This window comes from Bidens hawaiensis, unplaced genomic scaffold (assembly GCF_021521415.1).
Source record: "Bidens hawaiensis isolate Kalapana, Puna unplaced genomic scaffold, B.hawaiensis_p1.1 tig00001412_1, whole genome shotgun sequence".
NCBI classification, from domain to species: domain Eukaryota; kingdom Viridiplantae; phylum Streptophyta; class Magnoliopsida; order Asterales; family Asteraceae; genus Bidens; species Bidens hawaiensis.
Genome location: NW_027491079.1, coordinates 2,866,046 through 2,938,134, shown reverse-complemented (window position 1 = coordinate 2,938,134; position 72,089 = coordinate 2,866,046). Strand labels below are relative to the sequence as shown.

Sequence of the window (72,089 nt, the reverse complement as noted above, 5' to 3'; positions counted from 1 at the left end):
TTTTTTTTCCAATTTGCCAAAAAAAATTTAAACATGATATGAAATTACTTGTGCTTTGTTGAGTTTATACAATATTAACATACTAGGCTAGAGCCTATGTTCCACATGAGTGGAAAATATAATTAAAATAAAAAATTATTATATGTAATACGTAAATTCAGTTATTTCACATAATAATTTTTATTTATGACTTTTTCAATAAGTTTTTGATATATTTATACACAATTAATTTTAAGTTGCAAATAAAACCTTGATGTTTGATTTAATATAAAAATAAAGCATTCATACCGATATTATTGTATTAAATATTATGTGTATAAAATGATATTTATAACAAAATGTTGTCAAAGATTTAAAAACTAAATTGACAAAGGCTAAGGTTTGGTTGCAAAAGAAATTAAATACAAATAAATTATATTTTAAAATAAAAATAGAAATGATTAACAATGTTAAATGGTTGGGTTAAAAAGACATGAGAAGACAATGCAATTAGACAAATAATGCAGCACTATATATAAGATAGGTATCCGTTGGTATTAAACAAAAAAATTATGAATGAAAGGGAATTGAAATTCAAAATTAGACATAATAATTATGATAACTATGGTTTTTCTTTACATATTATGCGAAATTTGAATTTGGAAAAATTCATTTAGTATCGAAATTCTTTTATAATGAAAAAAATATATTATTTAAAAATACAAATTAATATTAACATAAATTTTAACCTTAAATAGTAAATGTAACAACAAAATTGAAGGCAAGGTTGGAAGTGTATTTTTATTGTATAATTATCTATAATTCTCTTTAATGTGCAAAAGTTGTAGCTCTTTCTACGTTGCTTTAAATTCAACAACCAAAACACATTTCGTATTACGTAAACATTCCTAAAAAGGAACATGATTTTCTTCTTAGTCAACAACAACATAAAAACTTGTTGCAGCATCCAATTTAACATATAAGAAAATAAGGTGATAATAAAATAATAAAATATACATAAACTCATATGAATCTTGAACTGGTTTTAACATGGATTTTTCGACCATATTATTTGCATGTCCACTATAATGCTTCATTTTAAAAATCATTGCAAATTTAAATCCAACTAGGATAGCAGTTCTAAGAAAAATTACTTTTAATTTGAAAAATATTTGGTTGTAAGTAATAGCTAAAAGCATGGTAATTGCAAAATCAAAGGGAAATACATAATATAATAAAAAATAAACAAAACTGGATAAATTCGTATAAATATAAAGGTAGTTCATTAACATCAAGGAAGGAAAAAATATACATTTTCAAAGGTTGTGTAATTAAACCAACCTATATAGTTTAAAATGGATGGATAATTAAAGCCTTATATAGTTGAAAACAAAATAACTTATCTTTTAAATGACTTTATTATAATTTATAAATTAGAAAACGTAATTAAATAATTGTATTTTGTGATTTATGAAAATATCGTAACTCTAATATATTTGAAAACGGTTTTATATTTTGGAAATGTCAAAACATAATTAAATTTAATTAAAACATAATAATTACTTGATTTTGGTCAATAAGATTAAGAAAAAAGAAGATATAAATCATTTGAATATTATACAATTTATATATTGTAAACTATGAAAATGCCAACAATTAAATATAATTTTGGTTTTATAGTTGAAGGGAAAGCATATTATATATGTTAAGTCAAGAAATCTAATACAACTAACATTTAAGTAAAGTTGATAAACATCTATAGTTTTAAGTATGAAGTCTTGTGTTTGAGATTTGTATAACACAATAATTTATTTTTCACAATTTGACAAAGCCTTACTGTCATGGAAAACGGACCATGGGTCATGATATAATAGGATATAGCGGACATGGCATAAACTTAACATTCTATGTGGAGGACCTAGTTGAATGTCACGTTGATAATGTCTTTTTTTTAATAGAATAGTAGATAGATGTAATACATTGAATGTAATCAGACTTAGAGAAGATTTTTTTTTTTGGAGTTTTGGATTGCAAGAGCCGATTAATAGAATGAGTGTTACTAAACACACCTCCTTTTAATTATTTTTACTAATTTTACTTCCCCTTAACTTTTCATCTAAATTACTATTTTTCTATAACAATTATTACTCACGAATAGTATTTCAAAATATTTTTTTCTATGTAATAATCTTTTGTTCATTTATTATTTTTACTATTAATAAATATTTTTATCTCTTCTTCTTCTTCATCATCATCAATAATGTTATTTTTTCCTTACGTTGATAATAATAATAATAATAATAATAATAATAATAATAATAATAATACTGGAAATTAATAATAACAAAAAAACACAAAGACAAAATTAAAAAGTCTCACATTTCGATAGGATATGAGAATTTTTTTTAAACTATCCACATTCATTCAAATTATATATATCATTTAGTTGTACATGGTATTTATTTATGAAGTCATGATAACGTATTCTCATTTCCATTTTGGTATTTCTAAGAGTTGAATCTTTTCATAAGACTTTTAATGCTCAACCTTAACATAGAGAAAACTTACACATTTGCTCACATACCTAGATACCTCATGCTACATACGAAGCCACTGATGATCCTTCTTTAAGGTCTAGTACATTTTTGTTGTTCTTAGATAAATCGAATATTGATTCTTATGCACTTTATACAAAACCCTTCCTTTTAGTTTCCAAAAAAAATGTAACCATATTTGACCATTTCACAAATTTACTCCAGGAGGTTCTCAAGTAAAATTTATTGTTGACCAACCATTCGTTCCTATTTGATATTCCCATCCTTTAAAGCTTTCAACTAAGCTTGTCTAACTTGTTCCATAAAATCCAATGTTACCATTAATAAGCTTTAATCTTTGCGAGGGTTTGACATCCTTTAGGACTTAATGAGCCATCGGCCACATTACCTTTCCCAGGGTAATACATGATTTCCCAATCATATTCCTTTAACAACTCTAGCCAACGTCGTGGCCTCATATTCATATATTTTTGTTCAAAGAAGTATTTCAGACGTTTGCGATCCATATATATTGTGCGCTTGATTCCATGAATATAATGCCTCCATTTTTTAATGCAAACATGACTCCTGCGAGTTTCAAATCGTGAGTCAGATAATTCACTATGTGAATTTTCATTTGTCGTGACGCATAAGCAATCCCGTTTTCACATTGTATAATCCAATCCTTGATACGAGGCTTTCGAACAAATCACCAAGGTAGCTTGATCGCCATCTGGCAATGCCAAATTAGGCGATGCAGCCTTGGTGGGATCTACCAAGATTCGCTCGAGCTAATGGCATGCCCAAGTAACTGAACTTACAACAGCCAAAAAACACACTTAGAAAACTTGGCATACAATCTCTCTTTCTCTATGTCTCCAACACATCAGCAAGATGATAAGGATGACCAGCCTAACTTCTTTAACAGATCAAGATGCCATATATGAATACAAACACCGACTTGTCCAACTTGGTAGGCATAGACGACTCATTAAATCTATGACAACATCACAAGAAACTCATAATATCCATAACATGTAAAAACAGTATTTTGGTGTATTTGCTTCTCTAACTTTCAACTAACGGTATCCTCACCTAGGTTGATCCTGGAAAACCATCTCACTCCTTGTAATTGATCGAAAAGATCATGAATTCTAGGTAATATGTACTTGCTTTTCAAAATGAGCTTATTCCGTTCTTCAAGTTTAATGCACATCCTCATATTTCCATGTTTCTTCTTAACAACAACACTGGAGTACTTCAAGGGGAAATACTTGCTCTGATAAAGCCTTTGTTTAAGAGGTCTTGGAGCTGGGTCATCTTCACTACCTTAGGACCTATATAGTTATGTCGCCATTCACCGGGGCGTCAGCCCTTCATTTCCAATGATGCTGTGTAGTATGGTGTCTAAGCGACGAATTGTTCTCTTGGTAACAAATCAATAGGAGAAATCCCGATTCGATGGCACTCCAGGAAGATTCTCATGGAACCCCCCTTGGAAAGTCATACACCGAGAACATAATGTATTTCATTCTTACTCGTAATATCAACATATAACATACATAATCTACATATCATACGTAACTTATCCATTCCATATTTTGCATAAGACCGTACAACCCCATTAGACGATGACTAACCACATCATCCATTCATATGACGCGTACAATAGCACAACCTCATCGGGCGATGACTATCGCCATCATCATTCCATATGTCTCGTAAGATCATACATGCCTATCGACGATGACTAAAGTTATCATCAACCCATATATCTCGTAAGACCAATTAACATAACATATATAAACTCATATTGGGTTCACAAGCTCGTCCTATGTTTATCATGAATATCATATATGCTTCTCTCGAAATCATTAACACATTCACTTAACCATTTTATCGCATTCATTTCATACAATAATATCGCTGATTCTTACTTTACATATTTAATATTTATATCATAGGCTAGAAACCAAACTCGCTATCACTTTTGATCATTTCATGAGTACGTACACTGCCACAAAACATAACCATAAAAAAGGGTTAGAAACTCATAACAATCTGCTAATATTACGAGACATTGTCGTAGGCAGTGTTGCCGGTACTGTCGCTAGTGACATTTTTGGCTGGACAAGTGACGCCATCAATGTCGCATAACTTGTGTTAGGTCTTTCTATTGTTGCCGACACATGTGTACCGTTGGATACACGTGTCACCAATCATTGGTTGACCTCATAGTCAGTGTCGCCAAATGAAAGTGAAATGTCATCGAATAAATACCAACCCCAAACAGGTTTGTTTTAACCCAAAAACCTAACTTTTTACGTCCAAATTGATTGTATTTCACCAAAAACTCAAGATCTTAGATTTTTAACCGTAAACACACATAAAGATCGGCCCTTTTGGTGAACTTTTTCTTAATACCAAAAACCCCACTTAAAAAAGATAATAATAAAGTAATAGTAATAGTAATAATAATAATAATAATAGAGATTTGGAGCTGATTCTTACCTGAATCTCGGCACGAATACAATAGTGATGCTCTGCTCTTCAATTATAACTCGAATCCAAGCTCGAGCTCCAACATTAGATGAATGTTTACTTTCTCTCTCTATTTTATCTCTCTAGAAACAATAAAATGATGAAATGAATAAGGGAGGAGGAGGCTAGGGTTTATGAAGGAACCTTCCTCCCTTCCAATTTTGGCTCATATGCCTCTTTCATCCGCACATCATCCTTTATTGATTTATTCAGTATACCGGCACCCCGGATTAGTTAATTTAAATATGAACAAGCGTGTGATGTTACGCACACGCGTGCGCGCACACGTACACTCACACACACACACACACATATATATATATATGGTTGGATCAAATATAAATTAAATTAACATGCTAATTGTGAGAATCAAATAGTGTAATTACACTATTATATATAATTACACTACTTGATTCTCACAGTTAGCACGTTAATTTAATTTGTATGTTAATTTTTCCCATATATATATATATATATATAGATCTTAAGAGAACCATTGGCAAATTGAGAACTTTGAGAACCATTTTGGACCACTAAAAAAAACCTCAAAAAAAATATTAAAAAAAGCAAAAATTTTAAAAAAGTAAAAAAATCAAAATTCTTATATTTCATTCCGGTTTCATTAAAAAAAAGACCGAAATTTTTTTTTTCTTTTTAATTCGTATTATACCTATACACATATGTATACTTTCATTTAATCTCTAGTTACGTAATATACACATACGTACATTATCATTTACCTTAAATTATACATATGTGTATATGAAAAAAACATCATATATGTACATATTATATATATATATGTATAATTTAGCTAAACTGACAATTTTTTTACGTTTTTTAGAAACCGTGATGATAAATAACAACTTTTGTTTTTTACTTTTTTTATTTTTCTGTTTTTTTTTTGTTTTATGATTTTTTTTATTTTTGGGTTTTTTTGTGATCCAAAATGGTTCTCATAGTTCACAATTTCTAAAAAGTTCTCACATGATCCTGATCATATATATATATATATATATATATGTATATGTATATATATAGGGGAGATTTCAAATGAGAACTCCTTTGAGTTTTAAGAACTTGAAAGAACTCAGTGTAACAATATTTTTTTTCGATTTTTTTACACATACGTAATATATATATGTAGTTTACATATACGCAAAAAAATTACAAAATTTTTTACGCACTGAATCGACTTATTACATATGTGTAGTAGACGTTTAAAGTTGTGTAATCAATGTATATAGTTATTCTCTCTGCTACTTTGATTTTTTGTCAAATTTAATCTCAACCACATATTCTAATTCATTTAATTAAATATGTGACATAGAATGGAGTTGTTAAGTTCTTAAAACTCAGCATGGATCTCAAAAGATCCCTCATATATATATATATATATATATATATATATATATATATATATATATATATATATATATATATATATAAACGAAGACCCTAAAATCCTACGTGTCGCGATATGGTCGCTCCCTCCTTTTATGGAATCCACCAGATTGCTTGATTTTTAAATGGAGGCCTCTCATTGATTTAACCCAAATTTATGGGTATGGGTCTTACCAAAACCAGATAGCTCTTAAACGGGTTATAACATCTCATTAAATTAAAAGTTAATATTACCAATTATTTTATATGAAAATCCTATAAAATAGTGATATACTAAACTTTAATATCCAATTTAAAAAGAAAAATATATTATTTATAATTAATAAACAATTTTATAATAAAAAACATAAGCAGATCATGGGTCACCTAATCCAGATAGCTTTTAAACGGGTTATAACATATCATTTATTTATGAATCCCTTTCATCACAAACCCTAAATATATTATTAACTTTCTTACAATAAAGAAAATTAAAATCCAAAAAATAAATATTAAAAAACAAAAAATATAAAACAATCATTCTCTCAAGCCATCAGATTACTTTATTTGTAAATGAAGGCTTCTCACGCATTTGACCCGAATTCACGGGTAAAGGTCTCATCAAACCCAGATAGCTCTTAAACGGGTTATAACAACTCATTATATTAAAAAATAATCTCTTCAAATATTTGATATGAAAATCCTATAAAATAGGGATATGATAAAAATTAATATCATATTTTATTTAAAATATATATTGTTTATAATTAAGAAACAAATTTATAATAAAGAAAATAAACGGGTAATGAGTATCACCAAACCCAGATAGCTTTTAAACGGGATTATAACATATCATTTATTTGTGAAACCATTTCATCATCAAACCTCAAGTATATTAATTATTAACTTTCTTACAATAAATAAAATTAAAATCCAAATATACATATATAAATATTAAAAATGAATACTGTATAAAAAATGAATACTGTAAGATAACCCCCGCATTTTATGGAAGCCATCAGATTGCTTGATTTTTAAATTGAGGCTTCTCATTGATTTAACCCAAATTCATGGGTATGGGTCTTACCAAAACCAGATAGCTCTTAAACGGGTTATAACATCTCATTAAATTAAAACTTAATATTACCAATTATTTGATATGAAAATCCCATAAAAAGGGATATACTAAAATTTACTATCCAATATAAAAAGAAAAAGATATTATTTATAATTAATAAACAATTTTATAGTAAAAAACATAAGCGAGTCATGGGTTACCAAATCCTGATAGCTTTTAAACGGGTTATAACATATCATTTATTTATGAAACCCTTTCATCATCAAACCCTAAGTATATTATTAACTTTCTTACAATAAAGTAAATTAAAATCCAAAAAATAAATATTAAAAACAAAAAATGTAAAACAACCATTCTCTCAAGCCATCAGATTACTTTATTTGTAAATGAAGGTTTCTCACACATTTGACCCGAATTCACGGGAAAAGTTCTCACCAAACCCAGATAGCTCTTAAACTGGTTATAACATCGCATTATATTAAAAATTAATCTCATAAAATATTTGATATGAAAATCCTATAAAATAGGGATATACTAAAAATTAATATCCAATTTTATTTAAAAAAAGATATTATTTATAATTAAGAAACAATTTTATAATAAAGAAAATAAACGGGTAATGGGTATCACCAAACCCATATTTTAAACCGGATTATAACATATCATTTATTTGTGAAACTATTTTATCATCAAACCTCAAGTATATTAATTATTAACTTTCTTACAATAAATAAAATTCAAATTCAAATATACATATATAAGTATTAAAAACGAATAATGTAAAACAACCCCCCGTAATACGGGGGATAAAAATCTAGTATATATATATATATATATATATATATATATATATATATAGGGAGAGGATCAAGAGAAAACTAGAGAACTAATAAAGAAATATTTTTAATTTAATTAAAAAAATATTTTTAAATTTCCGTTTTTGCCATTATTTTTATATTTTGTTACCATTTACTCGAAAAATATAAAAAAAATCAAAAAAAAAATAAATAAACTCGTTGTAGTGCACATATGCAATACATCGACTTTTTTTATTTCATATATGCACTAGTGTGTATTTTGATATCTGCAATAATGTTGAATAGCATATATGCAATTTTTTGTATTGTAATAGTGTTATACTATATACAAAAATACAAAAAAAAACAATATAGTGCATAAGTGCATTAGTGTTGTATTACGTATATGCGATAGTTTGTTTTGAGTACAATTATTAGTGTTTATATTTGCATATATTCAATAGTATGTATTGTATAATGCAATTGTGTTGTACTATATGCAATAAAACACTATTGTATATATGCAATACACATTAGCACACATATGCACTACATCACCAGGTGTTTTTTTTAGGAACAATATCATCTTATTAGAAGGAGGAAAGAAAAAAAATCGTAAAATATTTTTTTATAAAAAGTTAAAAATAGTTTTTATTAGTTCTCTAGTTCTCTCTTTAAGAGGAGTTCTCTCTAGATCCCACCCCTATATATATGTGTGTGTGTGTGTGTGTGTGTGTATGTGTGGGTTAGGTTATAATAGGAAGTGTAGTTTTTTAGGAATGATAAGAAGTAATCTTGTCAATTGATTTTGAACATGGAGGATTGAGATTAGTTTAGGGGGAAAGTGTGAACAAAAGGGAATGGGCATAAAAGAAATAACACATTTATTGACTATCTTTCTCGACATGCAAGGCACATGCCAACTTCCCCCATCATTTTAAAACGATCATAGCTTTTTTTACGACGTTTTTATTGGAAACAAATTCACCATAACATCGAGTGTTTTTTTATCTTTTATATGAGTACCATATTGTTATATAAAAATTAAAAAAAAATAGTGGGTTTTTTTACAAATTGTGTTTTACAAAATTGTGTTATATAATAGTATTTTTCATTGTGTTTTTTTTTTCATTGTATTTTTTCGTTGTGTTTTTACATTATGTTATACAATTGTGTTTTTTATTGTGTTTTTATCATCGTGTCTTTTTTTATAGTGTTTATTTCCATTGTGTTTTCATAGTGTTTTTCATTGTGTTTTTTTTTTGCGGCCGTTTTCCGGTGACTTTTTCAGGTGAATTTTTCGGCATTTTTCCGACGAAATTTCTCGATGATTGTTTTCCGGTGACTTTCCGACGACTTTTCCGGCGAAATTTCCATAGACTTTTCCGGCAAGGTTGTGGCAGTGGGTGACGCTTGTGGTGGCGATGGCTGGTGGAGTGGTGGTGGTTGTAGGAGATGAGTGCAGATGTAAGTGGGTTTTTTGTAAGTGGGTTTTTGAAATTAATGTAAATGGGATTTGAGATTAAAGTAAGTGGGTTTTGATATAAAAATGTTAAACAAAAATACCCTCCTTCCTAGCCTTCTTAGAAAAATCAAACTTCTTATTATATATATATATATATATATATATATATATATATATATATATATATATATATATATATACAGGTTTAATGTCACACCCCAACCTACGGCGGAATATGCCGGGGAGCGACATAATTGTATCATAGCTCAAAAGACACTAAAATAAATACGTGTCAATATCTAAATTATTAAATTCATATTATTCAAGTACGCAAAAGCACAAATATTGTCTCATAGAAATTAGCATTTCAATAAAATAAAAAGAAATAAATAAGTCTTTAATTCATGTATCCTAAGGTCAAATCTACTCTTTAAACCTGCGCCATGCGGGAACATACATAGCTTGTCAACATAAAGTTGAGCAAGTAATCATGATTTTTGAATACATATAATATAAAAATGACAATTCCTTGCGATAATATGAAATACTACAACTAGCATAACAACAATATAACAATAATATAAAAGTTGTCTTTTAACTCGAATCCCATGGATAACGAGCTACTCCGACGTCGTATGATCATACTAATGAGGATGGGGATGAGATACCAACCACCAAAACATAAAATAAACACATAGTCACATTTACACGTATAACTAATTGAGCAATATCATAGAATGCAAATAGTTGAATTGCAGTGAAAAATGATTAACGCATAACGCCTCCAAAATATAAAATGGTAAAAAGGGAGATGTGAATTACTTACCTTTTAGTGACTGGATTAGTGAGGATGAGAGAATAATAAAAAGTGAGGATGACGCGTTCAAGCCTTCGAGATACGTCAACAAAAATGACCTACTTGTTAACAATATTATCAATAAACGACGAAAATCTAATAAGACATAATGATTTGAGATTTGATGGTGGTTTGCGTTTAACATATTACTAATTTAATTGTTAACATGAATTTGGAGTCTTGTAAAGTGTAGGTTATTTTATTTGTTAAATATTTATTAACTAATTTTAGTATATCTATTATTATTATTATTATTATTAGTGTTAATATTATTATTTGGCAGTTAATATAAGTGATATATCATATTCATATTTTCCAAGTAAATGAATTTTAATAATACATAACCGATATTAAGCATTGATAATTTAAAAACAGATTCATATATATAACTAGATCGGTTTAGTACTATAAATAAATAAATAAATAAATAGATATGAATAAATAAATACTTAAAATAATATTTGTTTAATAGTACTGTATGTTTATGTGTATGTGAATAAATAAATAAATGAATAAATAAATATAAATAAAATAATATTTGTTTCATATGTATATATAAATAAAGATGAGAAGCCATGGCCAAAATAACACTTTCGAGGTTCGGTTCTGTTAAAATAATGTTATCTATTATTTTCATTATTACAAAAACAAAAAGAAAACAAGACATTAAATAAAACAAAATAAATAAACAAAACCGGGTCCAGGGGGTTCGAACCCGCGCCTGGACCGGCTCCATTGTTTTACCAGAAACGCACCAGCCACTTCAGTTTGTGTTAAACATGTTCTGCAATACATATAAACAGAAACAACCCAGTACCCAAATTCAATTATAACCCTAGAAATCAAATCCGTTTAATTGATTGATGTTCGTTCAATTTAAGTTAGGGTTATTGTTACTGGATAAAAAACGATTTATAAACATGCTTCAATTACTGTTTATGGTTTCGGGATGAGGGTTAACGGCCAACAGTTGGGTCGCGGCTGCTCTTGACTCCGTTAAAGGTGTTGAAGCTATGTAATATGCAATTGGGTTAGGGTTTATTTTCGCGATGCTATGGGGGATATGTATGCACAATTAATTATGTTTTCATTGCGTTTATATAGCGATTTAGAGCCTAGGTCAGCCCCGGATTCAATTTTGGTCAATAGCCGTCAATTGGTTATCATCTTCCTAATTTAGGGTGTCGGTGTGATGCGTTTTTGTTAATAGACGATTTGGGGAGATCAATTTCTTGATTATAACCGAGAATTAAGATCCAAGCAAAGTGGGGTGGGGGATACGGCGACGGGAGGAGAGGGAAAGGAATATTTGGTTAAAAAAAAATTTAAATAATAATTGCATATTGGTCCCTGGTCTTTAGGTTTGGGTATACAAGGGGTTAAGATAATAGTTAGGGGTTGATTTTGTATTTTCTTGATAGTTTAATAATTATATAAAAGAAATAATTGAACAAAAGAGATATTTTATTGATAAATTCACCCGAATATGAACCGGGTCTTGTAACGTTTATGAAGAGGTAGGTCCCAGCAGAGCCCAGTTGGACCCGCAAGACTCACCTTGAAGAGGGACGTCTGCGCAGAAACCAACTGGATCCGCAGGACCAACCATGCTCAGAGACGTGACGTCCTTACGCGCAGTACGCAAGCTGTTCCCGCAGGAAATGCCTCCCAATGATGAAGGACTCTGCCTGTTCCCGCAGCTGCGGATACAAGCCATCAGGGAAGGCCACCCGCGCAGCAAGGCTACACGCACAAGGCACTTAGCTCTCAATCACTCAGTGTCACCTGAAGGAATGAGCAAAGCCGGGGACAATCCCGCACAAAGGCGGGAGGGGGAATACTCCCGCCCATAAGCCAGTCCGTACGATACGAGAAGATCTTCTGTACTGTACCTGACGAGGTATGGGCAAAAGATCTGACTAAAGATACGACAGCTTATTGACAACAGTATGGCGAGCAGCATGCTCCTGTACTGTATGTCACTATTAGCCGCTGCCTACTCACCAACTCCTGTCATACCACGTGCATAGCCGGCAGTTGGTGGAAAAGGAATAGTACACAGCAGGCCTGGTCACTATCAGCCGCTGCCTACCCACCAACTACCAGCAGGGCACGTGCGTAGGCCAATGTTGGTGGAACAGGAATACTATTCAGCCGGCCACACCTCCTTGGAAACCTACCTTCGGCTATAAATACCCCAAATGGTATGACCATCTCATCTCATCATACCTTATCATATTATCATCATAATATACCTGATATCTGCTCTAGCAATCTCTTAATATACATTAATATTTAAAGAGCAATCTAGTCTGATTCTCACGCCGGAGGGTGGTCACAAGGAGGAACCCCCCCCCCTTCTCAGTGACAAGCTCACGGTGTCTGTTTTGCAGGTTATCAGAAGAACCATCTTTACCGGGTCTAACCCCTCGTGGGAAACATCTATCTAACCCCCAGGTTATCCGTAATCTGCCCGGGGTCCATTACTATCATATTATCATCATAATATACCTGATATCTGCTCTAGCAATCTCTTAATATACATTTATATTTAAAGAGCAATCTAGTCTGATTCTCACGCCGGAGGGTGGTCACAAGGAGGAACCCCCCCTTCTCAGTGACAAGCTCACGGTGTCTGTTTTGCAGGTTATCAGAAGAACCATCTTTACCGGGTCTAACCCCTCGCGGGAAACATCTATCTAACCCCCAGGTTACCCGTAATCTGCCCGGGGTCCGGTTAGTGTTTCTTCATTGGCGCCATCCGTGCATAAAAGCTAGAACTTCATTTTTCTCCAGTTTTTTCAAACTTCTGGAAAGATGGTTAAAGAAACTCCGGTAACCACAACCCCAGCTACTGGGGGAAATACCGGCTACACAGTTTTTACAAACACTACCCCGGTTACCCAAGCCGGGGCAAGTGAAGTAAATTTTACGAACACTACCCCAGTTATCCAAGCTGGGGCAAGTGCAGTAAATAATCGCTCACTGGGATTCACCGATACCCAGTTAGAGAAACGAACAAGACTCCCCCGCCAAACACTCGATGAAGTTAAGGCATGGGCGGAGGCACGTCAAAAGGAATTCCAAGCTGAGTTGGACGAACGCTTGCGTTCCGTCCAACAGGCTGACGAATTCGAAGAATACTTGGACGATGACTCGGAGGAATCCGACACCGACGCGAACCCTCGCCATAGGGCAAAAGGGAAGCGTAAGGAAACGGACTCCCAACCGAGAAGGCATTTTGGAGAAGCCTTCAAACCAAAAACACAGGTGGAAGTCCACGTGACTTCTCCAAAACATTCAGACCAAACGTTGCAAATGCGGGAACGTCTAAATTTGCAAGGGACATTGCGGAAGCAATTGCCCCAAAAAGTGCCAAACAAATGTCCAGCATAGGCACATATGATGGTATATCTGACCCAGATGATCATTTGAACAGATTCATAGCGGGGGCAACCGTCAGTAGTTGGACGGAACCTACGTGGTGTTACATGTTCCAAATGACGCTTGTTGGGGCTGCTAGAGCGTGGTTCGATCGTCTACCGGTCAACCACATCTACGACTGGGCAGACTTCCAACAGAAGTTTAGCCAACACTTCAGCCAGCAAAGAAAGTATACACAGGAGCAATGGACAATCCTCAAATGCATTCGAGAGGAAGATGAATCTTTGCTAGACTTCATCACTCGCTTCAACTCGAAGAAGCTAAGTCTGGGTAACATTAGCGAAGATCTTGTTCGCGCTGCTTTTATTCAGGGCGCGAACGACCCAGAGCTTATCCGCACCTTAACGGGTAAAGATGGCATGCCATCCACATGGGATGCCATCATGACAGCAGCTAAACGCTTTGCGGAAACGGAGAAGCAACTGGGTAGAGATCTCCCACAGAGCACAAACCTCTACACCCAGAAAACAAGAGAAGACAACGTCCTTACCGCCCGATTAAACAAAAAGCGAAAGCTAGGCATTTGGCAGTCAAGGGTAAACTTTGACACCTCATCCGGCTTGCAACATCGGTTAGGCGGAAGGGGTAATGTACAGTCGAACCAGAACTCCAGATGGACGCCGCTCACCAAAAGCGTCACCGAGATATTCGCCACTGAGGAGCTCCCATGGCCAAAGCCTCCAATAATCCGACATCGTCCCAATGCTGATCGGAGCAAATACTGTGACTTTCACAGGACAAAAGGCCACAACACTGAAGAATGCACAGACGTAAAGGACATGGTCGAAGCATTTTTCAGAGATGGGACGCTCGCGCACCTCGTGGCGCAATGAACGCTGAGCAGGCTGATGCGTGTAGAACCCCAGCTGGGGAAAACACGAATAAAAATTCCAGCTTCAATGTGGAGACTACATGCTGCGTAAAGAACGAGATCCCGAACCAGGTGCGTATCGGCTCGATGGCACTCCCATCCCAACAACATGGAAGGGAGCTCAATTACACAGTTTGCATGTAGATCAATTCCAAATTTGTAAAGAAAAGGCTAAGAGCCACTTCTAATGGAAATGATTCTCCTTAGAACATCGACGCTGATGATTTTACATTTATACTTTATGAACTATCAACACTGATGCCGGTTTTCACCGCATACATAAGTGTGAAAGTCGTTGCATGGGGAAGGCGGCAAAACCCGCATAAACCCAAAAAACGGCAAACCTTCACGCAGGTCAGTTGAAGGGGAAAAGTTCAGTCATCTCATTAAATGAAAGTGCCGGTCTATCCGCATGAATCATGATAGAGGAAACTGAACACTAACCTATTAACAACCGCGCGTCGAACGGTTAATTTATTTAACACTAATATACCGGTTTTCACCGCATAATTACGTGGAAAGTCGTTGCATGGGGAAGCCGGCAAAACCCGCATAAACCCAAAAAATGGCAAACCTTCACGCAGGTCAGTTGAAGGGGAAAAGTTCAGTCATCCCATTAAATGAAAGTGCCGGTCTATCCGCATGAATCATGATAGAGGAAACTGAACACTAACCTATTAACAACCGCGCGTCGAACGGTTAATTTATTCAACACTAATATGCCGGTTTTCACCGCATAATTATGTGGAAAGTCGTTGGTTGGGGAAGGCGGCAAAACCCGCATAAACCCAAAAAACGGCAAACCTTCACGCAGGTCAGTTGAAGGGGAAAAGTTCAGTCATTCCACTAAATGAAAGTGCCGGTCTATCCGCAAGAATCATGAGAGGAAACGGAACACTAACCTATTGACAACCGCGCGTCGAACGGTTAACTTATTCAAAACAGAATTTCTAACAAAAGGATGAGGAAAACCTACACGCAGGTCAGATATAGGTAAAGTTTAGCCATCCTACTAAGTGCAAGTGACGGTCCTACCCGCACAATCACGAAAGAGGAAGCAAAACTTCAACCTATTATCTACCACGTTCAAAGGTTAACTTATCCTAAATACTTAGAAATTTAAAAAAGATGAGGAAAACCTCCACGCAGGTCAGACAGGTAAAGTTTAGCCATCCTACTAAGTGCAAGTGACGGTCCTACCCGCACAATCACGAAAGAGGAAGCAAAACTTCAACCTATTATCTACCACGTTCAAAGGTTAACTTATTCTACACTTGGAAAATTGCTAATTTAAACTAAAGTATGCAAGTCATATAACGTTTATAAAGCAAGGAATCCAGAGAAAGTAGCGGTCTTACCCGCACAAAGATTTATATTTCACAATGATTCATTACAAGAATGGCCGGGTAACTACCCGCATACAAGAAAATAAATCTATACAAGCTAAATCTATCCTAGCAGTGGGAAGGGAACTTCAGGATCAAGCTTCAGGGCCACTTCCACTTGGACCAGCACCATCAGTAGATCGTGGCAGTTCAAGGAAAGCTTTAAGGATAGCTAGCCCATCATCAGCAGCAGCAACTTGGTTCACCTTCTCCACCACCGGATGCGGGAAGGCGGCATACTGATTCACTGCTTGGTCGTAAACAGCTTCAGTATCAACATTATACAAAGGGAAGTTGGAAGGCGGGATGCCTTTCTCAACGAACCCCAGACCAAGCAGGAAGCCGGCCTTTTCCCCATCCTCATGAGAAGCGTTGAGGGCTGCGCTCATAGCATCATCATAAGACGTCTCTGAAAAGACCCGATGCACAACCTACAAGAAAATATACAAGTATCAGAACCTTTTCTATTTACAAAGAAAAGCGTAAAGACATAAAAAGCATACCTGAGACAACGCTTCTCGAAGAAGCCATTCCTTGGCAACCAGAGCTTCTTGGAGGGCAGTTTGAGCTTCGTTACGGGCGCGTTCGGCTTCACTCTTGTTAAGGTTGGCAAGCAACACTTCTTTAGCCGCAGCCTCTTCGACGCCCTTTAGCTTCCGCTCAGTATGGTCAAGCACCCCCCTCTGGTCCAAGATCTCCTGGAGCTTTTTGGCGTCTTCCATCGCCAAGGCATCATGAGCCTGCTGGAGAGCCTGTAATTTGGCTTTAAGCTCTTCATTCTCCACGCGTAGAGGCTCAGCAACAGCTTCAGCCTTGGTGGCCCTTTCAGTTGCGTTCCTAGCAGTCTCCTTAGCCAGCCGAAGCTGTTCATTAACAGCTTGGGCAGCCTTGGAGCGAGCCTCGAGACGGGCCTGAACCTCAACTTCAAGGGCCTTGAACGCCTTCTCCTTCTCCGCCGCCGCGGCGGAGAGCCTCCTATTCTCCTGCCGGACAACCCGCGCCTGAGCTACTTCCTGAAGGCGAGCTGCTTTTAACTTGTCGTTTTCACGACAAAACAGCTCGACGCGCGGCTGCATCCGGGCCAGGAGAACCCGAAGCTCATTGCTTAGCCTACCCTCCTGGTAGCTAGCCATGGCTTCCCCCAACGCACCACTAGGAGCAGCGTGACGAGCCCACTCCACGCACTCCACAGGGGTGCGAAGGGTTGTTCCTCGGCGAATGTTCCATCGTGGAACATACACTTCATTGGAATCCGACACTGCAAAAAACAAAGAGCAGTTAGGAAAAGATGATTGAAAAATATAAAATAGGCCAAAAGAACCCTACGCACCTGTAGGGTCAATAGCAGGCCGATAGCCGTCGAACCCATCACCTGAACCCAAGGGAAATCCATCCAAGAGGTCAGGCAGATGGGAAGGTGGCAGAGGTTGGCGATACGCCCCATGCATACCTGAAGGATCGGCCGTCGTTGCCGATGACGGAGGAGGCATGGTAAAGGCCGCCGCGGTCGCCGCTGCGGAATCCGTAGCAAAAGTAACCGCCGGCTCGGTGAAAGATGCGGTAAAAATGGCACTCACAGCCGGCGGTGAAGTCATCACAGCTGGAACAGTCGGCTCAAAGGAGTGAGCAACTGAACCAGCGGAAGCAGGCGCAGGCGCCTGGGTCGTCGCCTCAGGTAGGCTGACCAAGCCTACCGTCATTGGCGGAGGGGTACTCCTCTGCGCTCCACCCTGGAATGCGTCAACATCCACGCCTGCACAAAGAAGATAAGTGTTAATGATAGAGCTTTGAAGTTAAAAGTAAAATTTGTACTTACGGGTTGTCTTGAGCCTGAAAGTACGGACGGGCGGGGATGAACCCGATGGAGCCGGCCTCTTCACGCCGGTCACCGTTGTCATCCTGGCCTCTCCGGAGGTGACAATCGTCGCAGCCTCCGGAGCGGTGACCGGGATTCCCCGCCACCTCTTCGCTCTCGGTCTCCGAATCAGACCGAGGCACCGGATCGGCAGTGGAGGCCACCTTCTCCTTCCCCTTCTCGCCGGCAGCCTTCTTCTTCCGCACCAACGGAGGACCATCTGCGGATTCCTCATCAGAACATACGATTAAAGGAATTCCAGCAGAGGTTTCAACATTGAGGGGTCGAGGGTTGAATAGCGCCTTACCTGGCCGTCTGGCGCTAAGGATCTCGTGGCCTAGCGGGTAGACCTCCACGAACCGATCCGCCGTTTGTTCTAGGATGGGCAACTCGTTCTCGTCTAGAGCGCGAGTACCCATCCGAGCGGGACCGTCAGCCTCCCGCGGGTTCAGGAGCGACTGCAAGTCGTTTCCCTCTGAAATAAACAGGAAAAAAGTTAGAAGAGATTCTAAATCAACAAAAAGAAACAGAGCATACCGTAAGGAACAGAGTTCGAACCGTATTCAAGGACGATTGGGATCTTTTGCGCATCCGCCTCCTTCCACACCCGGCTCATCCCCAGCATCGCCATCCCGGACTCCGCAAACCGGTAAACCGGAGATTGGACTCGGGATATCTTCGAAAACCATTCCGCCTCCTCGTAGTTGGAGGCGTGAAGGCTGGGAAGTGCTTGCCCGTTCTTGAATTTCATGGCAAGGGGGATGGCACGAGCGGAGATGTTGAAGAACTCCCGCTTCCACGAGCGAAGACTGCGCTCGGTTGCGCAGATCTTCAAACCCTTAATCCGGGTTATCAATGTATACCACCCCTGGATGCACCTCCAAGAGTAGAAGGTCATCAGGCGGTTAACATAGGGCTCAATGCCCAGAATCCGGCACACCCACTCGAAGTGCCGAATCTTGGCAATCGCCATCGGGTGCACCTCGGTCAGGTGCACACCGTGCCTCTCCAGGACACGGAAAACAAACTTTGTCAATGGGAACCTAAGATTCCCATAAACAAAGAATGCAGCATATACCCCGATCTTGCCTCTGGGGGCATCGTACACCGTCTGATGGGGTTCAGGAAACTCAGGCTCGAGAGACTCGAGCATGAACTTCCTGACGACGTACTAATACAGATCGACAGGCAGAGCACACTGGCACTCGCCAGCAGTACTCTTGTCATCGGCTGTAGATTCGATATCACGAGACGACATCTTGCAAAAGAAAGAAGAAAACGATTTCAAGAGAATGCTCGACTGAAAGATGAGTATTCGCCGGAAATCGTTCTGAAGATGAAGAGAAGAGTGAAAGTGTGGATTACAAAGAACCCTCTCCCCCTTTATATACTAATCGCAATTAATGCGATGCATTTAATGCGGAAGAGAGAGAAATCGAAGGTGCAATGAAACTATGACACGTGGCAAAAAGCAAGCTGGCAACAGCTGTTGAAAGGACGCGTACCATTAATTTCGCGGCCACGCGCCCGAAAAATCGCGCCCACGCGCCTGAAAAAGCGTCTGGAATGACCAGGTACTGTCACGTCACCATAACTTCCTGCACGTCCTGACACAGTCAGAAGAAACCGTCGCACGACGTTTCAGACGTTTAGACTGTTCTTATCCTTTCACCAACTCTTCGAATTTCAAAATTCAAAAAGATTCAAAGTAAGCGGGAAAATACCCCTTACCTTGGCAACAAGTAACCGTAAGACGGATGCGGGTACAGTGTTAAGGAAAAACCCTTCACATACCTAGCACCCGCAGGGAATTGAAGCCAAGAATAACTTGGCAACCAAGTAACCGTAAGACGGATGCGGGTACAGTGTTAAGGCAAAACCCTTCACATACCTAACACCCGCAGGGAATTGAAGCCAAGAATAACTTGGCAACCAAGTAACCGTAAGACGGATGCGGGTACAGTGTTAAGGCGAAACCCTTCACATACCTAGCACCCGCAGGGAATTGAAGCCAAGAATACCTCGGCAACCAAGTAACAATAAGACGGGTACGGGTACAGTGTTAAGGCAAAACCCTTCACATACCTAGCACCCGCTGGGAATTGACGCCAGGAATACCTTGGAAGTAAAGTAACCGTAAGACGAGCGCGGGTACAGTGTTAAGGCAAAACCCTTCACATACCTAGCGCTCCGCAGGGAATTGAAACCAAGAAGGATCTTCTGGGCAATGCTTGCGGAAACGGAAATAACATCCCCGCATAGCGGGAACGTCGAGAACTACATTGTTTGAAGCTCCAGGATGGAATTGGTGGTTTTAACATAATTGATCACTATGTTCAAAACTACCAAAACCTCATGGAGAATCCACGCAAGTGGGACTCAACGCTCCTGACTTGCGAGGAGGTTACAGACCTACCCGCATCATACCCAAAGATCAAGCAGGAAAGTCGGGAATTTCTGCAAGTGACAAGGACTTCCGCGGGAAGAATCCCCATGGAAAACCTTAAAAAACCCTTTTCAAAACCCTTTGCTTAAAGTCCAAAAGTTCACCTCACTTTATTAAACACTCATGAGAAGAACATTGGACTGGGGGGACTTGAAGAGGTAGGTCCCAGCAGAGCCCAGTTGGACCCGCAAGACTCACCTTGAAGAGGGACGTCTGCGCAGAAACCAACTGGATCCACAGGACCAACCATGCTCAGAGACGTGACGTCCTTACGCGCAGTACGCAAGCTGTTCCCGCAGGAAATGCCTCCCAATGGTGAAGGACTCTGCCTGTTCCCGCAGCTGCGGATACAAGCCATCAGGGAAGGCCACCCGCGCAGCAAGGCTACACGCACAAGGCACTTAGCTCTCAATCACTCAGTGTCACATGAAGGAATGAGCAAAGCCGGGGACAATCCCGCACAAAGGCGGGAGGGGGAATACTCCCGCCCATATGCCAGTCCATACGATACGGGAAGATCTTCTGTACTGTACCTGACGAGGTATGGGCAAAAGATCTGACTAAAGATACGACAGCTTATTGACAACAGTATGGCGAGCAGCATGCTCCTGTACTGTATGTCACTATTAGCCGCTGCCTACTCACCAACTCCTGTCATACCACGTGCATAGCCGGCAGTTGGTGGAAAAGGAATAGTACACAGCAGGCCTGGTCACTATCAGCCGCTGCCTACCCACCAACTACCAGCAGGGCACGTGCGTAGGCCACTGTTGGTGGAACAGGAATACTATTCAGCCGGCCACACCTCCTTGGAAACCTACCTTCGGCTATAAATACCCCAAATGGTATGATCACATTACTATCATATTATCATCATAATATACCTGATATCTGCTCTAGCAATCTCTTAATATACATTTATATTTAAAGAGCAATCTAGTCTGATTCTCACGCTGGAGGGTGGTCACAAGGAGGAACCCCCCCCCCCCCTTCTCAGTGACAAGCTCACGGTGTCTGTTTTGCAGGTTATCAGAAGAACCATCTTTACCGGGTCTAACCCCTCGTGGGAAACATCTATCTAACCCCCAGGTTACCCGTAATCTGCCCGGGGTCCGGTTAGTGTTTCTTCAGTTTACAAATGCAAGAAAACGGAAAATCGAAATGTTACATCTAACTTTAAATTTCTTTTGCTTCATAAGACTCGAACCTAGGAACTTTGGGTATTTAAGAAACGATGTTTTTGTCACTTGGTATCTTTGTAGGTTAACTAGTATGTTTAAAAAAACAAAACTAGAATAATTACATTCTGTGTATAAAATTAGGGCTCAAACTCTAGTATCAAAGTAAGCTTAAGCTTAGGATCGAGTTCATTTAAAGTTGAATAAATTTAGTTAATTAAACGATCTTAAGTTACTTTTTACCATCAATAGAAAATGTGTGAGTTACCTGTAAGATTAATATATTTATATGCTAATATTATCTATATTAATTTATTAAATGACCCTCACAAATATTTATATAATTATAATAATCAAATATTAATAATCTATGATAATAATTATTCATTGGACGTAATTGCTCTTCTGTCATGATTTAGTGTATCTCTTTGCGTGCATATGTAAATATAGAACATAAGGGAGAAAAATACAAACTTCATTATTTTTACAACTCGTTTTATCTCTACGTACTCATCTATATAATAACCCTGCATTCTTAACAAAAACCTAAACTGATCAAGATCGTGACAAGTTCCATATCCATCTACGACAAAATCACATGTACACGATTTATGACTACAACACGCTATTCATCTTCTAACACGGAATTAATTAACATTACCCACTTCTTTCGTGAAAATTTAAAGGGGTCCCTGAACATCTCTTTCTCATCTCTTTGGTTCATCAATAACACTCACATGGTTATGTGGGGAAAGCCATCTAGATCTACAACTTACATTTGTACTTTTACCTTCCATTTTTATCTTTTTTCTCACCTCCATTAATTGGACTATTTTATGTAATTCCATTCTTACCAATTATATATATATATATAGCTTTGACCTAACTACTCATGACCGAGATTCCCAGCATTTACATTCTCGTCATGAATTCTCTTGGATCAGTCGTTGTCACAAAATAAAAATATTATTGAAAAAGGTTAATGGTTGATCAAACAACATTTACGGAGTACGATTGATTATACACGTTATACGAGCATGTTCAATACATAATGAGTTTTAAGCAGCGATAGAGAACCGCCTGTAAGACACTTATATTTATTGCATAACAAATGAGAGTGTGGTACCGCAGGGGCGGACCTAGTATATAGATTACGGGTTCACAAGAACCCATTGAGTTTCAGATTTTTAATAGAATGCATATATAAAATATTAGAGTGAACTCACATATAAAATTGGGATCGAACCAATACATAAGGTGAACCATGGTCCAGTGGTAAAGATTTCGCCTTCCTACCCGGACAACCCCTGTTTGATTCCCCACCAACATGTATACTGATAGTGATAAGGCTATATTTGTGGGTCACAACCATGGGATGGATTGGTGTTGCCCATACGAGAAAATGTGGCTATGTAGGCCCTTTTTGCACCTCCTTTTAATTATATGTTTATCAATATGGTCCTAATATGGTCCTATTATAGGACTCCTATATGTCGTTAAGGTAAAAAAAAAAAAATCAATGTGGTCCTACCAATCGTTCTAAAATTAAAAATCAAGATGGTTGTATCAAATCGTTTATTTGTTTCAAAATCGGTTGCTAACATAAGTTCTGTTATTTAAAATGTTTATATATATAAAAGCATATTGACTTTTTATTTTTTTGCATATCCATATAACAATTTTAAACGTCACATAGAATACTAGATTTCTGCATAGGCCTGAGCCTGCTAGAATTTTATCAGTGCTTTACACTTGTTATACTTATTGGTTTCTTATTTGGACCGATTGTAGTTTCTAAAGGCTACATTTCGACAGTTTTTGCCAGTCATGCTTATATAACGTTTTTTTGTTGATTGGTTTTTAAAAACACATCGTATTTATATTATGTGTATTTTGTAATCTAACGACGATATTTGTGTTTTGATCAAAAATTACACGAGAATAATCAAGTAACTAAATTTTGATTATGAGGTAGGATGCTTAATATTGTTAAACGAAATAATAAGTAAATGGTACGAGTGAAAACGATGTAGAGAGGAAAAACCCTTGATCCTTAGAGAATCTTTGGCAAAAAACCTCAGGAAGGGGAAAACTATCCTGCTGCCTCAATTATATTGAGTAAAATCGGTGATTACAAGTGTTGGAAGTTGCTATGATTGTTGCTCTAGTTACAAGTGAGTGTGTTCGGGTGTGTCTACATAATGTGTCTTATACGATCATCACGACTTCTGTATATAGTAAAACAAGAATTAACAAGCAATAACAAGTAATAATGAACATTAATTGCCTTGGCCAGATCCTGGAGCGGTTATGCATTTGCATATCTTCACCGCTTATAACTGTCTCCAACATCTTTTATCTTTAATGTTTGACCAAGTCTCTAGCTGGGAATTAAGTGCTAGCTGTTGCCTGCAAGACTAAGTCAAAAGTAAAAGGATGATGTCAATAAATATCGATTCTTACCGAGGATACCGCTGCTGTTTGTGATCCTGATGCACTACGAGGATTCTGTCTGTCAGAATCCTTGAATTTTTTACCCACAACAATTTGTTTTTTGTTATTGTATTGTATTCTTATTGTGTGATGAACCCTACCCGACCGAATTGTCAAACCAACACGAAAATTTTATGTCTAGTCGTATAAAATTATAGCATCTAAAAACAATGAACCCACTAAAAAATTCCTAGATCTACCACTGTGGGAGGTTATTTATTTACGTAACTAATTGTAACATCTCGAAAATACCCTATTCAATTTTGGGCCAAAAATGACAATTCTGAAACCTAGAGGGCTGAAAATGAAAATTTTGGTTTTCTAGACCCATCGCGCTATGTGATGGGCATATAAACAAGATCATCGCGCTACGCGATGCAGATTCCCAGAAATTAGAAAAAAGGGGGCGTTGCGCTACGCGACGACCCAGAATCAGATAGGCATCGCGCTACAGGATACCCCGTTAAGTAATCAAGGCCACGTGGCCAACCACATGTCAACACGTGGCATCACCTCATCAATTGCGGCGTCGCGCTATGCGACGGCCTAAGGGAAAAGGGCATCGCGCTACACGACGGTCCCTAAAAGTCAACTATAAAAGGAGGGCTACGGGTTTGAAGCTCATTCTTCCCTCATTCACCATCACTTACACATAGTTAGCATTAGAGTACGTGCCCAAGTGCTGTAGAGTTCCGAGGCCCTGTTTTCTTGGAGTTCGTGCAAGTATTGAAGTTATAACGAGCTGTAGAGCAGATAAACAAGTTAGGAGTGAGGTTCTGTCAAATAAGCAATCATTCTACCTTAGCATAAGAATCCCGAGCATCCACTAAGGTAGAATCTAAGTCTAAGTTATTGTTAATTATATTATATTAAGCTTAGACTCAGTCAAGGCAATGGCCTTTAACCTTGAAAATATTTTCAAAAGCATTCATGTATAGATTTCAATCAAATATTATTTTTATAAATATAATGTTATACAAAAACTATATTTTGACGGGCATGTAGTAATTGGAAGGGGGATATCATTAGTAGACTCTTCTTACCTAAGGTAAGTAATTCGTACACATCCCAATCAACCGCGGGACCCGTTTACTTACCTGGAGAAGTTTGCCAACGTGATAAACCCTATTAGGCTTACGTAAATTGAATGATCATTTTGAGGTTGAAACTGCTAATGGTGAATTGATTAAAATAAATGAAGCCTTAAGTGACGCAACAATTTCATTAGCTAGTTTTGATATACCTGTACGACTGTTACCTATGATCTTAGAAGGATTCGATGCAATCTTAGGAATGGATTGGTTGGTTATGAACCAAGCCTGTATTCTATGTAGTGATAAGACGATTGAAATTCGAACACCAAATAATAAAATCATTAGAATCGTCGGAGATAAGGAGGCAGGAAAAGTTGGAATAATCTCAAAGATAAAAGTCAGTCGTTGTTTAGGAAAAGGATGTCTTGCTTTTATGGCTTTTGTAACTAAAGAATCCAAATCAAAGAAGTTGGAAGAGTGACCAGTTGTTTCAGAGTTTAAAGATGTATTTCCTGATGAGTTACCAGGAATTCCGCCAGACAGAGAGGTAGAGTTTAAAATTGATTTGGTTCCAGGAACCTCACCGATAGCTAAATCTCCTTATAGACTAGCCCCTACATAGATGAAGGAATTGAAGAAACAGTTGGATGAATTATTAGAAAAATCATTCATTAGGCCAAGCTCGTCGCCGTTGGGAGCATCGATATTGTTTGTTAAAAAGAAGGATGGTTCAATGAGAATGTGTATAGATTATCGGGAATTGAATAAGGTCACAATCAAGAACAAATATCCGCTTCCCAGGATTGATGATCTGTTTGATCAACTTCAAGGTGCAACTTATTTTTCTAAAATTGCTCTCAGATCAGGATATCATCAATTAAAGGTTCAATAAGAAGATATTTCTAAAACAACATTTAGAACAAGGTACGGACATAATGAGTTCACAGTTATGCCTTTCGGACTCACTAATGCTCCGGCAGCATTCATGGAAATGATGAACCGAATTTGCAAGCCATACCTTGACAAATTTGTTATTGTGTTCATTGATGATATTCTTATATATTCCAAATCGGAAGAAGATCACCGAGTTCATCTGAGAGTTATGTTGGAAACCTTGAGGAAAGAAAAGTTATATGCCAAATTCTCTAAATGTGAAATTTTGCTTACCGGAAGTTCAATTTCTCGGTCATGTTGTAAATGCAAAAGGAATTCAAGTCGATCCCGCTAAGATAGAAGCCATAACCAAATGGGAGAAACCAAAGACGCCAACTCAAGTGAGAAGTTTTCTAGGTCTAGCTGGATATTATCGAAGGTTTATCCAAAATTTTTCAAAAATAACTGTTCCGCTAACAACACTTACTCGAAAGTCGGTCAAGTTTGAATGGGGACCAAAGCAAGAAGAAGCATTTGAGACATTGAAAGAGAAATTAACAAATGCGCCAATCTTGGTTTTTCCGAAGGTTAGAATGACTTTGTCATATACTGTGATGCATCGCACACGGGTATGGGATGTGTTTTGATGCAAAGAAAGAAAGTCATTGAATATGCTTCAAGACAATTTAAGGTTAATGAAAAGAATACACTACACATGATTTGGAACTAGGTGCGATAATTTTTGCATTAAAGCTATGGAGACATTATTTGTATGGTGTTAAGTTTACCATATACACTGATCACAAGAGTTTGAAGCATATTTTTGATCAAAAGGAATTAAATATGAGACAAAGGCGTTGGATGGAAACTTTGAATGACTATGACTATGAAATTGTATATCATGAAGGGAAAGCAAACGTTGTGGCAGATGCCTTGAGTTGAAAGGAACATGATAAACCAAAAAGAGTTCGAGCCTTAAGACTATAACTTAAAGTAGACTTGATCAATCAAATTAAAGAAGCTTAGAAGTTGGCACTAGAAGAAGAAAATATTAAAGCAGAAAAAAAAAATGGAACGACTGATCAGTTAGTAAAATGAGATGATGATATACTTCGACTGGGGAAAAGAATATGGATACCTATGATTGGAGAACTAAGAACTAAGATTCTTAATGAAGCTCATAAGTCAAAATATATGATGCATCCGGGAAGTGACAAGATGTATCATAATTTGAGAAATGATTATTGGTGGATTGGGATGAAACAGGACATTGCCATATATGTTGCCAAATGTTTAACATGTTCAAAAGTGAAAGCTGAACACCAAAAGCCGTTAGGATTATTACAGCAGCCTGAAATCCCGATATGGAAATGGGATATGATAACCATGGACTTTATTATGAAGTTACCGAAAACTGCTCGACAAAATGATGCAATCTGGGTTATCGTAGACAGATTAACAAAATCGGCTCATTTCATTCCAATACAAGAATCTTATAGCATGGATAAGTTGGCACGATTATATGTTGAAAATATTGTATCTTTGCATGCTGTGCCGTTGTCTATCATTTCAGATAGAGTTAGTCGTTTCACTTCAAAATTTTGGGCAAGTTTTCAAAAGGCTATGGGAACGCAACTGAATTTAAGTATTGTGTATCACCCGCAAACAGATGGTCAAAGTGAAGCACTATTCAGACATTAGAGGACATGCTTCGTGCATGTGTGATTGATTTAGGAGGAAGTTGGGATACTCATTTACCACAAATGGAATTTTCATATAACAATAGTTATCATACGAGTATCCAAATGGTACCGTTTGAAGCATTATATGGACGGAAATGCAGAACACCCGTATGTTGGTCAGAAACAGGGGATAATAAGTTATTAGGTCCTGAAATCGTTCAAAAGACCACTGATCAAGTAATCCAAATACGAGGACGATTGAAAACGGCAAGAGATAGACAGAAAAGTTATGCTGATATTCGCCGCAAGCCGTTGGAATTTCAAGTAGGAGACAAAATATTACTTAAAGTATCACCTTGGAAGGGAGTAGTATGATTTGGAAAGAAAGGAAAATTAAGTCCGCGTTTCGTAGGACCATTCAAAATACTTGAAGGAATAGGACTTGTTGCATATCGGTTGGAGTACCTGATGAAATGAGTGGCATACATGATGTGTTTCATGTGTTGAACCTACGCAAATATTTAGCTGATGAAACTCTTGCAATGCCATTAAAAGATGTTGAGATTAATGAAAAACTTAAGTTCGTGGAACAACCAATTCAAGTTGAAGATAGTATGATTAAGTTCCTCAAACGAAAACGACTTAAGTTGGTAAAAGTCCGTTGGGATTCAAGATGTGGACCTGAGTATACATGGGAACTTGAATCGGAAATGAAAAGAAAATACCCATATTTGTTTCAATAAATCTCGAGGACGAGATTATTCAAAAGGTGGGGAGGATGTAACATCTCGAAAATACCCTATTCAATTTTGGGCCAAAAATGACAATTCTGAAACCCAAAGGGCTGAAAATGAAAATTTTGGTTTTCTGGACCCATTGCGCTACGCGATGGGCATATAAACAATATCATCGCGCTACGCGATGCAGTTTCCCAGAAATTAGAAAAAAGGGGGCGTTGCGATACGCGACGACCCAGAATTAGATAGGCATCACGCTACGCGATACCCCGTTAAGTAATCAAGGTCACGTGGCCAACCACGTATCAACACGTGGCATCACCTCATCAATTGTGGTGTCGCGCTACGCGACGGCCTAAGGGAAAAGGGCATCGCGCTACACGACGGTCCCTAAAAGTCAACTATAAAAGGAGGACTACGGGTTTGAAGCTCATTCATCCCTCATTCACCATCACTTACACATAGTTAGCATTGGAGTACGTGCCCGAGTGCTGTAGAGTTCCGAGGCCCTGTTTTCTTGGAGTTCGTGCAAGTATTGAAGTTATAACGAGCTGTAGAGTAGATAAACGAGTTAGGAGTGAGGTTCTGTCAAATAAGCAATCATTCTACCTTAGCATAAGAATCTCGAGCATCCACTAAGATAGAATCTAAGTCTAAGTTATTGTTAATTATATTATATTAAGCTTAGACTCAGTCAAGACTATGGCTTTTAACCTTGAAAATATTTTCAAAAGCATTCATGTATAGATTTCAATCAAATATTATTTTTATAAATATAATGTTATACAAAAACTATATTTTGACGGGCATGTAGTACTGGAAGGGGAATATCATTAGTAGACTCTTCTTGCCTAAGTAAGTAATTCGTACAAAAACTTGATATTTTGTTTATTTAAGAGTTTTTACCTGTTTTAATTATTTAAATATATTAAAATTAATATTAAATATTCAATAAACAATATTTTATTAACATCGACATCATAAAGCTAAACGTTTCTTGTTAATGGATCTCGTTACAAGTTCTCATGTATATATATATATGTGTGTGTGTGTATTTTACTAATAATAAACCAACACTTATTTTATTAAAACTTAATACCAAAATCGATGATCCTCGTCATAAAATATCAATATAAATTTTTCATATTTATTATATATATATGTAACAACTCGGGTTTTTCACATACAACCTTACCCGGGTTTTAAACAACAAAAAGTAAGCACGTTTATCGAGACATTAATATAAAATTTATAATTGTTTATATACTTATTTAATATATGTTCAACTTTAGAAAATGCTCGTTTTTTTCAAACCGAAACATGAACTTTAACCCTCTATCGTTCCCACATCAAAACTCTAAGGACCAAAATACAATTTCTGCATAATATCTTTATAACCCGTCTAACCAAACCCGTAATCCGGTAACCCATGACCCGTTAACCCGAAACCTTGACCCGTGTAGATTACTTGAGCCTAAATTAACGATCTAAGTTAGGAATTTGATTGTGTTTATGATTAATCTTGCCATTTTCGTCCTAACCGTCATAGGTAATTAGGAAATCAAGATCAACTGTGATACAAAATTAATTATAAACCCAAACCGACAAACCCTAAAATCGTTTACATATTCTAAGATACATTATAATTCAATTACTCATGGCTGCACCTCCCTTACAACCAGAAAATCAAAAGCCCTAACTTTAATTGCATTTATCTTGGCCGTAAGCCCGTCGTTCGCACCTGTTTCTAGCCGTCACGAAGGGTTGTCGTTCTATCTGATTTCATTATCCTTCGAGGTAATTAAGACTTGTATCCAGTTCGTATTTCACCGTTTAACAATAACCCTAAGATTAATTTAACGAACGATTAACAGATTGAGCGATTGCATGATCTAGGGTTCATGAACAAACTGGTTTCAATTAAGTTCTGTATATAATTAACTGTTTACAACTCTATACCAACTGACACACCAGTGCAGTTGGCTGGTGTGTGTGTGTGATAAACCTTTAAACCGCCATAGGTCGCGGGTTTGACTCTTGTAGTGGCCGAAAATTTTGATATTTTCTTTATTTAAGAGTTTTAACCTGTTTTAATTATTTAAATATATTATAATTAATATTAAATATTCAATAAACAATATTTTATTAACACTGACATCATAAAGCTAAACGTTTCTTGTTAATGGATCTCGTTATAAGTTTTCATGTATATATATATATATTTGTGTGTGTGTGTGTTTTACTAATAATAAACCAACACTTACTTTATTAAAACTTAATATCAAAATCGATGATCCTCGTCATAAAATATCTATATAAATTTTTCATATTTATTATATATATATATATATATATTATTTGTTTTAAACAAAATCGTTATAAACGTATTAGCGTATTAAAAGTGTTAATTATATTTTTACCATCGAATTTTGTTAAAGATTCTAAAATATGAATTTTATGATAACTATATTTAAAAGTATTATATTAGGTCCTAACTCATATTTAATTAAACTAATTATTCATAGATTCGATTATATAGTAAACAATGATTCTTATAATTAACTAATAACTAATAATAATGTTTTTACATTAACAATAACTCGTAGTGATCAATCGTTCAATCCATAACGTACCGACCATAATTGTAATTCAATCCACACCGAAATCCTAAATTAATTGTACGTATTATATCATTTATAAATCATTCATAATATTATATTATATAATTAGGATCCTTGTCGGTAATTCTCGAAGAGCGTGATTTCCACCCTCTTGACGTAAACATTTCCGTTTGGCTTATTCGATCAAGTAAGTTTTACCTTTCCCCTATTTTACTCTATTTTCATAAACGTTTCGGGGACATATGTGTATATAATACTATACATATATATCTATATATACATACATATCAAAAATAGCAAACGTGTAATTGTGTGTGATTAATCAAATCTGCTTTTTATGTGCTTATGTGTTATTGTATTGATTCGCTTGACATATCTCCCTGGAGAGGGTTCTCATTCTATTGACCACCCCCCCGATTCGCTTGGCAACGGTCTTACTTTTATTTGCTCATAGTTGATTTACGGTCTTACTTTTATTTGCTCATAGTTGATTCGCTTGACATATCCCCCTGGAGAGGGTTCTTATGCGTTTATTACGTTTTGCTTATTTATCATATTAACATTATTTTGGTGTCAAAACTTGGTGGTAAACTCACTCAACATGTTTGTTGACAAAACTCCATTTTCTACGCATATGCGGGTTGCCTGAGTCGAATGATGGACACTTAGAAAGACTATAGGGTTATATTGAAGACAAACTTAAATTTACTTGATTGTATTTATTTATTGGAATTGTATTGTTGTATTTGAATATTGTGTATTATTTGAATTAAATAATTAATTAAATATTGTCACATTTTATATATGATAGTATCTTCGAGCTGTGAGCAATAGGATCACGCCCCGGCATTTCCGCCTTAGGTTGGGGTGTGACAGGACCCGTTTACTTACCTGGAGAAGTTTGCCAACGTGATAAACCCTATTAGGCCAAAACATGCTATATCAAACGTCACACAAATACAATCATGATTTCAAACATTCACAAACCTAATCAAGGTTAAAAACCAGACTTAAAGTCTGCAGTCTAATCAAGAAACACCATCAAGGTGATCATTCAAACCTATTTGTTTATAGGTTGACAATCATTCACAATCAAGAAAGGTTTTCAAACAATCATATCATCAATACAGGTGAATACGTTTAATCTTTTTATATAACGTGAATACGTTAAACCTTTATAAACAGTCAAACATACTTATACTCTATAAGATAGACAGGTTGTTTGTCTTATTGAGTCAGTCAAATATTTGCATGAGGTTACGTGATCTCTAAAACATTGTAATACAAATTAGAGAATAAACCATCTCAGACCGAATACACATGTGTCTGGATCAAAACATAACCGTTACGCCTAAACAGTCAAAGGCTACGTGGCCGCGGGCTAATGGTCATATATAGTTTCTCCAGTATGGGCTACGTGGCTCGGAGATTTGTGTGTGTGTAGGGCAGTGTCACATATACCGGGTATAGCAATATATCCGCTGAGCTTGTCAAGAAAACTATATTTGTATTATGATTGTTATTTATATATGCTTTTAGAGTCATAACGATTCACCAGCACATAGCTGACGTATTTTAATCCCACCTGCAGGTAACTAAGTATGGTGATTACTAGATACAAGGATTAGAGTCATCCCGGAGATAGAAGTTCGCATACTTGATGGCTCAGTTTTTTATAGACAAATCCTTGTAATATTTAATAACAATATTTTGTAAACTCTCAACTTGGGTATTTAATTCCCAAGTAAATTATCAATGTAAATTAATATTATATTAAACATTTAAGTCTTCCGCTAAAATTAACCCAAAACTCTGATACATTTACAAAACAGGTACCAACTATTGGTCACACTCCTAGGCCCTAAGTTGGGGTGTGACACTAATAGATGTGCAATAGTTAAGAAAATAGTTATAGTTGTCGGTTGGTTGCAGATTAGTCGGGTTTAGCCCCGGATATATCCCGTTCAATATCTTGGAGGCAGCAAAATGTCGAGTGAAGAAGCTCGGGAGTATATCACTCCGAAATTTATTAAAAAAAAGTTGGCTGACTTATTCTTTATAGGTGGAAGAGCAACTCTTTTAATTTTAGCATCGACTCTCGGCTCATTTCAGCATATTGTTTATCTTTTTTGGCAGCCGAAAAGGGTGAATTCCGCCTTAAGGGTTAAGGGCCAGTATTTTTTGGGTGAACTAAAGAAAATAAATAGTTTTCATGGGTTAAATGGGATTTGGTAACTAATGGCAAGTCTAAAGATGGGCTAAGTTTTGGTAGCATTTTCGTCTAAACATGGTTTTGCTTCTTAAGTGGAAATGGGGATTCTGTAATTATCATATTCCATTTAGGTAAAGATTATTGAGTCGTTTCACAAATATGCTTGTAACAATTTTGATGTGTTCAACAAAGAAAATGTGACACAAGGCACGAGGCTATGAAAGCAAATTGTGAAAAGTTTACACTGCATAATTAATTATAAAGATTTAATTTCTTTATCAACCATAATGAAATAATGTGGAGTTGGGATTCTCTCATTTATAGTTAGATCGTTAAATTTGTCAAGATACATGAGCTTGATTTATTCAAGACCATATAACATGGAAAAGAATAAAAGGTGCTTTATGAAGGATTGGAAAAATATAACATATGGATTTGGGATTGACACAGAAAAATTAGAAGGGGAGTGAAATAGAGCCATTTATGTCATTTCTAATCTTGCTTGAACAACACAAGTAGACAAAAAATAATGATTTGTGGGTTTGGGAGTTTGAAAATCAACAAGAGTTTATGATTAAAAAATAAAAAAAAAAATTGGAAACTTTTAGAAAAAAAGATGCTTTTGCAAGGACCGATGCCGGGTACTCCGTATACGGCCCCCAATGACTAAAGGTAGCCCGAGCCGGCCACGAGTCCGGACGGACGAAGCCCCTAGCAGTCCACCTATTGAGGGATTTCCCGGATAAAACCTGAGCCCCATGCCCGCCAAACGGCATGACAGCGAGGAGCCGATAAAACCGGGTGAGATCATGACTCGAACCCTGGCAAGCCAGGGTCATCCCTCATATATCCCATATAAATTGGTGATAATGAAGTTTGAACCCCTTACCTCTCACTAGTAAAGTGAGTGCTCTACCATTTAGCCACATCCAATTTATCCAATGAAAACTATCTGGTATAGGAGTATTCCCAAAGAAAAGTTAATATTTTTATATGGTGACTTCAATTTAACAGATTACCCAACGAAAACTAATCATTCTAATAAAGGGATGGATATTCCATTTGTAATGTGTCTGCTTTGTTCTAAACACATGGGCACAACTCAACATCTTTTTTACTGTGTTATTGCTGTAAAGGCTTGGATTTTGGTTTGGAAATGGGCTCAAATTTCAGTTACTTCAAGGCTAATGATATAAAGACAAATCTCGTTTTGTATTCGATAGTCTGTTTTTCTTTATTTTGGATTTTTACTAGAAACAAAAACGTTAATATTTCTTGGACCAGGTGGCTTCAAATCCCTCTTTGTTCATGTAATTTTGGTTTTGTGATATTTGGTTAGCTTTCTCTAACCTTCATCTTTTAATGTTATATTGACGGTTTTTTAAAGATAATTATAATTGTCCATATATGAATTATTTTACTTCATTTCTATTTTGATGAGGTGGTAAGGTCGTTAGAGTATGGAATAATAGGTCAAGGGTTCAATCATTGTAAAATGTAGGATAGGGTTTGTTTAAATTCGATTTAATTCAAGTTTTTAACGAAACAGTGTTAAATAGCTTAATTGCCTTTGTACTAACAAAAGAAAATTTAGAGGGGGTCCCTGAACATCTCTTTGGTTCATCATTATTCCATCACATGGTTGATGTGTGAAAAGCCATCATCTAGATCTACAACTTATATATGTACTAGCTTGTACCCTCAATTTTTTTTAATTTGCACTTTGTTCTCCATTTTTATAATTCGTTTCTTATAATGATATATAGCTTTTACATAACTACTCATGACCGAGATTCCCAGCATTTATATCTTCATCATGAATTCTCTTGGATTAGTCGTTTTCACAAAATCAAAATTCAACCAAAAAAGGAAAAGGTTAATGCTTTGATCAAACAACATTTAAGGAGTATGATTAACTATATAAGGACATGTTCAATACATAATGAGTTTTAAGTAGGGGTTGAAAACCAGTAAGACACTTATATGTAGTGCATAATGTGTGTGATTGTGGGACGGTTATTCGGTTACATAACTGATATATGTATTATAGCTAAAACAATCGTTATGATCTATGTTGGAAGTAATTTACTTGAAAATTGAAATTAGGCTTCACTTTATTTGCAGCCCGAAAACTAACCCGAGAAACAAACCTAAAAGTACTAGTATCCAAGGAACTCGAACTGTTCTAATTTGAGTCGGTTATTGTTACTCGTTTAGGGTTTCGAGTAAACCTGAGTAACTCGAGAACCCGTTTAACCTTTTATGCCCAAATACTTATACGACTCATAATTAATTCTCTAGAGAATTCATATGTTTAGTAGTCTATAGAGTTCAATGACTATGGTTATTCTATTTTTAAGTTATAATTGGTTTATGCATTTGAGGGTATAGAACTACTCACTGGAAAAGATTGAGACACGTTCCAAGAAATTAATAAATGTTTAATTATTATTTTTAACGCTTGTTCATTTATATCTAATAATTCTAATTCTAATACCATTTGACTTTTTTTTTAATATAGCGTTGGAAATGGGGAAAGAAACGGAAAATCGAATGTGAAGAGTGAAGATGTTTATGTTACAGTTTTTTTAGTTTTATTATTGAATTTTTAATTTAATTTGTTTATGGATTGTATTTTTTATTTTTGTTTGTTTATTTGCTTGTTTACCTTACAAGGGAAGATGATAATGTTTTTTTAAGTTTAACATTTTATTTCTTAGATATATAAGACAAGAATACTCAAAAACCGATTAACCCAACCCGACAAAATCCGAACCCAAATAATACGCGAGAGATTAGGGTTGGGTTTCGATTCTAGATTTGAATTTCTCAAACTGAGGAAGCCAACCCGAGAAACCCAAAACCTGAAAATACAACCCGAAGAGCACCCCTACTTGAAATTAGTTCAAGTGTGAGTGATTAGTGGCTTTTAATTGTTTAAAATCGGTGATTAGAAATATAAAATGAAATTTACCACTTAAGCGCAACCTTAATTGCAACGCCCATAATCGAAAATCAGTAAAGACTTATAACGTCTAATAATCGAAAATCAGTAAATACGAACAAAAAATAACAGCAAACACTTATAAAAACAAACCTAATAATAACAGTAAATTGGTTCTCACTGTTTTTATGTTTAGTATGATTTGTGTTTGATTATCAAACAATTATTAAATACCTGATTATTAAAGATAAATAAATAGTGCAACTGTACAAGTCGAAGAGATCAATGTTCCACTATTATACAAAAGCCCAGTGGGTTTTTATGGGCCAAGTTCGTAAGCTGTTTTAATTTTAAGGTATCAATGTGTTATTGTTAATTGTTATTATCTAGATTCTAGGGCCGAAGTTATAATTTATATTAGGTTATAGAGGTAATTTTATTATTTAAAATATAAAAAAAAAAGAGTAAATTATGTTTATTGTTCACAAAATAAAAAAGTGTGTTTGATATTTTGATGAAATCAAGGCATCGATCTGTTTTTATGACTTCAAAAAGAGAATGAATCTTCATACAAATACAAAGAATAATCCCAATATGAAAGGAAACGTAATCCTGTACTAAAACAATTAAAAGGATAAAATAGGAATAGATATAGGAGATAATTTTAATTCCAATACTCCCCCTCAAGTTGGAATGTGGAGGTTGACGACACCCAACTTGCCAAGAAGGTATTTTAATTGAGGAGCTCCTAGTCCTTTTGTCAAAAGGTCTGCTATTTGCATCTTGGAGGGAATACTACAAGCACGAATTTCTTGGCTTTCAACTCTTTCACGAACAAAATAACAGTCCATTTCAACGTGTTTTGTTCTTTCATGGAACACCAGATTTGTAGCAATTTGACAAGCTGCTTGATTATCACAAAACAAAGGTGTTGGCCCATCTAAAGGAACATCTAACTCCTTAAGAAGCCAACGCATCCACAAAACTTCGCTAACTATGGATGCCATGGAACGGTATTCAGCTTCAGCAGACGAACGAGAAACAACAGACTGTTTTTTCGTTTTCCAATATATGGGTGCGCCTCCTAAGAGAAGCACATATCCAATACGTGACCGTTGCATAAACAGACAGCCAAGCCAGTCTGAATCACAATAGGCTGTGAGCTCATAACCCCCGTTACGAGGAAGCAATATTCCTTGTCCCGAAGTAGCCTTAAGATACCGAAGAACCTGATGAGTCGCATCTAGATGACTTTGTCTTGGATTGCCAACAAATTGACTCAAAATGTTGACAGCGTAAGTAATATCAGGACAAGTACCTTGTAAATAAAGCATTCGACCAACTATTCAATGATATTGATTGCCATTAAATGTTGGTTCAGATTGACCTTTATCAATCTTAACATTTGGCTCAATGGGAAATGAACTAGGCCGACAACCTAGTAGCCCGCAATCTTCAAGGATGTCAAGCGTATACTTTCGTTGACTTAAAACTAAGCCCTTGAAGGTACGAACTACTTCAATTCCAAGAAAATACTTCAGACTTCCCATATCCTTGATGCTGAATCTGTGGTTTAATTCTTCTTTAACACTCTGAATCCTTTTGTGATTGTTTCCAACCATGATAACATCGTCAACATATATAAGAGCAGCTACAAAACTATCACCTTGTTTATGAATGAACAGAGAGTAATCCGCCTTGCATTGCTTAAAACCGAGTTCAATAAGAGAGGCTGTGAACTTTTGGTACCAATTCCGTGAAGCTTGCTTAAGTCCATAAATAGACTTCTTCAACTTACAAACTCTGGTCTCCTTTTCTTTAGAAAATCCCTGTGGTATTTTCATGTAAACATATTCATGCAAATCCCCATGAAGAAAAGCATTATTTACGTCAAGTTGGTGAATATGCCAATTTTTCTTTGTTGCAACGGCAAGGAGCGTTCGAACAGTAACCAACTTAGCCACTGGGGCAAACGTATCGTGATAGTCGATTCCTTCTTGTTGTGTGAAACCCTTGGAGACTAAACGAGCCTTATAGCGTTCGACCTCTCCATTTGGCTTATATTTTATCTTGTAAACCCATTTAGAGCCTATGGCACGTTTTCCTTCCGGCAGTCTCTCGAGTGTCCATGTCCCGTTTTGTTCTAGGGCACGGATTTCATGTTGCATAGCTGCTTTCCATTTATCATCATGCATGACTTGATTAAAGTTCTTTGGCTCATTGTTGGACTTAATGGCCGCTAAGAAAATTTTGTGATAACTAGAAAAATTTTTGTAGGAGACAAAATTAGAGATAGGATGTACCGTAGAGGGGCTTTGACTGGAGGCGGGATGATCAGGATCTATGGATGGGGGGAGGTCGACCTAAAAATCCCTCAAATGAGCTGGTTGAGTTCTGAGTCGTTTAGCACTTCTGTGTTCGCTACCAATATACTCATTTTCTATTATGTTGTTATGGCTATTCAGCCCACTTGTAGCATCGGCCTGATCAAAAGAAACTTGTGGTCCACTATGTGGATCTTGAGTGGTCCCACTACATTCTGACCTGAACTCCATGTCAGGGCAATTTATTTCAACATTAGATGGGTCATTTTGAGATGGCTCACACAATTGCTCAATGTATTCAGCAAATATATCTAGTGGCGGGCTGCTTTGTGAGGAAACATCACCTTCATTGGGCTCACTAGGTTGGGTTGTGTCATAGGTTTCATTTGACATATAATCAATTTCGAAAGGATCTTCATGCTGACAATCATTAACAACCTTTTCAAAGGGGAGATGATCTTCACAAAATTTAGTGTCCCTAGACACAATAATTTTTTTATTTTCAAAATCATAAATTTTATAGCCTTTCGTTCCTGGAGGGTAGCCTAAGAAAACCCCCGGTCTCCCCCTCATTTCAAACTTATCTCCACCAGTGTTCATGTTTCGATAATAAACAAGACTGCCAAAAATCCTCAAGAAATAATAATCAGGTTTTCGGTTGTGAATTATTTCAAAGGGGGTTTTATTTCCGATTACCGTTGAGGGTAACCGGTTGATAATATGTGTAGCCGTCAAAACACACTCTCCCCAAAATTGTTTTAGGAGTTTGGCCTCAAATCTTAGAGCCCGGGCCATTTCAAGAAGGTGTTGATGTTTTTTTCTACGACACCGTTCTGTTTAGGCGTATGTGGACATGTGGTTTCAAGCAAAATTCCGTTTTCTTTGTAAAAAAACATCATCTCGTTTGATGTGAATTCTCCACCATTGTCGCATCTAATCCTCTTAATATCTTTACCAAATTGTGTTTTAACCATTTTGTGGAAATCTCTTAAATGCCCACTAACTTGATGTTTATATTTTAAGAGAAACAACCATACCGCCCTACTATGATCATCCACAATAGTCAAAAAATATCGTGCCTCGGTAAATGAAGGTGTACGATATCTACCCCAAATATCACAATGTAATAAATTAAAACAGTCAATACTTTTATTAATACTATCTGAAAAGGAGGATTTTGTGTGTTTGGCTTTAGAACAAGAATCACATAACTTATTGAAATTAGCATTTTTAAGAAAATCGAGCCGGGGGTCTCACCGGAAGCAGCCTCTCTATCCCCATGGGGTAGAGGTAAGGCTGTCTACATCTTACCCTCCTCAGACCCTACCATAGCTTTGCTATTGGTGGGATATACTGAGTACGATGATGATGATGATGATGATGATGATGATGATGAGCATTTTTAAGAAAACTAATGTCTTAGAGTTTCTCAGCGGAAACATGACCCAACCTCTTATGCCAAGTATTACTAGATACCACCATAGCTTTTCTTTCATCTTTGACCATCCCCATCCGATATAGACCCTTCTTATAGTTACCCGCACCAATCAAGCTCCTCGAATACAGTTTCTGCATTACACAAAAATCAGGAAAGAATGAGAAAACACACTTTAAGTCGTTAGCCAAACGTCCAACAGATAAAACATTGCAACTAAAGTCGGGAACATAAAGTATGTCCTTGATATTAGTACCCCCTTTCAAGGTGCAATCACCCCTTCCCTTAACAGGGACTTTGGTCCCGTTAGCAACGGTAACCGGGACTTCGAGGTTACTTTCAGTTTTATTATCAAGGAAGTTGGGGTCGTAAGTGATGTGCTCGTGGCTCCCGAGACCATCACCCAGTCATCTTCCCCTTCCTCTTTACCTGCAAAGTTGGCCATACGTGGCGTTTCGTCCTTTTGAGCACTTTTGTTTCCACCAAAGGTGTCTAAGAATTGTTGGTATTGTTCCATTGTAAGACCAGGAATGGGGCTTGATTGGGCTTCAACGTAAGCTGCTTTCATTCCATCACGTTTATTTTTGTTGCCGGGCCACCATTCGGGGTATCCTATTCGTTTAAATAACCCCTCCCTGTTGTGTCAATCTTTACCGAAAAAGGTACAATGATCCACCACGTCACTTCGTTTATTTTCTTTGACAAAAAATTTGTCACGTTTCATTGTTTCTTTATTGTTGTTCTCTCGGCTACTGCTGCTGTTCGTTTCTTGCCAGTTATGAAAAGAAGCCTTGAAGGTAGTGGTCTGTGTTGCTGGTCTTTTATCAAGGGTGATGGCCCGCTGCTTTTCATCGTCCGACACAAGACGGTAGGCATTTGTTAACGATGGAAGCGGGCTAGTGGCTAGGATTTGAGTTCTAATAACATTAAACTCATTATCCAAGCCCATAAGAAATTGATAAAGTCTTTCTTTATCCTTCGCGTCAGTCGTTCTTTTCCCAACATTACAGCTGCATCCATCACAGATGCACCGCGCAGTGGGCATGACGGACTCAATCTCCTCCCAAAGGCTACGGAGATTGGTGAAGTAAGCCGAGACCGAGGTTCCAGACTGTTGGGTGGTCGTTAAGGCATGCTTCAATTCATATGCCCTGGGAGCACTCTCCGTCCCGAATCTTTCGAGAAGATCAGACCAAATTTCGAAGGCAGTTCCGGCAAACTTGACACTGCTTCTGATTTCTTTTTCCATAGCTGTTGTGAGCCACCCCTTTATCATGGCATCACAACGCGTCCAAGGCATGTATTCAGATGAAGATTTTTCGGGTTTCTTGAGAGTTCCATCGATGAATCCCACCTTGTTTTTGGCAAACAAGAAGTTCATCATCTCCTGCGACCAATCCGTATAGTTGTGATCATTGAGGATATCATTGACGTGGAGTTGTTTGGCATAATCTAATGGATGGATATAGAGTGGTGAATTGAGATCTGGATTTTCGTTCTTGTTACTGTTTTCGGGCTTGTCTCCAGCCATGGCGTCGGCTGAGGATTAATTAGGGTTGTGAAGGTTAAGAGGTTTAGAGCGTGAATGAGAACCGCTCTGATACCATGATGAAATCAAGGCATCGATATGTTTTTATTACTTCAAAAAGAGAATGAATCTCCATATAAATACAAAGAATAATCTCAATATGAAAGGAAACGTAATCATGTACTAAAACAATTAAAAGGATAAAATAGGAATAGATATAGGAGATAATTTTAATTCCAATAAATAATACAAGATTAAAAGTTGTATCTAAGACTTTTAAAACACTAAATTTATCATTCAAGATAATTATGACTGTATAGTCTCAAGAATGAAAACTTAAATAACTAAATTTTCTTAAACATTTAAAGGCCAACTTAAAAACCAAGAAACAAACTCAAGCAAGAAGCAAGCCCAAAGTACAACAAACCGAAACCAAAGAAGACAGGGAAAGAACAAACCGTAAACACTTACAAAAGAAAATTTACAAAATTAAATTTGTACCAAGACTCTCAACGCACGCTAACCCTTTTGCATTTGTTTGTGATCGAAAGGAAAGGGTAGGCAGCCCGGCCTTGAAGGTGTGCGATCCGCACCTTCGGCTGGGGCACTTTTTTTTCCGGGGGCCAAAAATTTTTTTTATATATTTTTTATATGTATTAAAAAAAATAATTCATATGTATTATAATTGGATTGACTCCTCTTAAAATTATTGCGCCCAAACAAATTTTTATTATAAATCCATTGATTAAAATTTAGGTTATTGGGCCCAAACCGAATGGCGAAATTAATAATAAAAAAACTAAGAATCAGTTAAAAAAAGAAAAAAAAAATGCTGATCAAAATAACGCCTCTGGTGATGTTTCGCCGTTCCCGTTCCCCCTTCCAAGTTCCAACCCTCCTTCTTTAGTTCCCTGCCACCAGCCACCACCATCTCCAGCAGTCTACCATTGTCAGCACCACCAAACAGAACACCGGTCACCGCCATACCAACTTAGTAACTTACAAAGGTATGATTTTAAGTTTTAATTAACTATATTTTATTTTATTGTCGTTCCATTATTCAGTCGAACGATTAGATATTTGGATAATATAAATTGTGAAGAAGTGATCAAACAACTTATTGTCAAGAATGCTAGAAGAGTTTCGCGAATCGTCAGTTAGCGGTTATATTTGATTTTATTACTATATTTTGCTAATTTTATTGTTATAACGTTAATGTCGTTTTAAAAAATTAGCTTATATATTTCATTACTCGTTAGAGTCTATGGACCTTTTTATGTCAACTCGTCCGAGGTATTAAAATTCTCGAAGACGGCCTTGAGAGTAGGGCTTAACATCACATTAACTTATCTTTTGAGCATTACTTGAGCTTGAATATTTTCTCGTTGCTGGCTTTCCAAATCAACCTAAAAGAAACCACCAATATCGCCCTTATTATCAAGCTCGTTTCCTTATCCATCTTGTATTTTTTCGGGTAGTTCAAGAATAGATTGTATCGAATCACTAAATTTCTTGCATGATTTAAGAAATGTCCTTATACCATAAAACATGTTTAATATAGTTTTGTCATTGTTTTCTCTTGTAATAAAGAGTTTTTCAGATCACTTTATTATTAACAAGTGTTGAATCCTATGTTCTATAGCAAACAATGTTTTAATCATTGAACTTTATTAAATCAGCCGCACTACTTGTTCAATGTTCGGGCCTGTTGAATGAGATTCAAAAGGATAAACAAATACCATGTTTTTTTCGATCAAAATAAATCAGCGATAATTATAGAGGAAACTAGTTAACTTAACAACTGAGAAGTACAACATCAACGTATTCCAAAAGTGTGACCGAGATGCTAAATCCAGTTTTTTATATCATAAGTTACGATAAAAAAAACGTTTAAACCTCAGACCAACCGAACCAGAAGATTGTCGGACTTAATTTCCAACTTAATAGGCCCGTCATGTTATGGTCATAATAGTGTAAGGACTAGAGTTTTCAATAGTAATAGTATAGAGGTCAAATGTAAAGATTAGTCATCTATACTTAATCAGTTGAGTCGTTAATGAAAATCATCTATCAGTTGAATGAACATTTCTTCTTAGTTTCTTCTCTCTAATTCTCTCTATCAATTATGCACGTATCATGTCATGTGTAGGTGATCGGGTTGGACTTATTGGGCCCGTGGGATTCATTAATGATGTAATGAGTTTATGGGGTTGCAATTAATGTTTTATTATATTTAGTAATGTCTTGGCTAGCAAGTTAGGTTAGTCTATATAAACCGAGTTATGGTTAGACATTAGAACCACACACGAGATGCAACCGAGTTAGGGTTCATCTAGAGAAACACGAGTTATGTATAATAGGGGTTTTTGAGTTATATTTCTTCAATATAATATTGAAAGTTATTCAATATTAATTATTATGTGTTTACGTTTTAGTGAGTTATATCAATTCATCCTTGAAAGATTTACTTCGGTTTACACATTCTCGGTTACTATCTTAATTATAACAAAGCTAAAGTGATTGTTGATGTATTCTAGTGACCGCTAATATACAAGGTCATAACATCTAGTCATAGGTAATACCAATTGTTACAATATCTTTGTATAAGTTGTATGTGTGTACATCACTTTATTGCTCTCAAGTATGAAAATTTGAATGTACAATGTTGTTAAGTTATGTTACTGGTGAGCTAAGGCCCTCTTGTGATGCTAAAGAGCGAAGTGTTTGGTATCTTCTTGAAGATGGGAACTTCACGAATGAAGCACGCCTTTTAAGACGATGTATCGTTCTCCTCGCGTACAACGACCGGAAAAATGGCATCGCTCGCTCTTTCAACTTGAGAGTTAGAAAGAAGATCGTTCTATAACTCACAAGAAGCGCAAATATTGCCAACAGGTCCCACCATTTAGAGTGACTCAACGGTAATCGGTAAAGTTTTCTAATAACTTCCTCACCCGTGATTTTCGGGTCACCAGGTAGTAATCCATCAAAAACCAAGTTTAGTAAGTCATTCTTGTATCCTCCCTGCAATTGATCACTATCCTTGATCAGATAAATAACAATTTGATTAATGGAATTCTTTTTTAATTAATTGGAATTTGTTAAACAAATTGGAGTCGGAAAGAATTGGATATGGAACCAACCTTATAATATTAGTGTCTTTACGACATTAAAATTTTAATGTGTTTTATAAAATTTTATAAAATAATCAGATCAAACAAGCAAACTAGTAAAACCGGCTAGTTTGTGTTGGGAATTTCGGTTCATGAACGTTACTAGGCGTGCAAGGTTAAGTAGCATGATATAAGGAGTGGATAATTATAAACAATTAAATGTGCTCAGATTTAATTGTTGGTATAATTATCATGTCATATTATTTAGCAATCCTAGTGATAAGTCTAAACGTGATAGGTTAGATCATAAATACCCGTGCTTTGGGGTTTAGAGATTGTAATCTGAGCAATTAAGTTTTGTGAAGTTTCTCAATAATAACAAACGTGTCTGAGTTTGTGTTCATGTTCGTGTTCGATACCTGGTACCAATTTCATTGGTCTGTCGCATTCGTAAATTCTACTTAGTGATTTTGCCTAGAATTTTTAAAAACGACATCACTGAACCATGAATGCCTATAATAAAACAAACGAATGCATTTAACCAGGCCCAGCTCTCCCCCCCCCCCCCCCCTCTCAAGCTTGGTGGACGAGTCGGGCCCGTTTTCCATTGGGGCCCAAATTTTTCTAATAAAGTTATGTTTATTTAAGGGCATGGGTCTAGAAATTATCCAAAAAGTTCAAATATGAGCAAAATAATGGATTTGGCGCTAATTCTAATAAATTAGTGAGAAATTGGCCCTTGTTGTAAATCTTTTGAAAAATAAAATTATATAAGACCCATTTTCATACTCGTCTTGAGCATTAGAAATCTCGGACACGGGCTTGCATTTAACAAGATTGTTACGTGTAAGTACCTGCAATGCCCATGATCCATAGTTTAAGTACGAAATCGGGTAGCGCCAAAACGGCTTTGGAAGATCAGGAAGTTGGCGAAAGAATCCGGAGGTCATCATCATAACACCCTGTGTAATCGTGTATCATGTAAAACATTAGCTTTTAATGTTTTGTAGACGAAACATACGTTTATTATACGATTCAGATGTGATCTTACTAGTACTCCGGCCCCGATTACTAGCCCCATCAAGAAATTGGGAACTAGTGATGCCACAATCATCATACAACTCTCTATCACCGCAATCGAGCCGAATATATTGAGACAGTAGAAAGCGTATCTTGAGAATCCATGATTGAACTTCACCATGTTCCATGCGATCGTCCCCGTGACAAAGGAAACTGCCACCAAGAATGGGAACGACGATAGGAAATTTGATAGTATAAACACTCCCACCCCGTAGTACCCATTGAGTCGTTCTCTAGTAAAGATCTGAATACAGTTGTAATTCGTAAGTTTTCCAGTAACAGGTTCTTATAGCTGATAGTACTTTTTGATAAATATAACTAATTGTCTACCTTCATATCTTCGATAAACGAAGGGAAGCTTCCGATGGACATGAAGGTCATAAACCCGGTTATGAAACCTCCACACGCTCCTCTCGCTAATATAGCAGTATAACCCGTACCAACATCGTAGAATATCGTCCCGACACATATAGACACAACTATGTAAATAATTATACGTAACCAGTAATATCCCATATCTCTTGACATGTTCACAAAAGATCTCCGAGTCAACGTGTTAAGTTGCTTCCACCATCCTGCTTGGCTCGCGGTGCTCCCAAAGGTCTCAGTTCCGCGCTGCAAATGGAAATCAGTAATCAGATTATAAGATAATGAGAGAATGATAACATGATCAATAAATAATAACTTACAAAAAAATCAAATAATAACTATAATTGATAGATAGTAAACTCGGCTAACAGAAATAAAGTGATTTAGTTTTGAGAAACTTACCATTGCCGCGAGTTGTTTAATCTTTGATCGAGCTTTTGCGGCTTGTTTGGACCACCGGTATTTCTCTACTAAAGTTGCCTTAATCTCTGCCGTTACCATGTTCATATAAGGGTCTGATTCTTCTTGTCCCTCCTACAAATAAAAACATTAAACAGGAACAAAACATGTTAAGGAGTTGTATTGTTTGATATAAACAACATTAAAACGAACAAATGGTAGCCAAAACAAGAAAAACATACGTAGATTCTCGATGATCCTTTCAGTGTGGTTGCTACAATGTCAAAGTCCGAATTGATACAACGTAGAAAATGGTCGGATGGGTTTCTTTTGATCGGACATGGGAACCCAGACTCGCCAAAAAACTATAAAAAACCAGTGGAGTAAAATAAACATGAGAGGATAATAAATGTAACATGTCATAGAAAAAAGATAGTAATAAAGTCCGAGTTATTATTCTTATATGATCTTATACCTACCCAAAAATAAATCCGAAACAATGAAAGGAGAATAATCAGAGGGGCATTTGCTACTCGAAAAACAATGGCAAATTACCCGAGTCACAAATCTTGTTATATTATAGTACTAACCTCTATAGCTTCCTTTGACTCTCCAAAATATACAGTTTGGCCTCCTGATAAAAGAAACAAGTCATCAAATAATGCGAAAACTTCACTGCTCGGTTGGTGGATGGAAGAAATGACGGTTCTTCCATCACGGGCGACGCTTTTCAGAGCATGAGCCACGAAAAACGCAGAGGCGCTGTCAAGACCACTTGTTGGTTCATCCAGAAACAAAAGTCTTGGCCTTACAAGGATTTCAAGTGCAATACTTAGCCTTTTCTTCTCACCACCACTTATGCCCCTCAAATGCCAATTTCCGACTAATCTATCCGCACAATCCTCGAGTCCCATCTCCATTATCGTCCCCTCAATCGTGTCTTCGATCTCCTCTTTAGTTAATGTTGACGGTAGCCTCAGATGGGCTGAGTAGGTGATTGTTTCTCTAACCGAGAGGGTTCCCATTAGAACATCTTCTTGTGTCACATAAGCCTACAGATATATTACTTTCGTCAATAGATGTTTATGTTAAGTTGTATACGAAACAAACATGTAGTTGATACAGAATTATCTATTATCTATTATCTATTATCTAATATACATAAAACACAAGTTTGGTGCCGCTAAGCTGCCATTGGGCCACTTGGCGGCACCATACTTGTCCATAGTATTTGCTTTTGTTTTTTTTTTGTTCTGATATATAACAAACATAACGAAAGTTGACCAAATGAAAATTGTTTTTTTTTTGTTTGTTTTAATTCCGATATCATAACAAGCGTGACGGAAACCGACCGAATTAGCAAGACTCAACGTCTCAACGTCCGGGACCGACAGCGTTCGGTTTTACCAACGATCGAGTTTACTAACCGACACCACCCCATTGGTCCACTCAATTTTTATATTCTTTTCTCTTTTTTAGCTTCGGTACCGTCACAAACGTAACCTAGCCGGAACCGACCGAATTTGTGTCAAGTCACTGCCTTATGCCCGGCATCGATAACGATTGGGTTTTACCACCGTCCAGGTTTACTAACCAAAAAAACGTCGCTTTAAAGAATTTACTTTTTTATATGTTAATTTGACGAATATACTTTTTATATGCTAATGGTGTCTGTACCGTAACAAGCGTAAACGATACTAACTGAATTCGCTTTAACTCACCGATGTAACGTTTGGGCTTTACCAACGCTCAGGTTCTACTAACGCTAGGGTTTTACCAATACCTGGGTTTCAACATTGAGGTTTTACCAACTGCCCCGGCGCAACGCGCCGGGTAAAAATCTAGTTTTGTTATAAAAAATATTGGTCATTAGTTTTGCTAGCTAAAGACTAGCTACAGAGTCACAAAATGGAAATAATTGTTATTTAAAAAAAGAACTTGAATAATATCCATAGCAAAATCTGTACCAAAATCTAAAAAACAAATATTTGAAAAACAACTATTTTTGTTGCTAAATGCATAGCAAATACGTTCCGTCATAACAAAGATTATCGAACTTCATCATAGAAATGATCAGCTACAAACCAAATCCGTAGAAAAAGTTATTGATACGAATTTCGCCATAGCAAATATCTGTTTTTGTAGCATTTACATCTGGTTACTTACCACAGCACCATAGCTTAGGTTCTTCTTCTCACCATTTAGTAGAATATTTCCGGTCATCACCACGTTCTTTGCTAATCTACCTATATTGGTAGCAATCCAAATCACAATATAGTTAACTAATTTAGAAATAAGAAACTTGAACTGGCTACATATTTAAATAGACATATAGATTCGACGAAGTGATGTAAATTCTTGTTCATGTAGTTCTTTTTGTGGTTTTGTTGGTGACTCTAGTTGTGGAGGTTGCTCTTTAGGTGTTTGGTTCTGGTTATAAAATTTTACTGTTCAGAAAAAAGAAATCTTCAGACTAGGATGAAACTAACCTGCTAAAGCATCAAGAAGTGTGGATTTTCCTGAACCAGACGGACCCATAACAGCCATGATTCGACCTGGTTCGGCGAATCCATTAAGGCCATGGAGCAACCGTTTGGTTGGTCCATCGCCAGAGCTCGGAAGCATCACCCTTAGATCTTGCCACACCAAATAGCATGCCCTTTCTTTCATACTCATACTTGGGCCTATACTCATTCCACAACCACCTTCATCACAACAATCTCGATGCTCGGCCACTCGACCGTTGTTACCGCCGCCACCGCTGCCATAATTTCCCACTTCTATGTTCATCTTTAGAAAGAACCTTTCACTTTCAAAGATGAAGAATAAAAAGAACCCTATTTGGGAGATATTTATTATTAGTATTACTTTTTTTTAAAAAATTTTGAAGTTGATATATATTTGAGGTGGAAGTAGCTAGGTTAGCATGGCCATGCATTTATTTTGAAAACAATGGTTAGTTGGTTGGTTGTTGAATGACAACATTTTGTTAAAAGTCTTTGAAGTTAGATCGACGGAACTTAGGGATCTCAATAACTGTTACCGGTTCAATCATTAATTGTAAATTGAATATTTTTCTTGGTGAAGAATATTATTATGCTTTATGTTTTACGGGAAAAGTTAAATGCAAAGGAAGAAAAAAACACGAAGTGTGAGAATCATTTGTGCTTACATAAAAAACCCGTCAAATAATTTCAGAAAAAATAATAAAAAAATCATAACTTAAAATAGAAATAAAAACGAAAAAATTTAAAAAGCCAAAATGTTTCTCCCGTCATTTTCGTTCAAAAAAAAAACGCCAAAAACACACAATGACAAGAGAAAGACAGAATACCAAAAATGAACAAACAACACAATGATAAATAAAAAAAAGACACAATATGCAACAAAATGTATAGCACGATGCCGAACAAAATATAACACAATATTGAGTAATATAACACAATATCAAGAAAAAAAGACACAGTATCAAAGAAAAAAGACACAATCAATGACGAAAATAAAAAAACGCAATGACTTACTTTCCTCAACATTTTGTCTTTTTCGAGGGTTTTTTTTTTTTGAAACGAGAAAGACAGTGGAAATATTTTTGTGTTTTTACAGTTTTTTTATTTTAAGTTATGAATTTTTTTATTAATTTTTTATTATTTTTTTTAAGATTTTTTTTTTTTGCTATAAATCCATTTTATCCTTCACATTTTTGTCCTCTCTTTGTAGAATAATATGACCCTATATTTTATTTATTATTATTAAATAGCATATTTAAGTAGCATGAAAAAATATATATATTTAAAGATAACGACACAAAATAGGTTGAAGCATCAATGCAATTTTCCTATAAACCACCATTGGCTTTCTAGCAAATATATTAATCGACTATTGTTCTTTTTAATCAATTTTCTCTTTCTCTCTCCTTGCAAATAATGTATATTCACTTGGTTATTAATCAGCAATTGTTATTTTTATTTAATAATATATATAATCACTTTTAATTAGAGAATTGTATAAATTTATTTTAAATGTGATAGACAAATGTTTATTTAATTAAATATGTAATTCTTTCTCTTTCTCTTTTCCACTACATCTAATAAGTATGGCGTATAAGTGTATAATGTTGTTGTAGTTCACCTTTCATAATTAATTGTGTGTTCAACAATAAACATGCTTATAAAATTATAAATGATCTTTGGTTCTACCGCTACAAAATGATAATGTGTGTCGATCTATCAATTAATTTGATTGAAAGAGTGAAGATATTGTGGTAGCATATACCTGTTATACAAATATAAATATTACCGATACATTTATTACCATTCGGTATTTGATGGTATCTTTAACATATATAATTATATTCAACTCAACCCGTTAAAAAGTCTATTTGTTCTATATTTTTGTTTTGTATAATTTGTATAAGGGTGGGTGGATGAAAAAGAAAATCTAGTAAAAAGATGGAATAAAAATGTATTATTTAAAAAAATCAAATAGTGTTTTCTCTCTAATTCAGAGAATATACTTATCCTTGTAGCTTGTAGGTGACATTTCCATATGCATAGTTGAGATGGACCACTCTTATCAATTTGAAAATTGTCCACAAATCATAAACTGAATTTTCCATTTTAACATTTAATATGATATGCAATTCAATACTAGTATCAATAATTCAAACCTAAACTATTTTTAATTTATATATATTTTAAACAATTAAACCTATATTTTACATAAAAATCATTTGTTTATATTTTTCTTGTTTTTATAAACTATTATAATTTGCACATGTATATCTTCTATGAATAAATTAATTTTGTTTATATCTTTTGTTGAACATTAGAAAACATAAAATAAACATTGCATTTAATCATTAGCTTATACTTAAAATATTTTTAAGATTCAAAAAAGAAGTTATTTATTTTGTTGTTATTGTTCTCCTAAGAAAAAGAAAAGAAAAAAAAAATGGTCTTCTAAGTAATTTGGTTGAAATCTCGGGTGAACTATTGTAGTCTTGAAATCATGTACTTTAACGAAAAGAAAGCCTAATCACTCAATGTCGACTCATATGTAAGAAAGCCCTTCGTGTAAATGAATAAATGTGATCATGCACCTAGCTATAAGATATAAGAGCTTTAATTAATTTTTTTAGACGACTAACTCATGCTTTGCAATCTTACTCCTAAATCTATATATTTGTCCATCATGGGACTAGTGTCTCAATCACTTAAACAGAAACATCTTTTCGTTTTTTATGCACACATTGATAAATAAATTAAAGGTATATTGGTTTTTAATGGTCCCAACTATTGCCTTTTTGTCGCTGCTGGTCTCAACTAATGAATTAGGCTACTAATGGTCCCAACTTTTAAAGTATTTGTTCTTAATGGTCCGCGACTAACAGAATCCTAACGCCATTAGTTTCAGGTCATCGGGAAAACGTTTTTGGCCGGAAAATTCAAATTTGTTGCCGGAAAACACCACCTGAACACCGCAACCACCGCCAATTGACTCACCGTTAACCAACTACCACCACTTGAGCACCATCAACCGATTGCGACGATGGTTCTAAGGTTTCGGGCGACCTCAATAATTAGGGATTTTGCTAGAAAAAGGTTCCTAAAGGTCCGATATGAAGTTACCAAGATGTTTGAGACGAAAATGTTGAGTTTTCGGAAAAAATATTGAGTTTCCGGCCAAAACCCTTTTTCCGGTGACCTGAAACTAACGACGTTAGGATTCTGTTAGTCGCGGACCGTTAAAAACAAATACTTTAAAAGTTAGGATCATTAGTAGCCAATTCATTAATTGGGACCAGCAGTAACCAAAAGGTAATAGTTGGGATAATTAAAAACCGATATACCTAAATTAAATCGTGCACCTATTATTATCATTATAATGTTAGTTATTATTATTTTTGTTTTTTATTATTACTACTAGTGTTACTATTATTATTATTTAAACGGTTAATTCATACACCTTAATCCAATCTTACTTATATATACACACTTTGATACACGTGGTTTGGCAAAAAGCTTCGTCTTTTAGGGAGAGGGGAGAAGTGTGAAAGAAAAATGTCTTAGTCCAACCAAAATAATAAACAATTGTTGTTTCTCGAGATATTTATTAGCATCATTATAGGTTCATGTAAATGTCATTTTCACAAGCTGTTACTTTTTGCTACAGTAAGTAATTCCCTAACCTTGAGAAAATGTGTGATCGGGACAAATGCAACCCTTAAGAAAATGTGTGATCATATTTTTTTGTGAGCGAAATCGAACAACTAGAAATCAAGTGTAAACAGATTGTAAATCTGCCAAGATTTTGTATATGGGATTGCTCTTGCCAACAGAAATAAAAGTTATGAATGTTACTGCACAAATTACCGATATAGATTATTACATATCACCTTTTGATTTATTAAATAAATTTAAATACAATTTTCCCTTATTATACGCTCCTACACTCTAGTATGATTATAATAGTTACATAATTACATTTGTTTGTATATTTAACCAGGGTAGCAGTATGTTTGTTTGGTAATAATTGAAAAAACGAGTGACTTGCATCTATCCAATTGATTAATTAATAAGCATATGTAACACCATAATATTTACCTATAATCATGGTTGTAAAAGTCGTGCCTAAATGCCGAGTATTCAATAAATAATCCTTGTTGGGACCAGGATCTTCGATCCTCGAAGATCAGTTATTATTGGCAGCTGTTTCCAGGACCAATGATCCTTAATGGTTTAAGGATCCTCAATAATTGATTTCATCTGTATTTTAATCTATTTTTCGCAGATATAACACGTGCTTACTGGAATCCCTATTCTTGCGGACGAGATAATTTACATTGTCTTTCCTTTTCGTCCACGCTCCAAAACGGTCAAGCTGAAGAAGTAAACGAATGTGGCCGGATTAGTAGGAGTTTAGTTAGTAACCGTCGTAAATTTGTGTATTTAATCATCGAACTATAGTTGATCACGGCACTTGTTACACAACTCTCAAGCACTTAGAACACTTAGCATAAACACTTGTATTCACGATCAGCTATTGTTCCACTATTTGTAATCTTTTCGAGTTTAATATAATTGGTAGTGATAGTTTTCACTAACCGAGGTTTTTATACCGGCGGGATACTAGTTACCAAGGGCTTTTCCTCGTATAAATCTTCGTGTTCATTGTCTATAATTGTTACTTTGATTACATTAATCCATACGAGCACCAATCCTCACATACGAATTTGGTTCATTGATCTTTAGCCCAATTTTTAACCAAAACAATTTGGCGCCCACCGTGGGGCCTTTGGTGCTTTAATCACAAAAAATCCTTACCTTTATTCAAACCCTACTACCACTCACTAAATGGCCTCTCAAGGAAAAGCTGTTCCCTCAACCGCTGCTTCGAGTGTCCCGACTCAAGTGACTTTGCCACCGCTACCTGGCTCTACAAAGCCACAAAAGCCTATAATTGTTGCTCAGAAGAAGGAGACTGCTGTTTTCTCCGGACCAAAATCCACTACTGTCTCCCAAACGGTAACTGCCAACAATGATGTTTCTGTTTTGTGTTCACAGATGAAGAACTATATGGAGCAGCAGAATAAGACCAACTAGAGGATCCTCCATGAAATCTAGGAAATCAATAGGACCAAAAAGGCCGCTGATGCTTGATTTCAGCACTCCGGATTTCCCAGATCAAAGGTGCCCAGCATCCACTTATCTTCGGTCCTCTCCCAGAAGAGATTCTCTGACCAGTATTCACAAGGATCCTCTATCCTTCAACAAGGATCATTAGGTCAACCCTTAAGATCTTTCAATCACCATTTGCAAGGATCCTCAGCGTTCCAATCTGGACTCTTAGGATTCTGTCAAGGATCATCTACCCAACAACTTCAAGGATCCTCAGTCTTTCAACCAGGATCCTTGGGTTTCCAAACAAAATCCATCATCCATCAGCATCCAGAATCCTACTATCCTTATGGAAAAGAACCTCTGAAGGAACCCCGATCTAGGCCATTGGAGGTCCATGAGGGCGACTTCATACCCATGCAAACTGCTGCTCCTACTGGACCAACTGTTGATGCTGAAACAATATATCCCGAACGCAGCTATGGAGCTAGATCTTTTGATCACATAAAAGGTAACATTTATGATAATCTATCTTTTGGCACTAACCATGCTAGTATGCAGGATACTGGGATCAACAAAACCATAGCCCGTGAGCTACAAAAGCTCAAGGATATGATATCAAGTGTGCCAGGAGTCATCAAACCTATTCCTGAATTACCAGCAGGAAGCCATAACATATCCAGGTTCGCTCCACCAATTTATGATGCTGAGATATCAAAGCGTTTTATTGCCCCTAGTATGAAACTATATGATGGATCCACGAATCCTGAGGAACATGTGGCCTTATACCGTGAGAGGATGGAAATTAATCCAATCCCAGAAAGATTGAAGGAAGCTTGCTTGTGTAAGGGCTTTGGCTCAACCCTCACTGGACCCGCTCTTAAATGGCTGCTAAGTCTTCTTCCTTACTCTATTACTTCCTTTTCCCATTTGATCAATCTGTTTAACAGTCAACTTTCATGCAGTAGATCCTTTGAAAAATTAACTAGTGATTTATATAGAGTTGTCCAACCTCGTGGGGAACCTCTTAGGCAGTTCCTTACAAGGTTTGGAAGAGAGGCCTTGGAAATTCCAAATTTGGATGTCCCGACAGCCGTTGAGGCATTCAAAATGGGGTTACAAAAGGACTCTCCATTTTATCAAGATCTTGTGATGACCCCTTGCAGGAATTTAGATGAAGTCCGAAACAGAGCTTTAAGATTCATCAGATTGGAGGAGGATCAAAGAATACAAGATCAACTGAGTACTCCGGTGAAAAATGAATCTCAAGACAAGAAGCAAGGATCCTACTTCAGAAACAACAACTCCAAACCATCCAACAAACCAAATGGTCAGAAGATCAATGCTGTAGAAGAGGATGAGGACGATGAAGATTGTCCAAGAATATCTTATTATTGCTTCTCCGTGGATATGGGAGGAATAATCCTTGCTGTTAGAAACTTGGGTGATAAAGCAAGATGGCCAAGGAAAAATGAGAAGGCACCACCCCTCAAAGACAAATCGAAATGGTGCGCCTTTCATGAAGACTTCGGTCATATGACAGAGGATTGCATAGCCTTGAGAAAGGAGATAAGCTACCTTCTCAGCAAGGGTCATCTTAAGGAGCTGTTCGGAAGAAAAAAGCCCGGGAACCAGGATCCTGAACCAGTTCCGGAAAAGGCTACTCCACCCCCCCCTGACGCTCAAGTTATCAACATGATCTTTGGAGGATCCGATATATGCGGAACTTCTTATTCGGCTGCAAAGAAGTACGCCAAAGAATGCAAACTGGAGCATAGTGAAAGGCCAATCAAGACTTCTACAACGGCCGAGCAAAGAATTATATCCTTCGATGAGGATGATCGAGTCAATGTCCAGGATCCTCATCATGACGGTTTAGTCATTACTTTATTTATTTCTAACCATTATGTTCGCAAGATACTCATTGATGGAGGAAGTTCAATTAACATCATCCAATTGGAAGTACTAAGAAGGATGAATATCCCAGAATCGGAAATCATCCCACGATCCTCAGTTCTTGTAGGATTCAGAGGGGAAATGAAGTATACATTAGGGGACATCAAGCTACCCATATATATAGAGGGAGTAAATTCTATTCAAAAATTTTGTGTTATCGATTCCTTGTCTTGTTGCAATGTTATACTTGGCAGGACATGGATACACGAAATGAAGGCAGTCCCCTCCACTTACCATCAATGCGTAAAGCTACCTACCCCGTGGGGGATAGCGAAAATCGAAAGTGATCAGCAAGACGCTAAGGATTGCTACACTTCCTCAATGAAGTCTACAAAAAAGTTGAAGGAAGCATAGCAATTACAGAAAACGAGAAGAAATGTCATCGAGACTAGGGAACAAGACTCTAAGGAAGTAGTCTTACACCGAGGAGATCCTGACAACAAAGTCCTAATAGGTGTTGAAATACAAGACTCCATTGAAAAGGATCAAGTATCCTTCTTACAACGAAGAAAGTCAACCTTTGCGTGGAAGCATGAAGATATAACAGGTATTTCTAAAAATGTTATAACCCATAAACTTGGAATTGATCCTTCTTTCAGGCCTATTCATCAAAAAAGAAGGAAATTCGCTCTGGAAAGAAACGCGATCATCCAAGAGGAGGTACAGAAACTACTGAAGGCAGGTATGATTAGGGAAGTAAAATATCCAAAATGGTTAGCCAATGTGGTTGTAGTTCAAAAGAAAAACGGAAAGTGGAGGGTATGTGTCGATTTTACTGATTTAAATAAGGCATGTCCCAAAGATCCTTTCCCTCTTCCCCATATTGACTCCATGGTGGATGCTACCGCAGGGCACGAAATGTTAACCTTTATGGATGCTTCGTCAGGATTTCAACAAATCTAGATGGAACCATCTGATTAAGAGGATACAGCATTTATAACCCCTACGGGCATATATTGTTATATTGATATGCCGTTTGGTCTTAGAAATTCAAGTGCTACATATCAAAGACTAGTCAACATGATGTTCAAGGAACAGTTGGGAGACACCATGGAAGTCTACATCAACGACATGGTGGTAAAGTCAAAGAAGGCAGAGAACCACCTTAAGGATTTGGAAGTAGTTTTTGACATCCTTAACAAATACAACACGAAGCTAAATCCTACTAAATGTGTATTTGGTGTCAAAGCCGGAAAATTCCTGGGGTATTTGGTAACCAAAAGGGGGATAGAGGCGAGTCCAGAGCAAATCCAAGCCAATTTAAACCTCAAATCTCCAACAAATGTCAAAGAAGTACAAAGATTAACAGGAAGGGTGGCAGCACTTAACAGGTTCAAATCGAAATCCTCAGAAAGATGTAAAGATTTTTATGACATCCTGAGGAAAAACAAGAAATTCGAGTGGACGGAGAAACATGAAGCTGCTCTCACCGCTTTAAAGGACTACTTATCCTCAACCCCTGCTTTGATGAAGCCTGTGAATGGAGAACCATTGATCCTTTATCTAGCCATTTCCTTAATCGCCTTAAGTGCAGTCTTGGTAAAGGATCACGAAGATAACCAACATCCTGTTTACTATGTAAGTAAAAGTCTCCTCGATGCCGAGTCCAGGTACTCTCATTTGGAAAAACTTATTCTTGCTCTAATCATGGCTTCAACTAAGTTAAGACATTATTTTGAAACTCATACTATTGTTGTAAAAACTAATTATCCCATAAAAATGTCCTTAGAAAACTGGAAATGTCGGGTAGAATGGCCAAATGGGCTGTAAAACTAAGTGCATATGATATTCAATATAAGCCTAGAAATGCAATTAAGTCACAGGTACTAGCGGACTTTGTGGCTGATTTCAGTAGCAATTTAGAAGAACAAGCCAATCTTGAAGTTCAACAGCTTGAATAGACCAAGGATCCTTGGACACTCTTCACTGATGGAGCCTTAAATGTCAAAGGAACAGGATTGGGAATACTACTGAAATCGCCACAGAGGGACATACTATCCCATTCGATAGCTTCTGAATTCCAAACCACTAACAACGGGGCAAAATATGAAGCACTCATTTCAGGTATACAACTAGCCAAAGGTATGAGAATCAAATATATTCAAATTTTTATAGATTCATTATTAATTGCTAATCACTTTAATGGCTCATATGCAGTCAAAGGTGAGAAATTAATTAAATATTTAGATATAGTAAAGGATCTTGCATGATCCTTCGATTATTTTACAATTACGAAGGTACTAAGAGAAGAAAATGTTGTGGCCGATGCCTTAGCAAACCTAGCTTCAGCCTTAAAGCTTCCAGAGAACATGAAAATTCCTATCATCCATGTTCTATCCCCTGCAATTGAGGAATGCCAAGCAATGGAGGTAAATGGGAATCTACACATGGATCCTAAGGATCATTCATCCTGGACCATCCCGATAATGAAATATATTCAAGATGGAGAAATCCCAAAACAAGAGAACCCCAAAGCTTTTAAAGCCAAGTATCCCAATATACTATTATACATAATATGCTATTTAAGGTGCGTCGAAGGATCCGAGATCCAAGAAGTGCTGAAGGATTTCCATGAAGGAGATTGTGGCAACCATACAGAGGGCAGAGCATTATTCTCCAGGATTCTAAGAACCGGATACTTCTGGCCTACTATGAAAAAGGATGTTGTGGAATACTCCAGGAAATGTGATGCTTGTCAGAGGCACGGCAACATTCTACATCAACCGGCGGAACCCTTATATCCTATCATCTCTTCGTGGCCATTCATGAAATGGGGAATGGATATAGTGAGTAAGCTCCCCGCATCTCCAGGGGGAAAAGTCTTCATGTTAGCAATGACAGACTACTTCTCGAAATGGATCGAAGCTGAGGCTTTCCCTCAAGTTAGGGAAAAGGAAGTTATATCCTTTATTAAGCGCAACATTATTACTAGATTTGGAATTTCCTATGAAATTATTTGTGATAATGGTTCCCAATTTATAGGGAAAAGAACTACTAACTTTTGTGACAGTTGGAGAATCAAGATGATCACTTCGACACCAGTCCATCCACAAGAAAATGGCCAAGCAGAATCAAGTAACAAAATCATCATCAACAATCTGAAAAAAAAGCTTGGAGTGAAGAAAGGCAAATGGGCTGAAGAACTACCCTATGTGCTTTAGGCAGATAGGACAACTCCAAAGAATGCCACAGGGCAGACGCCGTTCTCATTAGTCTTTGGAGCTGAGGCGGTAATCCCCACTGAAATGGTGTATCCAACAGCCAGAACAAGCATTCGTGATTCTCAGACAAACAACGAGAATCTTATTCAAGATCTAGATATTGTGGAAGAGCTTAGAGATCAAGCGAGATTCAGGATGACAGCCTACCAACAAAAGATGGCTGGTGCATACAACAAAAATATAAGAATCAGAAGATTTAAAGTCGGGGATTTAGTTCTCCAAAAGGCGTTCCAAAATACAACTAATCATGCTGACGGGAAGTTAGCACCCAAATGGGAAGGTCCTTATTTAATTGAAGATGAAGCAGGAAAGGGGGTGTATCGTTTGATGAATATGGAAGGTGACATGCTCCCAAGGGCTTGGAATGCGATTCATCTAAAAAAGTATTTTTTGTTGATCAGGGTCCTAGATCCTAGTCGATTACTTCAGTCCATTACTTGATAAAAGTTTACTTTATGTTTATTATGATAGATTATTGTTTTGTCAAATATGTCAAGTTGCAGAAAAGCTGAGCAATAGGACCCTCAAGTGGAAAAAATGGGTTGGCCAACTCTCTCCTAAGTTTAATCAGCCTTGTCGCCAGGTTTATAAAGTTTTCACCTTATCTCCCGAATTAGGGTTTCCACACCCTCGCCTGGAGCGCATGATTATCCGGGTATGATTGGAGGCTGTGGGACCAGTACACTATACGTGGCTGACAATTTCATGGCTAAAAATCATATCTTGGATCCTACGAATTAAATGGTAGATGTACCATATACACAAGTTAAGGTCAACGTCGGGGCAGGCTCGTCACCACGTACAATTGGGCCAACGCCAAAGATCGGCTCGTCGCTCGTATTTATTGGGCTTGTCCCCGCGTTTTATTGGGCTTGTCCCCACGTTTTATTGGGCTTGTCCCCATGATTTGTTGGGCTTATCCCCAAGACAGTTGGGTTTAAATCCAGCTTTGCTGACTATTATGTTCTCTTTTGATGATTTATTTTATTAGGTAAATATCATGAAGAGAAAAGTCCTAAGGTTTGAGAATCCTCTATTCTAGTAACACAAATTATAAAGCTAAAGCCAAAAGAAGTTATATTATTATAAGCAAGATAAAAGGGTGATCCGAGCTTCACCAGCAAAATATGGACCATCCACCCGGATCAACTACGTCAAAAGTCATCATAGGTCCATGCAAAAACAAAAGAAAAGAAAGGCGATTAAGGTTTCATCCCCAAAACAGAGGATCCCTCCACCCTAAACACCTTTCAGAATTGTCTTAAGGATCATCGATCCTGAGGATTACAACTACTATTGTCCATACAAACCATTAACAAAAACCATAAAAACTTCATAAAAAATGGGTTCCGGCCTTGTCTTCATATCCATCATCGCCCATTGCGCCAGCTACTCCTCAGCCACGTCACCATCACCTTCACCAGCCTTCTTGACCTCCAACGCATCATCCTTAACCTCACTCGTCCCAGCATCCTCGATCCTCTTCTCGGTCCCTGCATCCTCGCTCTTTTCACCAAAGCCAGCCAATGCCTTCTCCTACATAGCCACATTCCAAGTGGACCTATCAAAGTTAGGATCCTCAGCCTCTGCAGCCATCTTGATCCTGGCAGTAAGCACCGCCTTACTAGCCCATACCTTGGCTTGCTCCGTGACCTCAACCACTTGTTCCTGAGCTCGGATGCCCGCAAGGGCCAACTTGTCCTCCAAAGCTTCTTTCTCCGCTTGAAATTTTGCATTGAGCTTGTCTTTCAAGTTTATGCCAGCATGATATTTGGCCAATTCCTTTTCCGTATTGGCCACTTTCTCATCATACAAGCTCTTGAAGTTGGCCACGGCCTACAGAGAGAAATCAAGTTAATAAAATAGTCAAACCGTCTGTACTTGTGGACAAAGGATCCTTACCTCCGAAAGCTGATCGAACACATCCTGGGCACTGTGGACTTCCACGTCAGGGTCCCCTTTTCTTTTCATGCTGGCCTAGGAACGAGTAGTCATGGTTTTTGGAAGTGCAAGGCTAGAACTTTTCATGGGTTTCTTCTCAGAGGAGCGAGAAGAGATGAGGCTATCAACATCCTCCAATTGGAATTGACCCAGCAAATTCTTGGAAGGTTTGGATGATGACTTCTGTGCACCTGCCCAAAATAAAAAAAAAATAAAAAAAAACGATAAGTTCTCATAGTCTAATGTTTTTCTTTATTTGCATTGATAATCACTGAATCAATTCTAACTTACTTGACATTGTTTCTGAGGAACTGGCAGTCTTCTCGTCTGAATCGCTTACCTCTTCAGCAACTGTCTTGAAGGCCCTGTCAAAAGGATCCAGCGACAGGAACACCTTTGCCTTTTCAACACCGTTTGGGTCAGCGGCAAGATCTGAAAAGTTGGACACTATACAAGAAACAACAAACCTGTAGTCAGACAGAGAACAAAATAAGGATCACCTATCTTTTGGATCCACTATCCTACCCCTCAGGATCCAGCGAGTCGGCAATAAATTCCCATTTGGGATATTGTCTCTTAAAACGAAAAAGAACGTCTTGTTGATCGGTAGAGGCTGAAAGGATTTACTTTTGAAGAGAAATCTACTAGAGCCATAGGTTACGAGGCTATACAGGTAAGAAAGGGCTGGAAGATTGAAATCAAGATCTTGCTCTACAATCAGTCTCTCAAGGGTATGCAAAGTCCTCCACATCATCGGCATAGCTTGGATATAGCTGATACCGGTGAAGGAAAAGAAAGTAGTTGTAAGGTCGGGAAACGGATACGAAAAGCCGAGAAGGAATGGGAGTGCCGGAAAGCAAACCCAATCGGAAGAAATGCAATCGCTCTTTAATCAGGAGTCATATGCTCTAAACACTGTTCCTTCAGGGAAACAGTCGGAGATGCTCTGGATTTCTTCATTGGTGAATTTGCAAATCTCGGAAACTGGATCTTTAAGAAGATGTTGGCTAAAGTTCAGGAACAATGTCCTTAGGGCTTGAACTAAAGGAAGCTTTCTGGTTTCTTCTAGGCAATATGATGGAAGGATGAGAAACGTAAAGGAAATAATAGAAAAAGAAAGAACGATACCTGATGGTTATGCCGGAAATACGCTTATAATCCGATGAAGAAGGAAGATATAAGGGTTTGAGTCTAATAAGTAGGCGAAATTATATGGTGGCAGGCGACGGTCACATCTACTCTTAATCGACGGTTATGGTGCACTTTTCTCGGGATAAACATGACAGCTGTTCCCCATTCACACCTATCATGTTTGGGGGAAATTTTTGGGACCATGATCTTTGATCCTCGAAGATCAGTTATTATTGGCAGCTGTTTTCAGGATCAAGGATCCTTAATGGTTTAAGGATCCTCAATAATTGATTTCATCAGTATATTAATCTATTTTTTGCATATATAACACGTGCTTACTGGATTCCCTATTCTCGCGGACGAGATAATTTACCTGGTCTTTCCTTTTCGTCCATGCTCCAAAACCGTCAAGCTGAAGGAGTAAACGAACGTGGCCGGATTACTAGGAGTTTAGTTAGTAGCCGTTGTAAATTTGTGTATTTAATCATCGAACTATAGTTGATCATGGCACTTGTTACACAACTCTCAAGAACTTAGAACACTTAGCATAAACATTTATATTCACGATCAGCTATTGTTCCACCATTTGTAATGTTTTCGAGTTTAATATAATTGGTAGTGATAGTTTTCACTACCCGAGGTTTTTATGCCGGCGGGATACTAGTTACCAAAGGCTTTTCCTCGTATAAATCTTCGTGCTCATTGTCTATAATTGTTACTTTGATTACATTAATCCATATGAGCACCAATCCTTATATACGAATTTGGTTCATTGATCTTTAGCCCGATTTTTAACCAAAACAATCCCTAAGGTAGCGTTTGGTATAAAGAAATGAGAGACGAAATGAAATAGTTCATTCCAAGGGAATAAAAAACCATGTTTGGTTGTCATGTGGTAATGAAATGAACCATTCCACAAGGAATGAAATTTCTTCCAAATATAGGTTTTTTATTTTTTAAGGTATAGGTGTTTTTCTTTTCCATTCCTTCAAGTAATGGAATCAATAATAATAATAATAATAATAATAATAATAATAATAATAATATATTGTGAGTATTATGGTTTATTATTATATTAGGATTATTATTATATAATAACTATTATTACATTATCAAAGTTATTATATTATTTTTATTTTTAATTTTATTATATTATCATTATTTTTATATATTATAATATAATAATTATTATATTAGACTTGTATCGTATTATCGATATTAGATATTAGTATTATTATTTGGCGACTCAAGGCTTCACAACACGCAGGCGTGGTTCAACATTTTTATGATTGTTTTTATTCGTTTAATGATCTCGTTGAAACACGCAGGCCTTAAAAATGAGTTAATATAAATATTCATATTAATAATAATAATAATAATAATAATAAAAGGATGATCATTCCATTCATACATGGTAACTTAACACGACAATGAATGATAATGATTTATTTTATTCATTTGTTCATTTCATTCCCACCTCCATTCTATTCTCTCATCCATTCCATTATATCATATCAAAAATACCCTAAGTACTCTCTACCAAGCTAGGGCGAATATTCGCACTCTATAGTTGACAGACCTGACAACACTTAGCGACTTTTGTAAGTATGTATGCCTATAATAAATAAATTGTTATATTGAAATTTGCAAAATATAATTAAAAACTATCAGACGCAGTTTTTATATAATAGGGATATTGCATTTCTAGTCATTTCTTAGTATGAAATGACAACTAATATCGACTGAAAAAATATTTTACAGATGCATAAATGCATTCAGTGTATCACGTGCCTTTGCATGTTTCATCTTGCCTTCGTGACATCCATAAATCAGAATCAGGTTTCTTAACATGTTAATGATCAGTGTAGAATCATTATATGGTATTTGATGCTCGTTATTAATGTACAATATACGGAAATTAGTAGCCTCATCTCATCAAACATGTTCGAATAGTGATCCTGATTAAAAAATAAAAAAATTGGGTCGGCCACTTTTAACTAGCATACAACTTGTATTTATCGTAAAGAAAAATAGCCTTATTTTGAATTGAAGACTTTATAGTTTGTAAGCGTGTGTGGATAAAATTTTCTAAATCATGTTTAGTCATAGTAAAGATTTAAGGATTTCGTTTGTACTCTTAAAATGCTAAATGAGGATTTTTTCTTTTCTTTTTTTCTTTTTTTTTAAATGTGTATCAAAAATAGACCGAAGAGTTATGTTTTATAGTTGGGAAACATTTAACTTGGATTGCTAGTCTGGTGGTAAAGGCTTATGTCTCTTGATGAGAAGTTTCATATTCGATATCATCAAGCATCGAGTTAATTTAGAAAATAATTTAGTTACATAGTGTAAACATCACCTTTTAAAAAAAAGTTGGTAAAACATTACAACACTTGGTTGAAATGTCACGTTTCTTCATGAAGTTTGTGTCTGTTGACAGTTAATTTGATACCATTAGTGGTAACTTTATTAATTAGTAGTAATTTGCTGATAATTTGATACTATTAGTGGCTTCTGCCAGCTAGGGATGAGATTTTTTTTCCTGAATACTCATGCCTATTCAGGACTCGTACTCGTGCTCATTCGTTACTCATACCCGTACTTGTACTTATGTATTCGGTACCGATACCGATACCAAGATTTTAGAGTTTCGCTGTTCGATACTAACGGGTGCCGGTACGTGTATGGGTAAGGGTATTTCGGTCATCCGTACCCGTTTGGAATATGTAAGTATTTTTTTTAGGATTTTAAGCACTCAATGTACCCGTGCTTATTATCTTCAAGCGGTTTACGGTTCAAGGCTTAAAGGGGGCTTTTCAAAACTTGAATTGCCTGATCTCTTTCAATAGTTTAGCGAAGATTAAACGAATGTTAACGTTCTTTGGTTTGGTTTATTTTGTTTAAATATTTTGATATGTTTTTGAGATCATTTGTATGTTCTAGTGTTCAATACTTGATTATGAATGGATTTGATATTATGGTTTATTTGTTTTATTTTTACTTTTGGTATTATGTTTCAATTGTGGTTTACAGTTTTGGTATTATATATTATTGAATGTCGGTACCATACCAAGTTTAGTGAAGATTTTAGAAAAAAATAACAAGGTGGTACCAAAGCAACTACCATACCGAAAGTACTCGTACTCGTACCTTAAAATTCGATACTGGTACGGGTACCCAGTTTTACTGATTTTCGATACATGTACTTTAATAACCGTACTGTAACGATACGGGTATGGGTACTGTACCGATCTCATCCCTATTGTCTGCAATAACTTGGTTTTTGCTGATCACTCAGTTACTATTGATGTCACACCCCGACCAATGAAGGCGTAAACGTCGAGGCGCAACATGATTTCTCATTGCACAACGACACTATAAAGTTACAATATTTAAACAACTCATTTAAATCCATATCATCATAAATAACACAACAATTCTTCATACAAAATGCCAAATAGATAGATAAACAAATAACTTGTTCTTTCATTTTCTAATATCCTAAAGCCAAGATGATAAGTTTCTTCAAGTAATCCAATCAAGCTAACATCAAACCTGTAACATTGCATAAAATAGAGTTTGTCAACACAAAGGTTGGTGAGCAATTTTCATAGTTTTGGACAATAAGTATATAGTTGAAATCCACAACTAGTATATGAAAACAATAAATAATAGCAACAATTTAGATAATAAAACCGTCAATAAGAATACATTGACGACACTAATGAAATCATCAATAAGAATACATTGACGACACCTTTCTATATTGGGATACCATATATACTCGGAATTAACGTATGATCATACTTTGATGAGGCTACACGCCTTAGCATTCAAGAGGCTACCCGCCTTAGCATTCAAGAATTTACACATATAATCATGTAAAGCATATAACACCAAATCGAGCATTTATTTAAGTAAACATATACAATAAGTGTTGTGGTTTAAGACTCGAGTATAAATCATTTGAATTTGAATAAGTATGCAATGCCACCCCCAAAACGAAAGATGGAAAATCGGGGATGAAAAAAAATACTCACATTAACAAGTAACTTGAAAGATAGTGTCGTGAATAATCGGAGAGATCGGTTTAACGAGCAAGACCTATATTAAACGGGTCTTGTGTTAGTAGGTAGTCTTGGAAGGGTTTAAAATAAAATACATGACAAATAAAGTAAATAAATAAAGTTTAGGATTTAAAATGTTAATATTTGAGAAATTAAAGAAACGAGTTTTGTAAAATAAGTTTACTCGAAACCGGGTCTCGGTATTCTATTCATTAGTTTTTTTTTCTTTTTTTTCACTCAACCTATGTTAAGTAATAATGTGGGTTAAAATGCAATATTGCAAAACCCTTGGTTATAAGAATACCAAAACGAGGTTTAAAAGAGGTTCGGGTTTGTCGGTTCGAGACTTGATAATTGACCAAGCTCAAAGTTAACTTCCCAAAATAATAAATGTTATGAGATAACTCAATAAAATCAAAATAGACTTAACCAAGTATTTAGTTCTATTGTGAAGAACCTTAACGTTCGTTAAGCGAGTATACGACTTTATCGGTCCGAACTTGTTATAAGATCAAGTTGGTTACCGACATGCCAATTATGTTTAGAAATTAACTAAAATTGATTTAAAATATAATCTTGAAGAAAAATATGAGTTTTGGTGACTAAAAACACATTTGTGTGTCTTAAGCGAGTGAACTCGGTTTAGTTTGGTTTTTGGTTCGGTCCTTGACTCGTAATAAGACCGAGGATGGTTACCACATACCCAATTACCATGGAACTTGTAAAATAACTTATAAATAATAATACTCAAGTTTTACATTCAAAAAGTTAACAATAAAGCTTTTAAACGAAAGTTTGGTTTTTGGTTCGGTTCTCAACTCGGGATGAAACCAAGGCTAGTCACCACATACCCAATACCATGGAACTTGACAAGTATGAACAATAAACTAAAATATGCAGAAGTTAAGCAAGCATAACAAGTTATATGGTTAGATTTGTTAAATATATAAACAAGGACTACAAAGTCCTCCATGTAACCTTGCCTTACTAACCCGACATTTCAACCGGCCGAGACCGGAGAAATGAAAGACCGAAGGTAAACAAGGAGTGTATATTAAATATATGTTGTAACATCAAGCTTTAAGTATCGAGAAGTTAGTTAAAATGAAAGATTAGCTTACATTGACCTTGAGAGTCAAACTATGAAGAACAACCTTAGAATTCAAGAATTTGAGAGAGAAATGAGGAAATGAGCAAGCACAAATGAGGAAGATGGGTGTGTATATATAGGGTAAGTTAAATGGGTCTTTCATAAAGGGTGTTTTATGAAAATGGGTTGGTTATAGACCCAAGAAAGCACAAACCAGAAATGGGTCTTTCAAGTCTTCATTTTGATAGTTTTAGTCCCTGGAGTTCGTTTTGAGCGTTTTCGGGCATTTTAAGAACCGAAAAGGGTGTTTTTTTTTTTTAGATCCGACAACTATAAAACAAATATATAACATAAAATTCATCATTTTGATAATATCGAAAGGTTCGGGATACAAAACGGGTCGGGTTTACATTAAGAATACAAGTATAAAATAACCCGAAATTGACAAATGTCACAATTGATTCCATATTTGATGACGATTGGAGTTGCTGCTATCATAGTTGTTGATAGAGATTGTAGGCGGCTTGTCCTTGATGTTGCGACCCTAGTTCTGATTGATGATCATTTACTATTGAAGATAACGAATGATTAGTTCCCACACCATTTTCTATCGCCCGTCCTGATATATGAAGCAACTTTGACAATAATAGATGATCACTTACCACACCATTTTCTTTCAACCACCCAGATATGCAGCAACTTTCACCAGGTACTCAACCCGTTGGGTCTTGAATGGGGTCCGTCCCTTTTTAAACCTTTGATTCATTGGTAAAAAGATATGTTAAAAGATAGGATCATCAACACCAGCCAATTAGTTATGAGTGTTATTTACTAATAGTTCATAGTTGAGATTATTTACATTCAATTTTTCATTAAATACATAATATATGCAGAAGTTATTCGTACTCAAATAATGTTGATAACATTTATAGGCCATGTCCAAGCTTCTTGAAATGGCAACACTTCATACATAGGTAGTTTTTAATTTAGCCTAGCACCTAAGACACACAACTTTTTAAAAGGATTATTAAGAATTAAATTTCAACCTAACCACTCTTTCACGTATGAAGACATACATTGATATGATACATCACATGTGTTTCAGTCTTTACATGTTAGTTTTCACATTGACTTTAGCTTATAATGTTTTATTATAAGTGACTTTTGATGTATATTAAACCTATCCTTCCATGAATCTTTAACTAACCCGGCGGTTAAATGATCGACAAGATTTTGTTGTGGTGAACAAAATCAACCAAGATCACTCCATACATGATGAGCTAGCGAATCATAATATCATATTATGTCTAATTCTTAAGTGTCTAGGCTCTGATGGAGGAATTATTTTTGCAAATTTACGTCTTTGAAATCCAAAAGATAGCGCCTCCACAACGATGAATGCTTTAGTAATGCAACGTTCTATTCGAATAGCTTTCAACATTAGGAAATCTAATATGTGTCTGATCATAATCCATGGTTCTTTTCAAGTAATTGAAGGCTCATCTTATATTTTTTCCAATGATCTATATAATGATTGCTAGTAAAGTTACTTATCTTTCTAAAAGCACAGGCAATATTACTTGAGTATTCAAAGTGTGTATTGTTGCACTTTTATTTTCATAAACTTTACAGTTGGATCTATATGAGTGGCTACCGTAGAACGACTTTCACAGTTGAATTTCTTTAATATTTCTTGATATAATTAATGATAATGAGGAAAATTTCCTTTGTTCTCACACTTAACCCTTATACACGTTCTTGGTTAAAGAAGTTAGATCCTACTTGGATCGTCAAGAACTGTCAGAGGGTACCATCCCTACAAGATGGAATAAATTCATGCCAAGGAAGGTTAACATCATGATCTGGCGCCTCCTTGACTAGATTTAATTTAAGTCGTAAAGGTTTTGATACTCCTTCAATATTATGCCTAATTTGTTTGAATTCGGTGGAAGTTTTGGATCACATTTTTGGAGGGTGTCGCCTTGCTTCAAAGATTTGAAATGCTATCAGTCGTTGGTTGGAGGTGTCTCTTCCGGGTGAAAAAGGGCCTAAAACTATTTTACAATGGTTGGATTCTTCAGGATGGGTGAAAAAGAAAAAAGATGTTGAGGTGATTATCTTTACGGCATGGTGGACTATTTGGAGAGCTCTGAATGAGATTATTTTTGGTCAACCCAATGATTACAAACATACTCTATTTGATTCGATTGTTTCTGTTTTGTATTTGTGGTTATCTTCTCGTAATTGTAAGTTTTATTTGAACTGGGTGGCGTGGCTTAAAAACCCGCTACTTAGCATGTAATTTGTGTCTTGTCCCGATTAGGTTTTTCTTTCCGGGTGTGGTTTTTATTTCAAGCTTGCCTTTCAAAAAAAAAGGATCTAGTGGCGGAGCCACATTGTGGCCATCGCGTTAGGCTGAACTTGGTCTTTTTTCAATTTTATATATAAACTACAGTGTCGACCAATGAGCGAGCACATTCATTTTCGGCGAGCGAGCCCAGTGTTACTTCAAAAAATATATATTCGAACTCATTAGTTATGAAAATTTTAGTTAAAAAATTTTTAGTAATGAATATGCATATATAGTTTTTTTTTGTAAAATATGAAAACTTTAAAAGTTGCTAACAAACATTATAAATGAGTCTATAGTAACCTGTATATATATTACCAAAATAAGGGTCCAAATTATTCGTAGAATTGCTCAATAGACCCAACTTAATTACCATTCTTAAATATAATACCCAAGTGAAAATTAAATAAAAGAACAAAAATAACATTCGTCGACTCAGTGACCGATAAATTATGTTTCTATTGACCAGATGACAATCGCCTCATCGCCTTCGCCAGTTCACCTCAAGGCTTCAGCCATCGTCTTACCTACCTGACATCAACCAGACGACAACATTTCTTTACTTGCTTTAAGACTTCAATCGATCCAGACCTCACGACGAATCCATCCTTTGCGTAATCAGATGGGTGACGACTATGTATGATGCTCGCATTTGTTTTATTGAAAATGAGTTTTTTTTAAGTCACGATTGAAGATGTTTCGAATCATTTTCAAAACATGAAAATACGTAGGAAACAATTATAATATGTATTTTTTTTATTAAATATGACTTTGTATTTTAATGAATGTTGATGATTTGCATTTATTTCCGGGTGTGGTTTTTATTTCAAGCTTGCCTTTCAAAAAAAAAAAGGATCCAGTGGCGGAGCCACATTGTGGCCATCGGGTTCGGCTGAACCTGATCTTTTTTCAATTTTATATATAACCTACAGTGTCGACCAATGAGCGAGCCCATTCATTTCCGGCGAGCGAGCCCAGTGTTACTTCAAAAAATATATATTCGAACCCATTAGTTATGAAAATTTTAGTTAAAAAATTTTTTAGTAATGAATATGCATATATAGTTTTTTTTTGTAAAATATGAAAACTTTAAAAGTTGCTAACAAACATTATAAATGAGTCTATACTAACCTGTATATAGATTACCAAAAAAAGGGTCCAAATTATTCGTAGAATTGCTCAATAGACCCAACTTAATTACCATTCTTAAATATAATACCTAAGTGAAAATTAAATAAAAGAACAAAAATAACATTCGTCGACTCAGTGACCGTTAAATTATGTTTCTATTGACTAGATGACAATCGCCTCATCGCCTTCGCCAGTTCACCTCAAGGCTTCAGCCATCGTCTTACCTACCTGACATCAACTAGACGACAACATTTCTTTACTTGCTTCAAGACTTCAATCGATCCAGACCTCACGACGAATCCATCCTTTGCGTAATCAGATGGGTGACGACTATGTATGATGCTCGCATTTGTTTTATTAAAAATGAGTTTTTTTTAAGTCACGATTGAAGATGTTTCGAATCATTTTCAAAACATGAAAATACGTAGGAAACAATTATAATATGTATTTTTTTTATTAAATATGACTTTGTATTTTAATGAATATTGATGATTTGCATTTATTTCCGGGTGTGGTTTTTATTTCAAGCTTGCCTTTCAAAAAAAAAAAAGGATCCAGTGGCGGAGCCACATTGTGGCCATCGGGATCGGCTGAACCTGGTCTTTTTTCAATTTTATATATAACCTACAGTGTCGACCAATGAGCGAGCTCATTCATTTTCGGCGAGCGAGCCCAGTGTTACTTCAAAAAATATATATTCGAACCCATTAGTTATGAAAATTTTAGTTAAAAAATTTTTTAGTAATGAATATGCATATATAGTTTTTTTTTTGTAAAATATGAAAACTTTAAAAGTTGCTAACAAACATTATAAATGAGTTTATAGTAACCTGTATATAGATTACCAAAAAAAGGGTCCAAATTATTCGTAGAATTGCTCAATAGACCCAACTTAATTACCATTCTTAAATATAATACCTAAGTGAAAAT

General features: G+C 36.2%; 2 protein-coding genes across 3 annotated transcripts; both read right to left on the bottom strand.

The window, feature by feature from the left end:
- Positions 1-40,810: 40,810 nt before the first annotated feature.
- On the bottom strand, positions 40,811-41,698 carry LOC143575213 (uncharacterized). The gene has a single exon (XM_077059640.1). It carries the CDS (start codon positions 41,696-41,698, stop codon positions 40,811-40,813), a length of 888 nt encoding a protein of 295 aa, XP_076915755.1.
- Positions 41,699-44,281: 2,583 nt separating this feature from the next.
- Positions 44,282-49,446, bottom strand: LOC143575672 (ABC transporter G family member 15-like). 2 transcript variants are annotated; one of them, XM_077059980.1, is made up of 9 exons: positions 49,146-49,446; positions 48,823-48,902; positions 47,247-47,708; positions 46,899-47,021; positions 46,660-46,791; positions 46,219-46,503; positions 45,860-46,132; positions 45,663-45,770; positions 44,282-44,719 (listed from the first exon to the last, which is right to left on the bottom strand). In XM_077059980.1, exons 1-9 carry the CDS (start codon positions 49,444-49,446, stop codon positions 44,369-44,371), a joined length of 2,115 nt encoding a protein of 704 aa, XP_076916095.1. In that variant the 3' UTR covers positions 44,282-44,368. The 2 variants fall into 2 exon arrangements, with proteins under 2 accessions (XP_076916095.1, XP_076916099.1); XM_077059984.1 differs by having other exon boundaries at positions 46,660-46,788.
- Between the last annotated feature and the right edge of the window lie 22,643 nt (positions 49,447-72,089).

Coding starts and splice junctions, on each gene's coding strand:
- LOC143575213 (XM_077059640.1), bottom strand. CDS start 41,698: ATGGCTGGAGACAAGCCCGAAAACAGTAACAAGAACGAAAATCCAGAT.
- LOC143575672 (XM_077059980.1), bottom strand. CDS start 49,446: ATGAACATAGAAGTGGGAAATTATGGCAGCGGTGGCGGCGGTAACAAC. Junction 46,792..46,898: donor AAGGATCATCGAGAATCTAC/GTATGTTTTTCT, acceptor TTTTATTTGTAG/GAGGGACAAGAAGAATCAGA. Junction 45,771..45,859: donor TAATCGGGGCCGGAGTACTA/GTAAGATCACAT, acceptor ACGATTACACAG/GGTGTTATGATGATGACCTC.